General features: G+C 25.7%; 1 protein-coding gene and 3 long non-coding RNA genes across 6 annotated transcripts in view; all 4 read left to right on the forward strand.

The window, feature by feature from the left end:
- Window positions 1–7,621: 7,621 nt before the first annotated feature.
- Window positions 7,622–41,711, forward strand: LOC129960190 (uncharacterized). Of its 3 annotated transcripts, none has more exons than XM_056073421.1 (20): window positions 7,622–7,813; window positions 11,765–11,782; window positions 12,910–12,930; window positions 14,020–14,076; window positions 15,944–15,961; window positions 18,374–18,388; window positions 20,185–20,208; window positions 22,126–22,146; window positions 23,117–23,134; window positions 24,509–24,529; window positions 26,514–26,531; window positions 34,674–34,694; window positions 35,728–35,745; window positions 37,048–37,068; window positions 38,238–38,255; window positions 40,014–40,034; window positions 40,136–40,153; window positions 41,126–41,158; window positions 41,352–41,366; window positions 41,650–41,711. In XM_056073421.1, exons 1-20 carry the CDS (start codon window positions 7,747–7,749, stop codon window positions 41,694–41,696), a joined length of 510 nt encoding a protein of 169 aa, XP_055929396.1. In that variant the 5' UTR covers window positions 7,622–7,746; the 3' UTR covers window positions 41,697–41,711. The 3 variants fall into 3 exon arrangements, with proteins under 3 accessions (XP_055929396.1, XP_055929387.1, XP_055929405.1); XM_056073412.1 differs by lacking the exon at window positions 26,514–26,531 and adding an exon at window positions 31,632–31,649 and having other exon boundaries at window positions 7,632–7,813; XM_056073430.1 differs by lacking the exons at window positions 26,514–26,531; window positions 34,674–34,694; window positions 35,728–35,745 and adding an exon at window positions 31,632–31,649 and having other exon boundaries at window positions 7,656–7,813.
- A 367-nt stretch (window positions 41,712–42,078) lies between these two features.
- On the forward strand, window positions 42,079–49,624 carry LOC129960208 (uncharacterized). Its single transcript, XR_008783559.1, has 3 exons — window positions 42,079–43,027; window positions 44,020–44,034; window positions 46,797–49,624. It is a non-coding gene; the product is annotated as an uncharacterized LOC129960208 (long non-coding RNA).
- A 151-nt stretch (window positions 49,625–49,775) lies between these two features.
- Window positions 49,776–55,665, forward strand: LOC129960206 (uncharacterized). The gene is made up of 7 exons (XR_008783558.1): window positions 49,776–49,786; window positions 51,125–51,139; window positions 51,345–51,359; window positions 51,663–51,680; window positions 52,901–52,918; window positions 53,719–53,757; window positions 55,342–55,665. It is a non-coding gene; the product is annotated as an uncharacterized LOC129960206 (long non-coding RNA).
- A 12,735-nt stretch (window positions 55,666–68,400) lies between these two features.
- LOC129962100 (uncharacterized) overlaps window positions 68,401–72,089 on the forward strand; it is a 9,482-nt gene continuing 5,793 nt past the window's right edge. The window contains exons 1-2 of the long non-coding RNA XR_008783887.1: window positions 68,401–68,484; window positions 71,580–71,591. This is a non-coding gene — a long non-coding RNA (uncharacterized LOC129962100). The remainder of the gene's footprint in view (window positions 68,485–71,579; window positions 71,592–72,089) is intronic.

A 72,089-nucleotide genomic window follows, 5' to 3' on the forward strand; every position in this document is an offset into this window, starting at 1 on the left:
ACAACAAATGCAAGCCCAGCCTTATTGTTAATTTTACTACCATCTGTAAAACAGACAACGGGAAAGTTGTCTTCAATATTATTATGATAACTAATTACATTAAGAGGAAATCTTTCAGCAGGATGGGGAAGTTCAGAAATTTGAAGGAAATCATCTAGACTCTTATGGGCCAGGTTCTTCGTTGCGTTCTTGAATTCATTACTATGGTTTATAAAGATGCCAATAGGTGGAAAGCCGGAGATAGAAAATACAGCTTCATAAGATATGGTTCGATACCCAGAAATAACTCTTAGCAGTATTCTCCTTTGAATTTTCCTCAAGAGCCGACAATTTATTTTTTTCTTTAGAGCAGTACCTCAGACTCGAGAACCGTAACAAATAAATGGTACAATACCCTGTTTGTAGATGAGGGATGAGACATTAGATTTGAGACCAAAACTATTTCTAGCAACTCTACTAAGACCAAACAGAATTTTTTCACATTTATTTGAAAGATGTAAAATATGTTGCTTCCAAGAGAATTTACTATCAAGGACAATTCCAAGATATTTTAATTCCTTCACATAGCAAAGAGGAATTCCATTAAGGGTGAGGTTATTATTACGAACGTGGTTCTCTCTCCTCTCCAAGACCATTACTTTTGACTTGATGGCGTTGAACTCTAATTTATGGTCCTTTGCCCAGTCCGATACAAAATCAAGAGTAATCTGTGCTTGCCCGCTTGTATCGTGAAATGATTTTCCCTGAAAACAAAGAAGCAAGTCATCTGCAAAAGCAATCGATTCACAAGAAGAGAAAGCTGCGATTTTTTCCAATAAATCATTTATAATAATATTCCAGAGAAAAGGCCCAGAAACAGATCCCTGAGGACACCCTCTTTGTAAAACCCTCTCCTTTGAGGAGTGACCTAAGGACAAGCTTGCAGTTCTATCCTTCAAGAAGTTAGAAATGACGGCAAATAAATTGTCAGGGATGTTTGCTCCTTTTAATAGATGCATAATAGCAGGCCACCAAGCATTATTAAAAGCACCTTTAATATCTAAGAAAACCAGGATTGTATGAAGGTTTTTCTTTTTTCCTTTTAAAAAAAATTTATTAAGGTTTAACAAAGCATCTTCAGTGCACTTTTGAGGCATAAAACCAAACTGATTTTTATTGAAATAATTATCTTTATGCAAACGCCAAGCTAATATATTAATAATAAGTCGTTCAAAACATTTACCGAAAGTTGACAGTAAACTGATACACCTTAGGTTCTCTAAATGCGGGATACAGACATCGTTATTTTTGGGAATCAGAATAACTCTAGCTTTCTTCCAACAGCGTGGGAAAATCTTGAGACGAAGACATGAATTAAAAACTTTTAAGAATTTGGCACATTTTAGCTAACATTTTAGCTAACATTTCTCTTGTGTCACGTCCCCAACAAACTACCTAACTGACCCGGAAAATGTAAAACAATCACTCTTTAAAATTGCTGTATTTTGCTAATAAAATAAGTTAGAAAAAGGAATTTTTGTAAACATAGATTTTTCATTTTAAGCTAAATAATTTATAGATATTTTTCTAGATTAAAGGTTATACATCCAATAAAGCTCTCCTCTAATATTATATTTTATATAAAAATTGTCAGTTAAATAGAAAATTTTTTCAATGATGTTTTTTTAATTAAAGTGTCTTCTTAAAAGAATTTATTTTACTGTCAAATTTGAATTATAAAAATTAAATACTATTTAGTTAGACGTTTATTATACACTATATTTTATTTTTATTTTACTAACATTTCTTTTAAAAGCATATACAACCTTGGTTTTGAAAAAAATAATATTTCTGTACATTTCATTTTGAGACAGAAACCCTGCAACAGAATTAAAAATCCAAGATTTACTGAACACCAAGTAAAACGTAATTTTCTGTAAACACTAAATTTGGAGTATTAATAAAGGATTTATAATTATCAGGCGTGAAAAAAATTTATATCATAATTCAGTATAATTTCATTTATGTAAAAATGCTGTAATCATGAATATATTTTTTCTATCTGGATAATATAGGATAATATATTTGCTATAATTTTTATTGAATAAAATCAATACCTTCCTCTTCGGTTACCATATTAGAGATTAGAATTTTTGCCTCGATAATTGGTGCACCTAATAATGAAACTCAGGCAATTTAGCAATGAAAATGAAATGCTTCCGAATATCATCATTCGAATGAGAGACTTCTAATTGGTGATGAGACTATTCCTGATGATCGGCTTCATGATGAAGAATAATAGAATTTTTGAAGTCATTGATTTTTTCCCCTTCTAGAAAATTTAGTAAATAATGATATTTTTTCAATTTTCTGTATTACATCATTATCTTTTTCCACAATGCTTGTTGCTTCGATTCTATTATGGCTTTGGGTTCTATAGATCTCTACTTTATTAATCAAGGCGTATTAATTTCCATGCACTATGCAATTACTACTCTTTTAATCAGGCATATGAGCTTCAAAGATTTGTATATTGTCTTCGATTCCTATGGATTCAACCCATTTATCTACCATGTTTACAAGAGGATATTGTAACGAAAGTGCCGATATGATTGGAAGGGGACAACATTAGCATTAGCTTTGACCTTCTAGCCAGTTATATCGTATTTTATTCAAGTTTTTTCTTCTTTTTTGCAGCGTCTCTGTCCCATTCGATATCATTATAATTATGGAATTGAAGATCTTGGTAATAGATCTTGCAGTTATTCGCTGAGGCTGGATAAATTTACTGTCTGCAGTTTTCTCTTTCCTTAAACCCTGAAATTGTGTTAAAAAAGCAAATTATTTGAAGGAACGGAAGATAATTTTTACCGTCGGCTAGAATCCTGTCGATCTTCAGGGTTGTAAAAAATAATTTTGACGAAATTTCTATCTTCTTTGTGCAGAAGAGAATCTGTCCCGTCCTAATTAAAGCAGAAAGAGAGAAAAGCAAAGCAGAGGAAGAGCCAATCACTACTTCCTTGCTATTCTTCTTATATACTTCTACTGCCACATGGGCAATATGTACTTCAGGATTTTCTGTTACTATACGCGTTTATTCTCTAAATAGTTGTAAAATGGCATACCGCGGTTGCTTGAAAATTTCTTGAAAATCAACGAGTTTGTGAACACAGTAAAAATTGCGTCTCTTGAAATATGCTTCATCTAACGCCCTCATAATTTACTACTTTGACTAATTCGAACTTAAGAAAAAAAACAACTATTAATTCATGACCGTAATGCTTTTTGACGTAAGATCTGCAAGTGGTGCCGACACAACTTAAGAACCATGACTTTGGAAGCACTACTGATTGTGTAAGGACACTTGTCTCCATTAGGAACAAAATATAAATTGCCAGTGATGCCAATTGATAGTTCTGTTACTATATTCAAGATATTACAAAATGCTTATTTCTTTATTTTATCTCGTAACACTACTATTCTTAAATAAAGCATGTGTATTGTTGTAATCTCGAATGCGTGCAACATTGTAAAGTATTAGGTGAATAAACAGTGTAAAGTGTTCACTGAAAAAGTTGCATTATAAGTCACATGATACAATTCTTCTCTACATACTAATGTAGAAATGATAAAGACATTGTCTTAGCCACGACAGCTCTTTTCAGCTTAAAATAGTAAAATTTTATAATATCAGGTACGATTCTTTGCTTAGGCTTTTATAAATAAAGCTTCGTAATGTCTGACAAAATTATACCTAAAAAAGATAATGCCAATGAGAAAAAAAATGCAAATCAATAAAAGATTACAGTTGCTTTGTAATAATACTACAAATTTCTTGTAGTATGCTCCACTAAGTTGTATTCTATTCTCAATTCAATATGTTTATTATTATTAGTTGGGAGGATTCAGTTGTATTTTTTATTTTCTTCTCAAACATATTTATAGAACACAGACCCACTTATCAAAAATCTACCGCAGAAGCCTATCTTTTTGTATAATGCCTTCTATACTTTTAAGATTTTTCATCACCGTTTCACAATGTAAAAAAAAAAATGTTCCAATTTTTTGCTTGAATAGGAAATTGCAAAGAAACTATCCTGAGTAAATTTATGAAAATCCGCTTTTGTTGTTTTCAAGTACGTTCATACCTTGAAAGTATAATTGACAACGCTTGGTGTAAAGCAATTGTCCTGTTACCTGAAGCATTTGAAGCATTTCTTTAAAGCAATTCAAATGAAAATTGAAACTACCCATACTCTTAATTTGAATAAAGTATAATGCTACTGGATAAAAGTATTGAAGTCATAATCGAAATGTTTTCCTTTGATGACTAAATCTACTCTTGGTTGTTGTTTTTTTAATGTAAACAAATAATGGCTACTTGATATTAAAGTTGTGGTGGAGCATTCAACCATCTGCATTTAAAATGAATGTTTCATTTGTTATTAAATAAGCCTCAAGGCTGTGTACCGTGCCTAGATAATTCTTGCATGAACATACCCTGAAAACATTATGACTATTGATACTTCATACTATGCAATTTTCCATAGTTCAGAAATTCCATCATTCATCATAAAGCCGATCGATAAAAGGGTACATCGGCAGTTAGACGCCTTTCATTCGAAAATACTTTTTTCTTGCATAACCTATGTTACATTTTTAAGTGGCGAACTACCAAGGCGAAAACAAATATCTTTAATTAATCTAATATTTTTCATCGAAGTTGATGATGATAGTATTTAAAACGTAAGGCTAGAATAATTGCATATTTCATAATATAAAAAATAATGATTACAGTGCTTTTAAATAGATAAGAATATATTGAAATGGGATCTAAATTTTTTTCATACTTTCAATATTTATAAATATTTTATTAATGAAGATGCTTCAAATTCAACGTTTACAGAAAGTTATATGTTATTTGGTGTTCAGTAAATCTTTGGTATTTAACTCTGTTACATATTTTCGAACAAAATGAACAACACTTTTTTTTAAAAAGTAAGCTGGGTCGCTTAGGTTTGTAAGAACAGCTCTGGTCTAGCAAAATAAAAGACAGTGCGATATTTCGATTTTTTAACTGAACAGTATTTAATATTTCATTTCTAGTTCGACTATTCAATGAAACTTTTATTTGTTGAATAGTTAAACTAGAGTTTCCCTTTAATAAAAAAGATTATATAAAAATTCCTATTTTACGGTTATTTTCATATGAACTATATTATTACAAGAAAACCATTCCAGATATCAGTTTTAATCTAATATAATAATATGTAGAAACATTTATTACCTATATTTACAAAAAAAATCATAATTGCAGCTTGATTTATAAGCAAAAGAACACCATCTTAAGTTTTGACATTTTCAAAATTTTAGAAGAGGAATAAGGTGGAAGCTCCCCTCTCTCAAAAGTGAGAACTCACTTTTTGGAAGGACTGTTTGACCAATGTTTAAAAACATTTCAATTTTTGCTTCGGTTTTATTTAACTACAAAGTCTATGTGATTTGTAAAAAATTGCATTCTTTGCACAAATTAAAAAGTTAGATGAAATCACAAACTTAAAAAGGCGCATCATACACTGCAAAATATGTAAATTCAGAAAAAATTATAATTCGGGAGATCATATTCATTTTCCTATTTTATTTTTTAAAAAAAACTGAATGCTAAATTTAAAATCGTTTTCCCAATATTTATTGAATGTATAGCCAAAAATTATTTTTTAAAGTAGCAATGAGATTACAAATAAACGAAAGATAATGCATTTATCAGTTTATGGAAAATGTATCCATTGAATGAAATACTGTTTCTAGATTTTTATGATACACTTACGTATTAGCGAAAATTGTGTTTATTTGGAAGAATTAAGCATACGAAATTATTTATAAAGTTCTGCAGCTTTACCAGTAGGTTGTATGTTATTTTCGAACAATAATACAGTAATTAAGATGAGCCCTGTAATAGCTCCAGGAATTCATAAAATTCGGTACAATTTGTTTTTGTATTTGCTTTCTCCATCTTTTACTTCCAGATTTGGTTGCTTCTTTTCCTCCTTCGCTTTCAAAGTAATAAAATAAATATTTTTTAAGTCATGAATTTGTTTTTAGGGGTTATAAATACCCAATAAGGAATTCGTTCTTCATTTGATCAAAATTTTTTACAAGATTTATTTCAAGTGCTTTGAAGAACTGCTGGCTGCTCTGTTCATCAAATGCACAAAGTTTAATAGATTCATCAACATATGCCCAAATTAAGAATCCTGTAGAATGTTTCTGAAACATATGCAAAGAAAAGCCTCACAATATCAATTTTTAATGTTTGATAAACCGGCAAATAATACCCCAGGAACTAGTGAGAAACTTAAAAATTTTAAAGGTAATTCTAATGTTGATGTAACGATATATTTATCCATGGTTAACTAAATTTAAAATTAAGAAGTGTTTTAACCCTATAGTGCCTCATGTAACCATTTTACTACAAGTTTTTATTTACATTTATAAAGGGTTCAAAAGGGAAACAATGAATGTTTGGCAATCCTTTTTAAATGCTTTTGATAAGCATTTGTAGAAAAGAACTACATATACTATGGCAATAAAAATGCTAGAATTAAATTTAATCTGTAAACATAGAAAAATACCGGAATGGGTATTTATGAATAATTCTACAATTAGAAATACTACTAAAATATTTATTTTTTGTAAAAACTGTATATTGATAAAAAAAAAGAGCTTTTAGTTTTGTAGCAGAATTGTTATAATATAATTTGTGTCACTGGAATATTGTTCAATTCGTAATGTAGCTATTTGCTACAATTTATTATTATTTTTTTAATTTTACTAAAAAAATAATTTTTTTAAATTTTTAAATAATTTTTCTAAATTACATGCAATTACTCAAAACACATATATTTTTTGTAAAAAAATAAAAAGTCATGCATTCTAGGGTTAAAATAATTTTATACGTTTTAAAAATCATGTATCAAATATTCATAATTTTAATGAATTCATTAATGTAATAAAAGCAAAAGGCAAAGAAATGCAACATTATAATTTTAAAAATACCACAACATTATACTTTTATAGCATGCAATTTTTATAATCATTTGCAGATTTATTTTCGTATGATAAAATTGTTATTGAATATTAGATCATCTAGATTATAGGATAATGTATATCAAATTAATGGTAAAATAACTACATGATTGAGATGATAGAAAGTAGAATTTTCTTATATGAAGATGAAAAAAAACTATTATATTCTAAATATTTTCGGTGAAAACTTAAAATATCCTGAAAAATACTCTTATTGATTCTTCTATGAAACTACAGATATTTATCCCAAAGAATTTCAAAAGGCTTAGTTTGAATATGAACATCACGCATCCATTTAAGCCAATGCTTATTTTAATTACTGTATAACCCTGTTTAACTATATTTTCCTTAGACTGTTTTATGTATCATATAGATAGTTACATTGGAATTGTATGATCTCTTTCTTCCATCGATTGGAGATAAAAAGATAAAACTTCTCGTAAAAGCACCTCCTTAAATATCGTTTCTCAGACAACATTGATTGCTATCGATAAATTTTTAGATCTGTAGATAACGCTATCATAAGCAATCTTTTTGATCACATTTTAACAGATGATTCAATACAGCTGCATTCATTCCAATGCGCAATAGTCTATATAAGCCTATAAAATTTTTAATAAATTCCAATGACAGAATTCTATCGGTTAGTATAGAATTCTGAAGTCAGCGAATCGTTTCAAAATGGTTTCCCTACAGACAGTAATACTATGCATCAGTATTGCATTCTTTGGCCTCACTTTTCCAGAAAGTAAGTAAATAATTCAAATTAAGTTTCACAAAAATAATTTATTGGAGAATTTCCAAATTAAAAACTATATATTAGATTATATTCATACCACTGATTATATTCAAAGTGTCTTTGATTTAGAATTCGGATTTTCAAGGACATCCGTATATAAATTAATATTAAATTGTAATAAAATAATAAATGAATTAAATATATAATATAACTGCAATGCTATAATCTTTAAATATTGCCATAAGGAATATCAATAGATTTGGCTATAACGATCAATTTCGGCCATCATTCAACGCCATTGATGTTTGATAAGATTTAATTCGATTCTGGATTTAATTTCCATATGTTTTTTATTAAGATTCGAAACCAGATGGTTGCAAGTTTGAAACTGAACTCTGTCAAATATATGCCATATTTGTGACCTTGGTGCTTCTTAAATATGATGTCAAAACTCAAATATCATCTCATTAGTATGGTACAAAAGTCTGAAGACAGAGTTTTAGGTTCAGATATCATTCTCATAATTCTACAGAGTTCTAAAATACGAAACTCGTCCCAAAATATCCTTCAGATTGCTTTGAAATGAGACATTAGTATAATTATATTTTTCTAAATTCAACCTTAATTCCAAATACCACTTGCCGTAAACTAATTAATGATTATTGATAGTAGCCAGCATACGAACGAATAATTACGGGGAGTTTTGTTATATCTTTATAAAAAAAATTATATAATTCTCATATTTATATTATTTTATATTTGAGCCTCCATGCAGATATTTTTTTGAATGTATTCGCAAGAATTATGTATGAAATTATTTCTATATTTCCCTAATTTTAAGAAAAACTATTCTGTTTGATTATGCTTATGAAATGAGTGATTTTTCTGCTTGAAATTCATTAAGCAAATGTAATGCAATTTCTGTACGTACATGAATGAAGAAATATTATTATGATTTTTATTGTCTTAATACATATATAAAAATGATGCTTATGCATATCTTGAAACTGCTACTGAATTCAATGCAATGTTGATATATAACTGATATAAATTTTATTTGAAATAGATTTTATAATTTATAAGAAGATTGCTAATTCATTAACGTGATTTTTTTTGTATTAATTACTATTGGATAAAAGAGAGATGAAAATAAAAATCACAATTCAAGTTCATTGAAGTAATTCGTTCTGAAGAAATAGTATCATTTTTCATACAATTTATTTACATATATCAACAGATATATTTCTGGACATCGTCATTTTAAGTGTTATAAAATATAAAACGAAATTATTTTATAAAAAAAAAAACATTTCTGACTATTTGCATCTGCGAAGCCATATTCAAAGCAACACATTAAACATAAAATTTTCTCTTGAATGCAATCATAAAAATCTTTTTTTTTATCATCATTATGATTTCTACTTAGTGATGTATATTTCGAGAGATGGACGCCTATTGTCTAAAAATGAAAATAAAAATGATATATCATGTCATTTGGTGTGTAGATTGGCATTCTTGTTAAAATCTATTATTTATGCACCGCTCAATTGTAGAAAAGTCGTATAAATGCACGATAGGTGCAGATTTTAAATTTTAAATTTATTATGTTTGTATTTTAATGCGTCATATAAAGTAGATTCTCTATTATCCTTCCTAATGCGTAGAACAAAAAGTATAAAACATAGAAAAAGGCTAAAGTTTTATAAATACTCGTCTAATGCCACGCCCAGAAATTTAAAAATTTCTTTTTATGCCAAAAAAACTCTCTTCTTCATATTTATTTTTATTCCATAAGCCATTTACAAATGTTTCTCATGCATTAGGCGTTTTAAAAGTCTGTTAGAGAAAAAAAGAAATCCAAGAATGGTGATAAACATATAAATTTAATAGAAACGGGAGAAATCCGAACTTTGCAAGTTTCTTTATATACTAAGCAATGGCATGTAGAAAGATTGTAATAATTTTCCGCTTTCAACGTCTTGCCTGGTAAAAATTATTCTTAATTTATTACAGAGAATTATTTTTAACTAGATTTGATAATCTAGATTTTCTTCTTAATTAGTTAAGAAAGTTAATAGAAAATGCTTTTGTTTATTAGATAAATTTGCAAATTATCATAGATATCCCCTAAGTAATAATGTATAAAACGCCGCGTAAGATTTTCATGAATGAAGCTTTAATAATTTAGTAATTAAAATTTAAATGATAAGACACTTAATATAAAATGAATATATAATATTCATATTTACAGATGGAACACAGAATAGTAATAATTTCAACGGTCACAGCTTGAAAGTTAAATCTACAAAATCAGAAATAAAAATTAAAACTTCTTACGATTATGACTATAATTGACAAATATTATCATACAATATTCTGTTTATGTCAAAATTTCAGTAACAATAGCATTTACAACTTTGATAAAATAATTTTCAGAGCAAGAATTCTTAAATTTCGAAAAGCATCTATGATAAAATAGAAAATATTGTTGAATACTTTCTTTAAAACTGCAAACAGTAAGGGCCGAATACTATCTTTTTTTTTATGAACATATTACTGTTTTAAAGTTTAAATTAGTTCGTAAATATATACCAGAATTGCTTTTATCATTCTTAGGAAAAACGCTCTGAAATAAATATGGAAGTTATTAACATCTAAAATATTTTTCTGCCATTTTTTCATATTTCTTGGATTTGTAGTTATTATTATTAATTATATGAAATATTTATAAAAAAAAACCTCATTTACTGCATTGAATTCAATAAATGAAAAATAAAAATCGAACGAAAAATAATTTAGGGATATATATATATATAACCATAATGAGTTAACATAAGTAATTAAAAAAATTAGGGAAGAAATAATTTATAAGCTTAAATTCATTTTTTGTATAATAATTTTTATCTATAGAAATTCGACATTTAAAACTCCATTTGGGAATTTTAAATATGTCATAGGCACCATTTAAAAATTGATTTTTTACATAACATAAATTGAGTTATTACTTACATTTTATTACATAACATTTTATGCATGTAATTTTACATTTATGCATTTATGCACATTTTATGCATTATTTGGTAAAATATAAAATTTCAATGAAATTTCTTCTGCATAGCTTGATTTTAATGACCCCTTTAGGAAATTATATTTAAATTTCAATACAAATATAGTTTGTATTCTTTTACTTGTCTTCGCCTGCTCTGTTTATTGTTCTATTTATCAATTTTCTCTAATTGTAATTTGAACTTTAATACAAAAGTCGGTATGATAAAACTTTGAGAAAGCTAATAATCTGCTCGCCGAATCAAATAATGATCAGAAAATGTATGAAAATAATAAGTGAAATCATTCATCATTGGATTTTTATTGTAATTATATATATTTTTATTTTATATTAAATACAAAATTTAGTGCACAGTTGTACAATTTCCACCTCCGCTTTTATTACAGTTAATTTTATCTGTAAACAGCCTAATATTAAATAAAAATTTACTAAATTTTGATTTAAGAAAAAAACAATATTAAAAGAGAGTCAGATTTTCACACTATTGTTATCAATAATGAAAAAAAACTCGAGATAAAATATTGCAATTAATTCAAGTAATTTAAATTCCATTCCAGCAATAAAAAGAAATGTTGCAAAATATATCTAAATGTATTTTTTCAGTTTTAAAAATACAGGAATGTTTTATACAACTAAATATATATCATAGAAAAAGAATTTTTAATTTCCCGATTATGTGAAAATTATTTTGATCTGTAATATTTTCTGAAATTATCAAAGAAAAAAATGATAAAATTAATTAAATTCTTAAATTAATTAATTAAAATCTTAAAAAATGGATTCAATGCATACATTTTCATATTCATAATATGTTTGAATCTTTATTTTTCTTGTTTTGATACATAATTGTAACAAATATTTGACATTAATATCATGTTTTTTTTATTTTGCAGGCGAAGCCAAAACGTACGGTAAGTATAAGCGGCTGAATATTGTGGAAAATTCAACGTTGTATATTTTATGCATAATCACTACTTGATTGGTGTTGCTGATGATTTAGGAGTGCTTTTTTTTATTTCGAGATTTTATTTCTTGCGAAAGAGTAAATATAAGAAAAGCAAAAACAAATAAAAAAAATCATATTTGTATTAAGAAATCAGAATTATCAATAATCTATGATAATTTATTGATTAAAACTTTAGAATGATACATATTAATAGTCTTTTGAAATATTGTTTTGAATTTGGAATCTAAAATCACCGTAGTGAAATTCCACTCTTCTTATTTTTGTAAATTATATTTGCTTCCATTGTAAAAGAAATAAATCTTATTTTCAATTTTTGGCGCAAGTGAAATTAAAAGAGACTATTAACTCTTATTACAGGAAATTTATAAACATGCAAAACTGTTTTTATTTTTTAACTAAAACAATATGTATTCTCTTTAATTAAACTTTTATATTATTTTCCTCGGGAATCAAAAATATTACCATTTTTTTTAACATATTCTTTAAATTCTACCCTAAGCTGTTTATTTACTTCCAAAAAACCACTTTAACATATCAGAATATTCGTTTCTTTTTCTTCACAATCTCTTTTTTTCTGCAAAATCAAACCAATTTTTTATTGATGCTACTCTTAATAAATTGGATTAAAATTTATCATACTAAATATTTTTTTTGTTAGTTGTACCTAATACTTACAACCATGTAAAAAATCGTAAACATTATATTTTTTTCAATTCATTTCAAACATTCAGCTTCATAAATAATTAATAATTTTATTTTAAATTAATTTCAATTAAATATTTATATAAATTTAATTTTAATAAATTTAATTAATTGAAATTAAATATTAATAATAATCAGTAATTCTTTTAATGGGAATTTAAAAGTAATAATAATCATTGATAAGAGAGTAGAATTTTTAAGTATTGTCAGTGAAAACTGAAATTCCATTAACTAGAATTTTAAAGCGATATTAATTAAATCTTTAATTTTCATATGGAGCTAAAATTTTATTATAACAAAAATTGTCATAATAGCTTTAGTTATAATTTTTAAGAAACATTATTATACTGATACTTCCTCTTTCATTAGATTTCACTATCCCTCCAGGCGGTAAGCATATATTTTTATATCAAAAAGATTATCTTTAACCTCTCAACGATCTAACTCATTTACATTATAAATCCTCAGTAATTTTTTTAAGTAATCCTATAATGAACATTATGGTGGTTAGCTTAATGGTTCATGAGATTTAATTGCAATTTTATATTATTAATTTTTTTTCTATCAAAACCACACAAGAACATACGTTTACAAAAAATAATTACTTGATTTACTTTATACTATTAAGCATTTATTTCATGTTGAGCAATTAAATTAATTTGGTGAAACTTTGATATGAAATGAAAATTTTTTGTGTAATTAATTTTGAGGTGAAGAAAGGAACATAACATAACATCAAAACATAACAATAAAAATCTAATTACATTTTTTGTATCTTTGCGATACAATACCGTACAAATATTTATGATCCTCATATATAAGAGTGCAGTAAATTAATATATTTTTACAAATTTCAAATAATAAAATGTATTTTAATTTTGTAATTTTAATATTAAAGAAACTTAGAAAGAGAATATACTTTTAAATTTCTCATTAACTGATGCGAAAAAGCAATCTATAATTGTGAAATAAATAAAAATATAAATTTATTTTAATTAAGTATCTGGCATTTATTTGAATATTTTTCTTTGTGTTACAACAATAATAGCTAAAAACAACTCACTTTTTTATTATAGGATTCATTCCATTCCTAAAACCTACTAACTGAATATTTTATTTTTATCTTTTAACACAAAAATGCTTAATGTTTCATCATAACCATATTTATACAAAACTATTATTCTTCAAAATTAGTGAAAAATATTTTTAACATTTCAATAATGAAATCATCAATTTTTTCAAATTAAAAAAACTTTTAAGTGATTTTAATTCGACAAAAATTTAATAAAAGGTTTTTAAAAATGCAATTTTAGTAGTTTACAAAAAAATAGATGACCAATAACAATTTCTACCAAAACTTTGAATTAACAATTTTCGAAAAATATTTTAAAGCAATTCAAGACTTTTTAAAGGCTAAAAATAGTTAATCTTTATTACAATTTTTGACATCAACCAAATTTTTAATCATTTCCTTTTTAGAGGATTTGAGCGATGTAGATCTTAGCAAATTAAATCTGGGAAAAAATGTAGACAAAAGTAAGTAAATTTTAAATTTATTTTGTTACTCTTCTTCAATAAAACTAATTAACAAATAAATTTCGAATCCTTTTACTTTCTTGTATGCAGAGTGTACAGAAAATATCGCAATCGTTAAAAAATTCGCATTTGAGATTTTGACGTTTCATAGTTGGCTGAGTTTCAAAGACATATTTTTGCCACTATATCTGCCGGTCAGTAAATATAATCGGTGAAAACCGCTTTGGAGTAGACTGGTTCAAATTTGAAATACGACTTCTACAACAAATTTGTGGATTTCTATCAAATTTGAGTAAAATTTATTCAGAGGTATTTTATCCGTCAGGATATCTGAATATTCGTTAACACGATGGCTTCAAAACGAAGAGAGCTAGACGGTTAAAATTTAGTACATCGATTTAGTAGCTAACATGTTGATCTGCTTTAAATTTGGAATCAAATTTTTCAAGGGGATTTGACCGTCTGTATTTTCACAAGTATGTAAACGTGGCAACTCAAAAACACAAAGACTTAGTTATGTAAAATTTAGCATGTGATTTCATAATTACAGTTGTGTCAGGTTTTGACTCAAATTGGTTGCAAAAAACATAAATAAAACATAAATTTGATTTTCGGGTACTATTAACGGCGTTCCAGGAATTAATTTCCAAAATACTGGCCAAGAATCCCACGATAGAATGGTAAAAATGGAGGATTTGCGTCAATGATTGATATTTCGCAGCTATTGTATGCCAGTGTCATACAAGAAATTCGAAAAGTCGACAATTTTATGCTGCTGAAAAGGATAAACTTTTTATTAAAAGATGTGTTGAAAATATTTGTGGAGATCATTCCCAGGTTATACATTTTTTATAATGAAGCTCGTTCGTATCAAGAGTTATTATCATTCTAAACAATAAATATAGGTTTTTTAATGAAGAATTCTTTATAGATCAAATTAAGTTAAGACAGTGAATTTTTCTATAAAAATAGTGAATGCTTATATTTTTTTTAATGTTTAACTTACCAAATATATTATGATAATATTACTGGATTGTTTGATGTATGTCAATGATTTTTTTAGTAGACATAAGTAAATTTCACAGCTATCAGCAACAAATACTATGCAGTACGCCCATAAACTCTTGAAACTTAAAAGCATTATATAAACAGTAAATGATAGAATAAGAGAGCACAGTAAAATCAGCTCTATATGCTATAGTGCCTAACACCGTTAACTATTAATTCTGGCATAAAAAGAATAGAACGCTTTTCAAGATATTTTGACACGCAAAGACGAAGAAAAGTAATCTCGAAAGAACAGGTGTAGCTTTTATTTAGGAAAAATTTGTATTCTTTTCACTTGCTTTTTGTAATCACAAACATAAGACTACTAAAAATATCTTATTTGTCAGTTATTATAATTATTATTATTATTAAGTATTGTTTTTAAGAAATTATTAAATAATTTCATAAAATGGTTTAGTATTATCATAAAAAGACCTCAAGACCTTGACCTTACACAAAAAGGTCAAATATAGTATACTACTCAAACAACATTTTTCTACTGGAATTTCAATTGATAGAATACAAAAGTAGCTATTAGTTTTTATATTTTGTATTTGAAAAGAATTACTCATTTTTATTTTAAAAAACTATGAGTGAAAGTACTCATTTTTGATAAGTATTTATTGCATCGCTTTCTCATTTATTTGTATTATGATAAAGAGCATAACAACTTTTTAAAAAATACGTTGTATTAATTATATTCCTCAAGCCAATAAAAAAAAGAGTTTTCACATTACTTCTAAGGATATAAAGGCATTTGCATATACAGCATACATTATGTCTACAGTCTTTTAATACGCTTTTATGATTTATATTTCAGGTAAAGTAAAGCTCAATAGTAAGTAATTGTTTTGTTTTGATGTGGTTAAAAATTTTACTAATATCACATATTTTCAATAGTGTAAATGAGTCTCTCCATTTATTCCAAATCTCTATAAATCTATCCTTACAGTAATTTTATAATTGTAATAAGAGTCTATATATCGAGTCAGATATCTGGAAATCGAACAAGATTTCTAAATGATGAACAGAATTGTTTTTATTAAAAAAATGTGTGTATCCCATTCCCTAAAAAAAATATTTTTTTCACTTAAAAGAAGAAATGTAAATTAAAGAAAAGAAACTTTCACCAATTTTTACTGCAATAGAAACTTTAGAATAACCTGATGTGAATTAAGTTTCCTTTAATTGCTAACCATTGCTTTACCCGGTGCGTTGCTCAGATATTATTCTTGGCTTCTGTTCTACGAATTCCATTTCTAACTTTCAGTGAGATTTTTATATAAAATTGAATTCAGCTATTGATTTCATGTAGTGAGTAAGATATAAGTTAAGAATAAATTATATTAATAATTTTTTTAAATTTTAAATGTGAAGATGTTTAATTCTATAAAAGACGTTGAAATAAGGAGGTACTACTGTTAATTACTGTTAAAAAATGTGAACTTTTTCTGATTATGGCATTAAAAGTTTTGAAAGAACATTCCTACTCATCCTTTTATAAAATTTTTATTATTTCTTTAATCGTTTAATGTTTTGAGTCTTCATTAATCTGAAATACAAAGAGAATGTATTGTAATTGTTAAAAATTAGAATTCCAGATTTTAATTATTCTACATGCTACAGACCTCCTTGAATTCGAAAAAAAAACTTTTTTGGAATTATAGCAGTTTGTCTGTCTTACAGTGCACAAGATAACTCAACCCCGCTTTGGCTAGACGGATAAATTCGGTGAATGGGCTTTGCACCAATTTCTCTCAAATTTTGAACAAATGAAAATTCGTTCAAAAGAAATCTATCTGTTCTGCTGTCCAATTATAAATTAACGCGATAGCTATAAAACGAAGAGAGATAGCTAGATAAAGTGTGTTATACAAATTTAATATCCAAAGCGTAGATATCTGTAAAACTTAGCACTAAATAAGTGAATGGAATTGATCATCTATTGGTCTGAATTTTCACAAGCATTAATCTCTATAAACCAAAAATATAATGATTTAAATATATGAAATTTAGTATATGATTTTATGGAAGTAATTGTTGTTCTTTTGCAAATTTTGTTTCAGTCGGTTAGAAATAGGTTATTTTAAATGCACATTCTGTATTCTGGTACTTGTGTATGAACTGCATCCAAGAGATTAACTGCCAAAGATCGCCCTTTAATAGATTATTCTGTAACTATTTTTCACCAATTTCAGGTAATTTAATGCAAGTAGATTAATTGAAGAGTATACAAGAAAATTTCGCGGAGACCAGTGTTGCTGAGTTTGTAAGAAGAGAGTAAAAAAATTTCCAATAAGTATTCCTTTGTTAAAAAAAATTAAAAATCTGAATATTTTTAGCAAGCTTTCAGATTCTCTGCATAGAGATTTCAGAATCTATATCTTTTTTTAAATCTTATTTATATTCAATCGCAATTATTTACAAAACTGGAAAATTGAGTTTTCAATGAAATAAATGTATAATTAAACAAATTAACAAATTAAGCAAAATTATAAAAAAATTAAATATTATTATTAAATATTTAATTTAAACAAGTCGCATATGGAAATATTGTCTTAGAATAATGCTGTTATAAAAACAAAATAACTGCAGATGGGAAAAAAATTGATTTGCCATAATGCTAGATTATTTTTTTTTAAAAAATCCAAATTTTAAGAAGCAAAATATTTCTTAACTCATAAACGCTATATTATAGAAATTCGAAAAACACATAAATGTTGAAAAAATTGTTTGGGGTTAATCACACAAAGGTCGCTATTTAATCAAACTGCACTAAACATGGTGTCGATAAACAAGCTATGCAGTTTTTGAGAATTTACTTATTCATAAGAGTTCTGTAGTGCTATATCAACTTTTGTTGATGTACTGGTTCTTTTTAGAACCAGTACATTAATTTTCATTTGTTTTTTACCTTTGTGTGTTTTTATCTATCACTGTGTAGTTAACGAAAAATTGTGCGAAACATTTCAAAACTTAAAAACAGATGACTCTATATTCTTTAAAAAAATTTATTTATTTCTCAGTAAATTTTGACAAATAAAGAAAAATTTGTGTTTTAATGAGATTAAATACACATTCCCTGCTCTGATAAAAACTTAAACAGGGAATGTAAAAGGAACGTTTTCTTAAAGGAAATGTAAAAGAAATTGAAAAATGGAAAGTGTTTAAATTGATTATTTAATATGTCAATTTTTAAACTTATGTGATTCATTTTTTTTAAAAAAATGTATTACTGTCTTATTTTCAGGACACACTGTCCCAGGTAAGGAAAAATATTTATAAAAATATTCACAATCATTTTGTCTTATCTGCTGATATCTAGTTTAATATACAACTAAGCTTTCATAAAATGTCCTGATTAATTTTCCCCATCTAATTTTATATTTTTACATTTATGTTACTAAAATATCATTCTCAAATCTCCCTATCTCTTGATGGGTAATGTGAAATTCTTCCCACATTTTTTTTTCAATATACATAGCTTAAATTTCTCTCCAGGCTATTTTAAAAAGGTTTGATAACATAATCATAATTATATATTTTAAAATAATTATCTCTAAAAGAATTCTAAAGAATTATAGTACAGTTTCCATAATTCATATGCGTAGTTTGTGATTTCATTACCATTATTCCGCCATTATAGCGAAAGTATGAATCTAATTTCAATCAATGTTGAAATTTTAATACTTTATAAAATTATTGTAATTATAGATCAATAATATAACATTAGAGATATAAATATTTGATTCAATTTTTCATATGCTCCAGACTGTCTAATACTATCTATTTAATTGAGCAATATTTTTCGAACCTATTTGAATATTTTTAGTATGTTATTAATATTGTAAGCCGACATGGAATTATAAAATTATGGTTTGTTAAACTTGAATTGTTAATTATTTTTCAAAATAATAAATATTTTAGTATTTTTATCATCGCATGAAAAATTTATATTAATTAGATAAAATCAGATTAATTTAATCGCTTATTTCAGTAACCCCATTAGTACAAAATTATAAATTTTGCTTTACTTAAGAAAAATGTCTCATTTAGGTAAAAGCAGATATTTTTTTCAAAAAAAGAGACATCGAGTTTAAAGGAGGTAATATGGAAAAATAAACATATTCAAGGCAGAAGTGGAAAACTGCTTAGAATTTGTAGTTATGGATTTATGTAATGAAAAAAATTTACAACACTATATTACTGTTTATATGATATTATTCAGTTAAACTAGATCTTTAAAAAAATCAAAACAGATGATTTTTAATAGCTTTCTTCTTTATTGTGATCAACATCAGGTATATAAAGTTAAGAAAAGCATAATATAAAGTTTTGACAATTCCATATAGTCTGAATTTTCTCTTCTTTCTACTTCAGAGGTCAATCAATTCAAAATCCTGATGTAGAATTCGGCCTCATCTGAAATACATAGAGCATAATTCTGTAGTTAATCACGATTTTTTCTTCCTTTTTTTTTTAATTAGATCTATTCCAAGAAAGTAAACTTTCATATTAGCAATTCAGAAAAGTCTTCATCAGAGGGAATTTAATGTAATGATACCTTTAATGAATGACCTTGAACTCCACTTTTCTTGATAAGCCATTGCTAAAGATAAACGCTTTCACGTAGATATTTAAAAGTATTTCTGTTTTCTTCACCAAAAATTTTTCCTTATATTCCATATAAGTTCACGGTTTTCTTGTTTAAACATGCCACCAATGTTTGAAACTCGAAATATCGACTTTTTGCACGTTACGACAATCTTATGTTAATCTAAGCTTTTTCAAGCGTCTGATTCAGATTCACTTGACATTAAAACAAAATTCCATGAATTTTGAAAATAAAGAGCGGAAAATAATTGTTAGAATTTTTTAAACAATTGGAGATTACTTGAATAAATGATATAAGCAATTCAATTACTTACATATTCCGTTCCTCTATTGTATCTAGATGAAGTTTATGAACTTAATATAAACTGCTCAAAGTTTTTTTAGCTTATTTTATTTATCACTTCCCTGTTATAATAATCATGAATTTATATTTTATGATATTTTCAGGAGTAGGAACGAATCACACATACCGTAAGTAATTTTATTTCTTTTGCTTTTCTTTTAACTCTCATAAAAACTTAAAATGTTTATTTCTCTAAGTATGAACTTGATTAATTTTAGCATTTTTCTCTTCTGAACATCAATCAAATGAAAAAGATTCCATTAGTGATATTTCAACCATATTCATTCGAAATATCTCGCAATTGTAACTTCATTCTATATTATTCTAAAAGAAGAATGCAGAATAACTTTATAAATTCATAACTATTCTACTTTTTAAGCTTATTGCGAATCTTCTTGATATCTATCTATCTCAATATGCATCTCTTCTAATTTTGTCATAGCAAACTATATGTATCGGATAACAGTAGAAAGAACCAATCTTTATTCAAATACCATTCTTCGAACATCTAATTAATGAAAATTTTATTAATTAGATTCATTACCAAAATATTCCTAAGAAATCCAAAAAAAAATTATAATTATTTGATAATGGTAAGATCATGGTTTCGAGACTTGACTCCATTGAAATGACTTCACGTCTTCGGTACTAATACATGTTAAATCTGTAGAGAATCAAGCGTCCTTTCTCTTGAGTCTTCTTCGACACTTAAACATGGGTGAAAATTACGTTCACACCAAATTAATCGCCTTGTCTATTTGAACTGGGAAATACCCTTCTAAATTTGAAGCAAAACTTTCCAAAGCGCCATTAAATTTCTAGCAACTGTAAACATTTGAGATCATAGCCCAGTTAAATTTACTTTGAAATGTTGAAACTACAAATCAGATAGAATTTTCATTTATTCTCTAATTTCAGATATCAATAACAAATGTGTAATAAATTCATCATTTTATCACTTATAAGGTCCTGTCACCTGTCTCAATTTCCGAAATTTGCTAAAGGGAGATAAAACTTAACTTTTCTGTACAAATAATGATTATGGCAGTTTTTTTTTTTTTTTTTTTTTTTTTTTACATTTTAGCAACCAAGTTCATGACATAATTTGCCATATTTATTATTGATAAAGAGAAAATTAATTTTATCTTCTTATTGGGAAACAAAAGAAAACTGAAGTAGTTAGTGTATCTTGTTAAATTACAATAATTAACAATTTTGCTCTGAATTATGTAAAATGTTTCAGTTATTTCTAAAGAAATCAGGGTCGTTATATTGGAAATTAAAAAGAAAACTTATAAATATTTAAAAGAGTAAAACTAAATCAACATTATTCTGTTCAAATTCTCAAAACTCAAAAAACATGCTGCTCCCTTATATTGCAATGTTAGTCTCGAAAACAGGAAAAATTCGGCTGATACAAAGTCAAGTGGACTTTATATCAGCAAAAAAGAAATATTGTCGCCAATTTAAAGATAGGGGCATTTTCTTTAAATAATTAATGGCTTTTAATAACCGAAACAAAATTTTTTGCTTTGATTAATAGTGGATTCTCAAAAATTATAACAATAATGGCTAATAGCACTGACAGCCAATTAATTGTTTTCACATTTTGCAAAAGCGCTTCTTCTAAAGTATGGTAGAAACGAGAAAAATCATCCCCTTTTGTAAGTAGCAATATAAGCATGAATAAATATTTATTTGTATAAGTTTTTGTAAATGTCATATTATCGTTTAACGCCAATCTTCATTTGAATAATTTCAGTACTTTAGATGTTATTAAGCAGATATTTGAATGTTAAATAAAGTATATGGGTTTTTCGACATGAATGTAATATTGAATTCAGAAGACACATTTTTAATCTGAAATAAATAAATGACACTAGATTCGAAACAGAAAATTTTAAAACCCGATTACTATCTGAGGGCTTTCGTAAGATTGTAATTTTTTATTGCTTTTTTCTTTCGTTATTCTTATTATAGATATTTTTTTATTTCTTTATAACATTTCATATTATTTTTTTAAATGTTTCTTCATAATATTTCAGGTTATAAAACTCCTGGAAAAAGTAGGTCCAATTTTAACTCTTTTATTTCACATAGATGTGACGTTTATTTATCATGGACAATAATGAAGTTAAGCACGGAGTACTGAAATGATATTAAATATTGTTAATGATTTCCAATCTACAATTTCATTATTTTATTAATTACGAATAACAAGTTTTTTTTACAATTATTTAAAAAGCGATCTTTAATATAATCTTTTAAATGCCTTTCTTAGGTCCATATTATATAATAAATGAAAAATACGAATAAAATAAAATAAAAAATTTTCTTTTATATTTTCTAATATAATCAAATTTTTTTTTGTTCTTATGGATTCATAAAAATTTGTAATGTGTCATTTTATTTCTTAAAAATAATGGACCTGTGCAGAATAAGTCTCTTCGAAATCTGAAAATGATCATCCATCATGAATTTTTAAAAAATCTTTAATCTTAAGTACGAAAGTAATATAATAATCTTGCAATTAAACAATAATAATATGTAATGAAATAATAATAATATTATAATTAATTTGTTCTGTTCAAAAACTAAAATCGTTATTTCTTTATTATTTTCATACATTTTAAAATCTTTCTGTTGTTGTTTTTTTTCGAAAACTTGTTATTAGCAACTAGAAAACACATTTATATATTCATTTGATAAAAAATGAACCAATTCTAATAAACGTTACAACAGCTTAATAAAATATTTTACGGAGATTTTCATTTTAATAACAAAAATGAAAACCAATATTTTAATGAAATTTTTAATAGCATTTTCACAAACATTTTTAACTATTAAATCGATATTGAAATTCTTATATATTTGAAAGAAGTATTAAACTGATTAAACTCCAAAGTGTAAACTTTTAAAATTATTACTGCACAATTCCTATTTCAAAGAAAAATAATCCTTTATTTTGAATTAAGAAAATCTTAATAATCCGTAACATTTTATTTTTGAATAATAATAATTCTGATTTTTTTTCAGCGGTAACCCACACTTATAGTAAGTGCAAATAAATAAAATTCTAGTTCTTCAGTTTTGTTGTTTAAATTTAAGAAAAAAAAGAAAATTAATTTTTTACATAATTAATTATTGTTATTTAAAATGCAATGGAGAAAAAATGTATTTAAAGTTATCAAAGTAAATGTGTATATTATTTTGCAAGATATGATTATTTGTAGTTTGACTCAAATCTCCAAAATAAATATAATAATTCTGTTATAATTTTAAAAAAAAACTTTTAAAAATATTAAATGAGTAATATAAGAGTTTATATAGCAAATATTAAATTTATATGTTTTGTAAAAGATAGATTTTTTTATTAAATGTCAACTGTTGTGATAGCATATATTTCGATTTAACACAGAATATAATTTTTTAATCAAAATAGTAGTTGAAACGACATTTTATTCACATTTACGAAGGAATTATATTAAGAATAGGAAATTCATTAAAAATCACTTTTATAAATTATCCATTCATTCTTGAAATAAAAAATCTTTAATTTGAAAAATAAATATACTTTTATTGTAAATCAATTTAACTTCATTGATTATTAATAATTAACTTCATTTTTAATATCATTGATAACATCATTTTTAACAAAGAATTTTTAATTGGAATTTGTAAATATAATTTATGTTAGTAAAGAAGAAATGTTACTTTTTGCAGTTTTTCGAATTGAATTTATACGAAGGAAATGTCATCATTGAAATATCAGAGGCCATCTCAATGAGCATTTTCCAGATTTATAGATCTGGAAAAGTGGTCTTTCAAATTGCTTAGATCTTTCATCAATAGATTTCTCAATTATAATTTTTTAGTTTTTTTTAAAAAAAAGTCATTGATTAATCAAAACGTGTTAGTGAAAAATAAATTGTTCAAATATTCTAGATGTCTGCTATACCATCGTTTTACATATTCATCAACGTATAAAGCAAAAATGTCATCAATCACTGAAATCACTGAAAAATAAATTTAGGTGCTTTATTTTTAAACGTTGATAGTAAAATTTAATGATTAAAATTGTGTCTGCAAGGATTTGCATATATAAAATAAAAAAGTAGTAACATTATAATTCGTAGTTACTTCATAGAAAAATTTTAATTCAGATTTTATAATTCTGTGGCAACTTAAAATGTTTCTTATTAGAAAAAAGTGCTTAATAGAATTAAATCTTGAGTGCATCGACGATAATCGTTATGAATATTAAGACTGTGCTTAAAATAATAAAGAAAAACGAAAGAAAAACGAACATTTTTTTCAAAGAAATGAAAATATTAGATTAAACCTCAATAAAATATCTACCAAATATATTTTAAGTATTATTATGACGTGTAGAATAAATGCTTTAACATTTTTTATACTTAAATATAGGATACAAGAAGCCAGGAAAGAGTAAGTAAATTGATTGAGAGCTTTCTTATATAAGTTTTGTGAAATGTACGCTCTCAAGAAATGATTTTGATTTCTCTTAACATATAAATATATTTATATATGTTCATAATTTCCACATCTTTTTTACAGACTTGATCGATTCAGAATACTCTCGCTCTTAGATACATGGGTTATCTTTAAAATCTTGAATCAAATCAAACTGCTATTATCTTCCTAGTCTACGATATAGTTACAAACATAATCCGACATGCTTATTTATTTCTATTTGAATATAATATCAAAATGACCCACATTATTATATATTTGAAGCATAAAAGGCAAAGAATTTTTCGTTTGATATTTTGAAACTAAATACTGAACAGTTTGAAAAAGAACCTATCCTTTCGTTCATAGGGATAACAGTTCACATTAGAAAATCCTTGCTAAACCAAATATTCTCCCTTGTGATGGAGAAATTATTATTGTGTGTATAAGTACATCAGCTCGCGTTATATCTTTCCTTGAAATCTAAATATTTATTATTCTGTTGAAGAGTTAGCCCTTCTATACGATCTTATAGCAATTCTCATGACAATTGCATTTCTTATTTGCCTTTCTCAATTTTCGGGACATCTGAAACATTGGAGCTTATTTTAAAAGAGGAAGATGGTAAAGTAGTTACGGGTGATCACTTGAGTAGGAAAATATTAAGCTGAACATTCGACGATTTTTATTGACTTATAAATCTAAGTTAGATTAGAAAGCAATTAAAAAGGTAAGAAATGTCAAATGCAAAAATAAATGCAGAATTATTCTTGTTTAAGTGAATCAAATGTTCTTTAATTTCAAATTTGGCTCAGATTTGTAGGTATCAGTTTATATTGTGCTTCAGTTTATGAACAGTTACAGTGCCAACGCTAGCTTTAAATAATTTTTCAGATTACAGAGAATTTAATAAAAAAATCTTGAAAGTTTTCATCTACAGAATTAAGAGACAAATTGTTTGCTGGATATTAAATAGCTCCATTTCATCATCTTCATTGTTCTAGGCGCAAACTTCTTCGTTTAACACTGTGCAACGTCCTTTTGTTTTTGTTTAAATTTTGGTCAAATTATCGATGGCTTTTGTGTCTTAAAACATGTTCCAAGTATCTATGTCTTTTATTATATATTTACTTCGAAGTATGGAATATTTCTCCCCATTTTCCTAGAATATAATGAGCATCTCAGAATTCAAAATAAAAGCTGTGCAGTGTTTAAACTTTAAAAATTTGTCTCTATGGATTATATACGCATTTGCTTTCGATGTAAAGGAATATTTCATATAAAATAATTATATGAAATATTTATACAAGATGATATATTGATAATACAATATTTATATGAGAAGATATACTGATAATAAAATATTTATATAAGAGGATATACTGATATGATTAAATGATTGATGTGAATTTTGATAAGTGTGGATTCAATGAAAGAGTTCATTCTAATGATGGCTGAGTCACAAATTTTATTTCTTATTACTTCTGTTTAGTCAGAATATTTTTCTTCTTTAATTCAAAACATTTTTTACTGGTGTGTATTAAATTTCGAATATCGATTATTATCTTCCGATCGCATATGTTATTTATTTTGAAATATAATGTATATTTATTATCAGAAAATTAAACATGGTTATATCTGTCAATAATTTGGTAATAATTTGCCAATAAGTGTGTTGCCTGAAAATTATGATCATGCATTTATTTAAAACTCTGTTGATAATACAAAAATATTTTGCAGTTTTTACTATTATTTTCGTAAACACTAGAGCTCATCAATAAATTGTATGAAATCAGAAAAGACGTTTTCAAGTGAATACAAAAACGTAAATATTCCTAAGAATGGAAATATATCAAGTTATAACTATGAAAACCTACAATCTACCTCTTTCTTCATTGGCACTAATATATCGTGTGTTAATAATAATATTTCATGTGCAATTTTTTTTCATCTTTTTCAGCTAACATCCATCATTACCGTAAGTCTGAAAAATTATAAATAGGCCATTTTCTATAGTGGTTTTTAGATATTACTTTAAATATTTAGTCATTTATTAAGTTTTCTGCAACTTATATGAAGAACTAATGATGATAATAAACTGAGAAATAATAAAACTCGTACCCGTAACTGAATTTATTCGAACGCAAATTTTAAAAATGTTTATATTCCTCACTTTATTGCAATCTATGAAATGTTTCTGAAAAAATTACGGACATTTTTAGAATAATATTGAAATAAAATTGTTAGAAACAAAAGTTAGGCAACATAATAACTTGAAGAGTAACAATAGTACTGAAAAAAAAAATGTTTCTGTAGGAAAATATGAATCTGATTACTTGGAAAATAAACACTGCCTTTATAAAAATGTGATATCGATTGTTTTTATTGTTTCACATTTTAAGTCTTAAGAGATTATTAAAAATTTCTGCTTACCTGAGTGATAATTCAACGATTATTTAAAATCAAAATAGGCAAGAATAGGTAATGATTAATGCAATTTATATATAATAAAATATGTATTCCTGTATGCTTATCGAAAATTAAGGTTTCGATAACAAATGCAATTTTACAGCAAACTTTTGAAATGAAATTATCGCTATAGATTCCGATAATAAATCGATTACAAGAACGATAAGTTTCACTAAAACTATGCTTTTTCGCATATTCTTTTAAAAATGAAGAAATTAGTTGAAATAGGAAATGAGGCTTTCGAAATTTTATACGAATAAAATATAAAAGTGGCATTTAGTTTGGTATATAGATAATGACATGTACATTGTACATAAATATAATCAGTTATTATCGTATACCATGAGATTTTGTTTGAAATATAAATAAAAAATATTGTATCGAAGAAAGTCTTTGAAATAAAACGATTGGCAAAAATAATATTTTTAGGACTAAAAGAGAATTTTATGAAATTGAATAGATATTGCCTAGTTGTTAACAGACTGGGAAATGAGCTTTGATATGAGAATTTTCAAGGAAATTTGAAATGAAACTATTTTATGACATATATTTGTGTTCATAGATAAGTTTATTCAAAATATATTATATTCAGTTGTATGGGGTTTAAAACCTTTTGCAAAAATGTGATTGAAATAAAATTACAATAAGAAGGATAATGGATTCTATAGAACCATGCGTTCCATAAAATGCATACATTTTCTTTTGTCTGCATATCAAATACTTTTGAAAAAATAACAGCAAAGCATATAAAACCAAACATCTGAAACGAAGTGATTTTTTTTAGGCAGTAAGACTTAAAACAGACGATGAGTAATTTTCAAATCAGTTTTTCAGTAAAAGCTTTGCTTTTTCAGTATTTTGAAAAATAAGCTAAGATTCTCAAAAAATTTGAATAGAAATTTTTATAGAAAATATTCTTCTAAACAACAATGGATCAATTTAAAATTTATTATTTCTCTTATTTTCTCAAAAAATTTCGAAAAGTAGATTGCGGTGAGGACAGCACGTTCAAATGATATGATTGTAATTTGATACAACGTAGGATGTTACAGCAACAGAGAAAAAGCAAGAAAGGGAAAATAATTATGTAAGAAAAGACAGATATAAAATGTAGAAAATACATTAGAGTTATTGGAAAGAAAATATAAACAATATAAAGAAGTAAAAGGATAAAAATTAAATAAGGATGGAAGATAACGAATCAAATGAAAGGAAAGAAAAAGAAATAGTATATAAAGATAAAGGTAAGAATTATGGAAAGGGAAATGAGAGTTAGGAGACAAAAAAGGATGAGATATAGTACGAAAATAATAAGAGGAAGATAAAGGATTAAGGATAAGGATAAGGAGAAAAATTAAGATTAAGGATAAGAAGAAAGATTAATGATAAGGATAAGGAGAAAGATTAAGGATAAGGAGAAAGATTGAGATTACAGATAAGAAGAAAGATTAAGGTTAAGGATAAGTTTAATATTCAGTATAGAAAGGAAAGAAATATGACTTTAAAAAATCGAAATAAAGCCTAAAACAAAACGTAAAGTTAAAGGATAAAAGGAGAGATAAGTAATAGAATATGTTGTTTGTGAAATAATGTAGATTATAGTTATGAATATAAAACGGAATAAGCTTTCTATGCTTGAAAGAAAGAGATTACGAAGAAGTAAAATATAATAGAAAAATACAAAGAGTAGAAAGAGAATTTGGGACCTACAGAGCTCATTTCAAAGAGGTTTGTTTCGATTATTGTAAAAAGAAGTACTCCATCTTAGTCACATCATTTTTTTCTCTTCATATGAAAATACAGGTTACAAGAAACCAGGACATAGTAAGTAAACTTTAATTAATTATTTAAAACTATCACTTATTAATACAACACTGCTCAAATTTGCATTGCTATTTTTTTTATTTGATTTGATTATTTTTTTAATTTTATAATTGATTAAAACTTTATCTACTTATTATATTTCTTAAAGAAATTTTAATTACCATTTAATATTTTTAACTCATTAATTCAGATTTGAAAAATAAATTTCAAAAAATTTATTTAAATTAGTTTCCTCTTTTTTTTGCATTATTTATAGATAAATTTATTTAATCACTGAAAAATAAGAAATCTGACAATGCGAGGTTGAAATCATTACCTGAGAGCATATATATTTTTTTATTATGAAAATTTGTATGATTGCTGTAAATTATTTGTAGACATTAAAATTACTCAATTCTTTCTTGTGCAAGTGATTGATATCTAATGATAACATAACAAAATAATAAACTAATGAATACTGATTGCTAATTTTATAAATTTCGTAACTAGTATTGTCCAATATTAAAATATATTTTATACAGTAGCGCAATCATTATCGAATTTTCGTACTTTGAATACTAAATATTCTAGTGTTCTTCAGAATATTCAATGACCAAAATGTTAGTAAGGAAAGATCAAATTGACAATTAATATTTATCTCATTAACAATAGTTTATTTTCGAATTCCTAACATTTAAATGTTATTCGTGATTAAAAATCAAATCATGAAATCTATTGATAAAATAAATAAGCTGTAAAATTCAACAAAAAACACTTATAATAAAAAATGTATTTGAAGTTTTTAGTTTAGTTATATTAAAGTCTCGTTATAAAGCAACACTAGGGCTATTTTGGGACGGACCTCGTAATTTTGAACCACGGTCAGATGACGAGGACGACACCTGAACAGGCAATCCCCTCTCCACACCAGCTGGAGGACGTTTTGTCACGACCGATTTAACGTGCAACAGACCCCCTTACACGACGGCTCTTCGGTGGAATCGGGTCACGAACCTGAAACCCTCCGGTTTCGAAGCCGTGACCTTACCACCAGGCCACCGAGGCCCCAAATTTATTTGAAACCGTATTTCTATAAGAATGAACAAGAAAATTCAAATAATCAAAAGCCAGTATATATTGTTATAAAATTAACTAATTTTTTAACACAAGGCAAGTTATGAAAATATTGGCCAAGTGATTCAAATTATCCCACACCACAAAAGGAAACATTCGAGGCTTAGTTTAGTGAAAGAGTTATCGCGACAGCATGAAAGCGGGGGTTAAGAGTGAGTCCTAATAACCATCATCAGCCATGGTACGACTCCTTACGTAAAAGATAACTTCTGTCATGGGAATATAGGTAACTCGTCCCCACAACCTTAATGCATTCACGAGAAAAGAAAAAAATAATAATCACCGTAATGGAAAATTCTATCCTCATATCTGAGATGGTTTTCAATGAGCTAAATGATTGAAATAAGTACTTTAGTGTTACACTCACTATCTCTGAGAGTATACAGATTTGACTGAAGGATCTGGACTCCGCTACAGCAATAAGATGGGAATTTTGGTTGAATCCTAATAACCGTCACTGGCCTTTCCAGGTACATCCGGTAACGACATTATTATGCTTTTATTATGTCTACCAAGGGGCGAGAACCAACCACAATATCAGATACTTCACATCCTCATACTTCTGATACCATGAAAATAGCAATTAATTCGATAAAAAATTATCACTTTAGTGAATTTTCAGATAATATATAGTCATCAGCTATAAGTATCAACAGCAATTAATAACAACTTGATTAAATCGTGGTGCTACGTTGATATAACAATGATATTTGTTTTAAAAGCAATGATATCTAAAGAATTCTGTAAAATGCTTCATTCGACATGCTTAATGCGACAACCTAATGCAAAAGTAGATCAAAGCACTTTACATGGAAGATAATTAGATTTTGTACTGCCAAATTTGATCCTGCATTACTTCTTAAGTACTAGGTGCTCTCTAAAGAAGAGATTTCCAAAAGTTCAAATAATTTATAATTAAAGCAAATCAAAATTTAATATTTTCCTCTATAACTTTGGAGCATACTATAGTACTCAAACTACTTTTATTCCACATTAAAATTTAAAAAATAAGCTTGCTGTAATATTATTTTATTCTGGTATATTTTTTTCTCTAACTTGAATAAATTATTTAATATTAAAAATTCTTTATACTAACCTTAGTATGCATTACATGATGTGATACTTTTTTTGTGTTATCTAAAATAATATAAAACAGTCAAATCAAATTTGATTGTAACAGTTCCAATGCATGACTTATTTATTTAATTTATCATGTTCACATTTTAAAGATGTTCATTTAGCATGTTCATATTATATGTATACGGAAGAATGGAAAATGTTTTTCAAAAGGAAACTTCTACCAAATAATATCCAAGGAAACGTAAATTGTGAAGTAAATTACACCTAGCTAGTTGTGACATCTTTATAATTTGGAAATCTATCTCCCAGAAATCAACTAAATGTTATTTTTGAGTCTTTTATGTTTCATTTACACTTTGAGATATTTGCCCTCGTTCAAATTTTCAAATTCAGAGTGCAAGAAACAAATTTAATGCATAGTTGTCTTATCGTAAAACTCAGAAAAGGTCCAGGTATGGAGTAAAGTCGTTAGATATCAATCACTTTCAAAATACTTAAGGCAACTTATAAAAATTTGATTATTTCATATGTTTGCATAAACTGTATTGTTATAGATTTATAATTCATTAACAACATTCATCTTCTATTGCAGCGAATGTGCACACCTACCGTAAGTCTGAAAATTATCGGAAAAAAAATTTATTAACATTGTTTCAATCATTAAAATTTACTTTTTTAGCCTTTTTAATATTCCATTTTAAATATTTTCTAGGTTATTTATTAAATTGTAGTTTCACTATTTGAAATTGTACTGATTTTGGTTCGAAAGATGTTAATTAAATGCAGATAGTAATAAGACAAAATAATCTTTCCATCAAAAAGCAATTGCAAATTCTTGTGAAATCGATGAAAAGGGATTTTTATTTCCTGATCAACATCAGAAAATTACTTATGATGCCTATGTAAGAAAATATTGATTTTCTTTATCTTTATTAAAGTTGTCAGATTGTCATAATATCATTTTCATCACTTAATTATTTTCTTCGCTATTATTTCATGTTTTCTATAGAATCAGATTTCGAGTGCAACATCAGGAAAAGTGTTTAATTGTTGTGAAACAATAATCGAAGATGAAAGTTAAAAAGATTTAGAAGAAAAAACAGAGAATTTTTATGAAATGTTTCCAACAAATTTGTCATCATGAATGCATTTGATAGCATATAATTTTTTTTCGTAGAAGGAAAAAAAATACCTCAAAATTTTATTATGGCATTTATTACCACATAATTTTTTAAATTTCACATACATGTTAGCAGCTCGAGCTAAAACTGTGAAAATTTCAGCTATTTACCCTTCATTATCTCAAGACCATTATCTTTATGCATATAAGAAGATAAAGACCAAGATGTGAGGTGGCTATTATAATCTCAGATTTAACAAAGAAATGAGAAAAAAAATTATTTTTTGTAATTTGTTTTGTGAATAAATTAATGCATAGTATTTTCGTACCAAAATTTCGAAATCAAAAGTTTATAGGCATTCTCATTATTCATGAATATAATCTTTTCGGAGGTTAAAATTACTTTCGCTCAATATTTATAAATGTCTCCTTATTATTAAATATAATCTTGATGCGAAAAAATGAAATGAGCTTCGAATTATCTCTAAAAGCATTTGTTCAAGCATAACCAAGAACTGCATCAGAATATACTAGTGTAGATATGTGGGGCTTAAAAGAGTGAGCACCTATTTATTCTTGTCTAAGATTTAGCACTTATTATTCTGATCTTCGAATTATCTCTAAAAGCATTTGTTCAAACATAACCAAAAACTGCATCGGAATATACTAGTGTAGATATGTGGGGCTTAAAAGATTGAGCACCTATTTATTCTTGTCTAAGATTTAGCACTTATTATTCTGATCTTCGAATTATCTCTAAAAGCATTTGTTCAAGCATAACCAAAAACTGCATCAGGATATACTAGTGTAGATATGTGGGGCTTAAAAGAGTGAGCACCTATTTATTCTTGTCTAAGATTTAGCACTTATTATTCTGATCTTCGAAGTATCTCTAAAAGCATTTGTTCAAACATAACCAAAAACTGCATCGGAATATACTAGTGTAGATATGTGGGCTTAAAAGAGTGAGCACCTATTTATTCTGGTTTAAGATTTAGCACCTATTAGTCTAATCTTCGAATTATCTTTAAAAGCATTTGTTCAAGCATAACCAAGAACTGCATCAAAATATACTAGTGTAGATATGTGGGCTTAAAAGAGTGAGCACCTATTTATTCTGGTCTAAGATTTAGCACCTATTATTCTGATCTTCGAATTATCTTTAAAGCATTTATTTGTTCAAGCATAACCAAAAACTGCATCGAAATATACTAGTGCAGATATGTGGGGCTTGAAAGAGTGAGCACCTATTTATTCTAGTCTATCAAATGATTTTAAAGTCAAAACATGTAAGCAGAGATTAGAGAAACTTAGAGAATTTATTCATACGACCTCTTGATTTTTCACTTATTAAAATCCTTTTAGCACTGGGCTAAAATGAATTGCGATTTATTAGCATAAATTTGAAAATTTTATAGTTGTAATAGGTATTATAGATGCAATTTTTTATTGGAATAGTTACAGATACTCCAATAATAAATCTATTGGAGGAATATAAATTTCAATCTAAAATATGGTTTATCAGAAGTTAGAAATATTTTAAGGAAAATGACTTGAGATATAAACTGAAGCATTTGAATTTTTGTAAGTCATATAATTAAAAAAAATTAATTTAAAAACTGAAAAAAAAGTATGAAGGATATATGATAGTTGAGATGCATAATATTTTATAATGAAATATGATGAGTTTTCCCTGAAATTGTGGAAGTAAAATGATATGAGCAAATATTCGAAATTAAATTATTATACGAAGAAAGATTTGTTTTTGGTTCGAAGTAAGAAATATTTTTAAAAAGTAACTCCGTTTTGTTCGATTGTTTAAGGATTGCATATTCTGGAAAAATGAACATTGATATCACTCTAAGTATTTGAAATAGCTCTCTTGTTTGTACTAACAATATATGTAACAAATAAGATTTAAAAATGAAATAGTTTTAACAAACAAAATTGATTATAAAGAAACAATAGATTTCGTACAACATAAATTTTCCAATAGTTTGTACGCAAAAATCCTCTCTGATAGGTAGGAATTGGTATTAAATTAAATATTTCAAAAAAATATTATTTTAAGCAGGAAGCTCCATGATAGCAAATGAAGATTCCCTGTTGAGCTATATTTAGATAACGATTTTCCTGTTAAAAATCTTCCATAAAAATAAGTTACACAAGCAGAATTTTTATCAATGATGCTTTTCATTTAAAGCATACTTTTTCAATTGCTTGACAAACAAAAACTTTTGCCAAAAGTTTTTTTATATAGAAAAGTACTTTTGCTATAAGAAAGTAATCTAAGCGATTAAAAAGGAAGGGACAATGTAATATATGAAAAGATGGAGTAAATTGTCAAAGAAAGTAAAAATTACAGAAAAAAAATGATAAGACGTAAGAAGAGTTCGATGCATAACAATAACGGCGGGAATGTCTGACTGTTTTCAAAGTTTGGTTTGCTCGATATGAAAACGTATATTCCATTTTACTCACATTCTTCTTTTTTCTCTTCACACTCAAATACAGGTTACAAGAAACCAGGCCAAAGTAAGTAAATTTTTGATATTTTCACCATTATTTTCTTAATTTGTAGTATAAGATTAAAGTTATTACCTAAAAATATTTGTTTATTTTATTCTATCAGAAATAAATGAAGTAATTGGAAACTATATGTTAACTTTAAAATAACTTATATTTTTTCATACTAGTGATTAATGTTATACACTTTAGTTAAATAATAAAAAAAACAAAAGTAGGTAATACACCACTGAAAGAAACAATAAATTTTTGAAATTCAAATAAATAATTAATTTTTAAATTCTTTAAGATAACAAGTATGAATCTCATCTACAAATTACTTCATGCAATGCATCAGCAGAATAAAATGTGGGAAAATCTAAATTGACAAGAATCATTTCATATTATTAAATTGTAAACAAACTTTAAGTATCATTTAAAATATTCAAACATAAACAAAACCATAAAATATATCATATAGTCAAAAATTGTTTTCATAATATTACATTTGTAAATAAATTGTGCTTCTTCGAAATGTACTGATTAGAGCTATCCTAGTTTCTTCCAATTCTATTCTATATATAAAAATAGTTACATTAAACTCTCAGCTTTCTGAGAACTATTAACTGCAACTTATGACTTTGTCAATGAGATCGATTGCACTGAGATAAAAATATTGGAAAATAAAATTATAACAATTTTTCTTTATAATTAAAAATTATTTTGTAGTATTTAATTCGCAAATCCTTTCAAATTTTGTTCCAATTAATTTTAAAATTTAAAGTCCAAAATATAAAATTAAATTGCAGCCAAATTTGATAGGTGATGCTAAAAATATTTTTTAAGATAAATTCTTATATTAATAATATGAACATAAATCATATTAGCTAATTTTTTTATTTCAAATAAAAATTAATAATTTATGAAACAAACGTAAATGCATAAGGTTTTTAAATACGTTCCTCTTTCAAATATATTATAGCAAATTTTATACACTTTTATTGATAAACATTTCTAATGTTTTATAATTAATTCAATAACATAATTCATTTTCTTTTTATAGCGGATGTGCATCACTACCGTAAGTCTGAAATATATAAAAAAAGAAGCATTTTTTCAATCAGTTGTTCTATTCTTTAAAAATTGCCTATAAATTTGCTGATTGACTTTATAGTAAGAAAGTTAAGGAACGTAGATTTGAGTGTTTGTCATTTTTAATATTTTATTCTGATATTAATGATATGAGCTTGTTTCGAAATATTTTTGTCATTGCCGAGTTGTATCAAATACAGATATTAATAAATCAAAATAATTTTATTTTGATTGAAATATTGATAAAGTGAAGGAAAAAAAATAATAAAGAAGTTGCTTATTGTCAATAGAAAAGTGTTTGTGATAAACATTTCGAATAAAGACAAATTGCTTTAGACTTACTGTTACACAGTCCCAGTATCAGATTAAACATAAATTTAATTTCGAATCAACTATTTTCTTCGTACTTGATAGCTTGAATTTCTTTTACAATTTTTTTTGCTGGAATTCAGGTAGACTGTGTGGCAATAACTGTGTAGACTATGTAGCGATAACTGTGTAGACTGTGTAGCAATAACTGTGTAGATTGTGTAGCAATAACTGTGAAACAAGAAATTAAGGCAATTAATCAAAATGGTAAGAAAGAAAATAGAAAATTTATGCAAATTCATATTATATAGTTTTTGGTAACAAATGAATTGAATATATCTTACAATTTTTCTTCGTGGAGAGGGAAAAAAACCTGAAATACAGAGATTGATTATATCTCAGCTAAAAGAAATTGCGATGTTATAACAGTAGATTACGATAATACTTTTGATATCATTATGTATTCATAAACATATTAGAGAACTTTTCAACAAAATGAGATAGTTATTCATTTCACAAAAAAAAAAGGAAAATCTGTGAAAATTTCGAAAACGTTTGAAAATCGTATATTTTGTTTCTTATTTGTTTTCCTACTGAAATTTCAGAATCGCTTCAAACAATAATTTCAATTAAAAAATTATTGTTTTAGTTAAAACATTGAAATTTATCTTATCAAAATTTTTTTATACTTTCTGTTTTTCTGAACTCTGCAAAGTTGGATGATTATCAATTTAAATCTATATTTGAAAGTTTCATAATAAGACATAGAGTAGTAGTTAGAGTAGTACAAAAATCTTTCCTCTAATCCAATGACAAAAATTTCAGCGAAATTGTCTTAACTTTTTCATTGAAGTGGATATTGGAGAAATGTGTGCATAAATGGGAAAAAGCTAATTTATACATCCTATATAAATTGTGATTGATATTAAAACGTATTATATTAATATTTTTAAACTTTTATTTTCTTGGAATTCAAATACAGGATACAAGAAACCAGGAATGAGTAAGTTGACTTTTTTTTATTACAAATTTATTTTCCATTCTTTATGTAATGACTTTATCATGAGTATATTTAACAATTCTTGTTGAACATTATTACTCACAACATCAATTTGCCGATTTGAGGAAGGGTGGGCGGAGTATATGAACTCAGCGTGCTTAACCTCCGGGCATGTTAACCGCATGAGAGATAGGGGGCTTAACAATGGCATTACATAGCAGGATGCTTGTTCTTTATTAAATATTATAAAGAATAATAAATACTGAAGTTTAATTAAATACTTAGAAAAGTTACGTACTAACTTTAAAATGGCATATAGCTCTCTCTTATATTAAATAGTATTATATATTTCAACCAAATAATATTATTAGTGGTTAATATTACATATTTCAACCGAAGAACAAAACAAAAATTCTAGGTGATATCCCATTAATAAAATAATGCATTCTTAAAATTTAAATACGCAATAAATACACTTGTTTAAGAATTCATAAAAAAGTAAACTAATTTTAAAATTCTTAACAAATAGCAAATAGCAATCTCATTGAAAAATTATTTCAAACTATAGATTAGTAGGAATAAATGTATATAAACTTAACTTGCTAGCAGTCATGCCATATTATTATGTTAAATTATTCTCAAACTTTAAACGTCAACCACAGAATAAAGATCCATATAATCCATCATCTATACAATAAAAATATCATACAGTTAAAAATCATTTTCGTAAAATATCCCTCAGTTAATTTAAAGCTATTAACTGTAACTTATCGTCCCTGAGATCATTGAAATAAAGATATTTTAAAACAGAATTATAAAATCTTTCTTTATAAATAGAATGTATTTGTTTTTATTTAATTTCCAAAACTTTTCAATTTTTGCTTCGATTAGCTTTAAAATTCAAAGTTCAATGCATAAAATTAAATATGAAGGTTGATCCTAAAAATAAGTTGCTTAAGATAAATTTTTCAATTATTAATATAGACTTAAGTTAAATTAACTATTTTTAAAACTGCAAATAAAAATAAAGAATTCATGAAAAAATATAAATGCATAAACTGTTTAATATCAATCTCTTTCAAACATTTTATACCTAATTTTATTCGTTTTAATTCATGAACTATATTCCTGATGTTACATAATTCATTAACAAAATTCCTTTTCTTTTTCAGCCGATGTGCACCACTACCGTGAGTCTGAAGATATTAATAATATGGATTCATTTCAAAATAATTTATTCATTATCGAGTTCATTCAAATGCAGATATCAAGAGATCAAATATTTTTATTTGAACAAAACTATTGATAAAGTAAATGATAAAAACTAAATAATAAGGAAGATACTAACCATCAAAAGAAAAGTGTTTGTTTCAAACGTTTAAAATAAAAACGAATTAATATTTCTCATTACTGTTACAGTAGTATTAATTTAGACATAAATTTAATTTTATAATAACTGTTTTCTTTGCAATATAAAGGTTGAATTTCCTTTACAATGCTCTTTACTATCACTAAAATAGGAATATGTAATACCTCTAAAGAAAGAAATTCAGACAAACTGTCATGATCGTAGAAAAGAAAACAGAAAATTAATACAAATTAATTTTATAGAATTTTAAATAATAAATGCATTAAGGATCATGTTATTTTCTTCGTGGAGAGAAAAAAATACGACATAGTTTTTTTATAGGTAGGGAAGTGAAAAAAATACAAATTGTGTCACTAATTCTAATTTAACAAAAGAAAATGCTATATTCTAATCGGGGTTTACAACAATATTTTTCTTATAACTACGTATTCATATACATATTAAAGAAATTTCCGACAGAGAAAACCAACATTCATTTCACAAATGAGAGAATGATCTGAGAAAATTTCGAATTTCTGAATTAAAAAATTGATTTTGCCATTTCAGTCAGCAAACATATACTAAGTAGAACGTACAATTTACAATAATTGTAAAATATTATTGTATTTAATGAAACAATAAAAATTATTTATCGTAATTTTATTAAATTTTCAGTTCTCTAAATAGATCAAGTTTGCCAAATGTCATTTTAACTTGAATTTGAAAGAAGGTATACATAATTATATAAAGTTATTGCGTTTAATAAAAAACAGCTCTTCAGATAAACTGACAGTTTATCTGAAGTAATGCATGATACATAATAAAGTTTATGAAATATTTTTTGAATTTTGCATCAAAACTATCGATACAGAAATGAGTGCACTTTTGTACACAGACACATATTTATATATTCTATGTTTGCTAGGCAGAATATGCAAACTGCTTTTATTTTTTTCTTTTTAACAAAACAATCCTTCATTGAAAATAATTTTTAACAATTATATTTTTGATTAGATATATTTATATGAATTAAGGGAATATAGGCAAATGAAGTAACATTTTTCCATTTTCAACTTAGTTTATTCATTTATTTTCATATATTTGTACTAATTTATTTACAAATATATATATAAAGGCTTTTATAAAAAATTGATGCCAGATAAAAAAAAAATCCTGCTCTAAATCAGAATTTAAAAAATTTCAATAAAAACTGTATAGATTTTCAAAATAATATTTATCTTCATTTTGTATCTGAAAGCGAGTATAAAAAAAATTCTGGTAAAAATCAGCCGAAAAATTTAATTTTAGGGATAATAGTTTCAAAATAAATAATCATATGTAAACAATAAACTAAATACATAAACATGGGCACAATAGTTAATAATAGCTTTTTTCTCTAATAAATTTATCTTAGGGGAATTCATTGGGAGTTTTATGTAGCAATAAATGCAAAAATTAACAAACTTTAATTTTTAATTATTTTTTAATGTATAAGTTGTAATAAAATTATATTAAATGTAGCTTTTAAATGAATTGTGTGATTTTAATTATATTAAAATATGCCATACTAACATTTTAAACATTTTTAAATTCAAAACAGAATACAAGAAACCGGGACAGAGTAAGTTGATATTTATTTTATAAATTTACCTTTCGTTACCATGAACTTCTTTTCTGTATCATGTATCGTTATATTTATTAAATGTATTTTATTCATTTTAGCCAATATTCACAATCATCGTAAGTACTATATGAAGCATTATAATAAGTGTCAAAGAATATTTCTTATGCATAAAGTGTTGTGATATATACAGAATGTCAAAAAACAATTTTTATTTAAAAAATTATTCCTTATACTTTTAAAACACATAAAAACACATAAATTTTACTAATTTTTAACAAATCCTTAATACATTTTGTCTTTGACAAATTTCAAATTGTTGTTTAGCTGAGCAAATATAGGAAAATATTTTCTGCTATAAATCATTCAATGAATTTCAGAATTTTGAATTACAGTTTTAATTATTACAATCCCTAAATAGACAGAATGTTATTATTTATCATTAAATTAGTCGTCTTAAAAGAAAATGTCAACGCTTTTGTTTACAGAACAATCTAATCCTTGAAAAATTATATTTCAAAATAAAATGTCATCTTCTAAATGCCATCTTGGAATCAGAAAATATACAATTCAGTATAGAAATTGAATAATAAATCATTTTCACACTTATAAAGATCAAAGCCTTATTCAAAATTTAAGCATTTCATTTAATTCAGCATTAAGCATTTCATTTTTATTCAGCATTTAAATTCAGCTATCAAAGATTACTCCTTATGTTTGAAAATATTTGAGATTATTAAAAAAATTATATGAAGTTAGGAAATATTTAAATGATTAACATTATAAAATTTTGTTATTAATTTTAATGATAAGTGCAAACATGATTTATCAAAGAAAATGTGATTTATTAGAAAATATTAATACTCAAAAAAAGCAAAATATTATTTAGATATTACTATTGAATAATCAATGAAAATAACAATACTTTGAATTTTTTTCATTAAATGATATATTCATACGTTAATACGTTCATACACTTCATACGTTAAGAGGATAAAAGTGGAATAAAAAAAATTTAAAATTCTTTAAAACTTATTCTAATATTTTTTATACTTGCTTTACTGTTTTTAATTTTTTAAATTTATTTTAAGCTATGACTACTACTCCTGCACCTGTGCCACAGAGTAAGTACATTTATCCTTATTTCAATATTTTATCAATTACTTAAGAATATATTAAATTCTAAATTTCTTGGAATTATTTTTAAATAGATGGTGTCCTGTATACTATTTTCGTTAGAAAAGCAAAGTGCCTTTATTAAGTGATGTAATTTCTAAATTCAGTATATAATCTCGAGCGTTTCTTTCATTTTTGCAGAGCCCGTAACTGGTGGTAAGTACACAAAACTTTTAAAACTAAAATTTCCATACTTTAATTACAGAAGAAAATTAAATGCATTAATATACTATATATTTCATGTATTTTGCAGATTTTCTATTATGTACAATAAAAAAAATTTAAGGAATATTAAATTCAATAATATATTCATGTATCTATGAAATTATAGTCCTTTGATTAAAAAATAAACTTAGCACTTATTTTTAATATGCTTAATTAACATTTTATACAATATTTGATTCACGTTTTTTATCCTTTTTTTCATATTTATTTTCAGTTTACTACATGAGTGAGTACATTATTATTTATTTTTTGTGTTTCTGAAAAATTACTCCTAGCATGAATTTCTATTTCCTTTATTTGCACAGAATGAAATCGAAGTTTTCTTCAAATACTGAACCAATAAAATAGATTTATAGTATATTGTTAATCCAGATACAAAATTTTGATAACATAACCTGTCTATATATGTTTAAAGCAAATCAGAGAAAATTTAAAATATTCTTTTTTTTTTCAATTTATTTCTTTATTGACTTTCTAGAACACAATTTCAATTATTAAGATATTCTAGCAAAAATTTTTTAAACGAAAATATCTCAAATATATTGAATTAATCTTTTAGAAATCAATTTAATTTAAAACATAAATCTAACAAGCATTTTCTGATATTTTGATATTAAGTTAATTTTTCATACTAGAAACGTAATTAAAAACAATTTCGAACTAATCTTTATAAGTTATTTAAGGTTAAATTAGTTCTCAGTGTTTCTGATAATTTCTGGTAATCATATGTAAGCTTTACAAATTGATCTATCTTGACTGATACAGAAATTAAATTTATATAAGCTTTCCAAATGGAACAATAAATCATTTTCACACTTATAATTTTATAAATTTATATAAACTTTCCAAGTGGAAAGGAACTTTTATATATTTTGTAACAGAACAATATCTATTATAATTCTCATTTAGTTACGTTCCTCAGATTTATAGACAATACTTGCAATAAAATTTAATAATTTTTAGTTAAATAATAAATTAAAAAATTTCATAGTGCGGAAAATCATTATTAAATAGGACAAAGGATAATTATCAAGATAACTTACAATCACAACAGAGCAGGTTAGGAAAAAATGCTATCAGAGTATCGAATAGTTTAGATAATTGATAAATATTAATTTCAAGAACGAATAAAATGTGTACTCATCAGAAACATATGAATATAATGAATAATAATATACAAAGTATAAATAATAAAGAATTCTATTATAAAAATACAAATAATAAACTCAAGCACATAATATTTCCAAATTTACAGCAAAGGCTCAAAAGACATTAAACGCACAATAATGTGAATGTTATGCTTATGAGATTGAATATATTATTCAATATTTGATCAAATTTGTGTGTAAAGTTTTAGCTCAAATCAGTTTCAATTTGATAAACAGTTTTCAAACAGTTTTTACAAGTTCTAATAAAATACTTTAATAAATCAGTTCTTTATTTCATAACCTTTCAGATAAAGGAATTTACAGATCTGACAAAGCTTATATTGATGTGTTTTTGTTTATAAATTTCAATGTAATTATACAATTCAAATAAAATATTTACTAAATATGTATGTATTATTATTTTTTCAGTTAACATGATTTACAGTAAGTATTTTTTTTCAATATAATGCCTGTAAAAAATATTAGTTTCCTGTATTTTTATATAACATATAAATTAAAATTAATAAATGAATTTTTCTTTGGAAATGTTTAGCTTTTTTTATATTTTTTCCGCCTCCTTTAAAAAGAAATTATTCAAGTGATTTTTAGTTTATTAAAATTAAGACAATAATCTTTCCTTTATCATTGAAGAAATTTAATAATAAAAATTTGACAATACAACAAGTTCAATTTCAATTTTTATGGATGAAATAAGACAAAAAACACCAAATGAAATATTTAGCTTAAATATATTAATCTCCCATTCGTTATTCTAATACTAATTATTGTTAAATTAATTATAATCTGACGAATAATAGAAATAAAATGGAACTTGAATTATTTTGATTGATTGATATTAGTCTCTTACATGAATTCATCTTTCCAAGCTTTCTACCATTCGAATATCTAGAAATTTCCACATATAAATCTTATGAGATAATTTCGACATTTCAGCTTTTTTTAATTTTTAAAATGTTGGCGGAAACAAGGTGGGATTTAAAGAAGACGATTTAATTATTAAGAGAATTTTAATATTAATAAGTTTCGGATTATATCATCTTAAATAAATAGAATAGATGATGAAATCTCAAATGGACATGAAAGTAAATATAGAATCCAAAATTTATGTTACTATTGGCTTATGTGCATAGATGTCATTTCTAAAATTTGTATAATTATTATAATGATAATTCGAGCAAATAAGTATTTAAAATTATAAATTTAATATATAAGTTGCTTTAAATGTAATATTTTTATTCATAAAGTTCAGATATATTTGTTTTAGTTAAATTAATTTTTCATAATTATTTATAGAAAGTTCTAGAAATATAAACAAAAATACATTTGATAATAAAAATTTTTATAAAAGTTAAAGTATTATATTTATTACTTTTTAATGAATCATTAACTCATTTTAATTTTTTTTACTATTTTAGATTATTTTGCTGTTGGTAAGTAAATAACATTTTATGATACGATAAAAGCGTTTCTTTTTTTTATTATTAATAAGAAAAGTATTACAGATTTTCAATTGTGCTAAACATTGGTGTTTCTTATATTACATTATTTGACCATTTTAACCATTAGAAATATTAAATTCTTGTATCTACTAAGTTTTAAAAAATAAAAATTAAAGTATTTCAAAACTGTCCTGAGAATTTTTAATGTTCTTACATAACCAAAAATAATTTAATGTTTTTTTCAATAAGTTGTAACTATTTATTTTACTGTTTTCTGTGGGTGTAAACAAAATTGTGTTCCTGCCAATTTTATATCTGGCAATAAGAGATCGATATTTTTTTAATTCATAAAGAAAATTAATTAAACATAATGAATAGGAAAAATTAATCAATAGAAGAAAATTTCCGTAGCCCATTTAGAAAAAAAAATTTCATGTTATAAAATAAATTACAGCTAACTCATACTTTTAGCCTCTTTTGTTTAAATTCACTTGATTCATGTTTTTTAAGGATGGAATTTTGTAAACAATCGCCCCCCCCCCTTCATGGGCCAAAATTCTGAAATTTTTTATATTTGTTTTTCTCTAATCTAAATCTCAATAATTTCAAATCTCTTGATTGACCAATAATGTGTTCATTTCTATAGAATCTTATTTCACGGTTTTTTTTATTCATAGTATTTCTAACCATAAAATACAAATTATATTAAAGATTAAAAAGTTGAAAAAATTAACACAGTTATAATCATGATTACCAGTGGAGTAAAATATAAGAAATTATGTTTCATAATCGAGAAAGGATCAATATGAGAAAGAAATTTATAAGCAATGAAATCATTCAAAAATTAGATCCTCGGATATTCATAGCACGTTAAAATAAATCATAAAATTGATCAAAATTTTAATTTATTGTTAATACTTCTAATAAAATCGAACGTTTACTATGTTTACTATGAAACTATGTTTTGACATCTATTTTTTTTATTAAAAAAATTTTTTTAATTAAAAATCTTATGAAAAAGATTTAAAAAAATTTGAAACATGATTCTAAAAATAAAAATATTTCTAATGGGAACTAAAGTAATCACTATTCTAGTAAATTGTAAATATACAGAATATCTACAAATTTTAATATTTATTATGAGCAATTTAGAATACTACTAAAAGATAATTTTATTCATTAAAAATATTTATAAGGGTATATGGACATTGCTTTCAATAGTAGCTTCTATACGGCGATTCTTCCTCTGTACAATCAAGTTAGATTCCAGAAGACGGCTTTAGCATTTTACGTTTTGTAAGTCACAATAGATGTCATAAGATATGAAGACTCAAAACCTGAAAGTAGTAAATATAAAAAACATTCAAAAAACACTTTTATCGTTACATTAAAATTTAAAAATTATAAGAAAAGTCTAGAAAAAACAAAAATCATAAAAGCATCAGGTGCAGTTAATTGAAGATGTATGCAATAAATACCATTAATTAAGATGTATGCAATAAATTCCAAGCACTTGTTGTATAATAGTGATATTATAATGTGGTATATAATTATAAACTGAATACGATCCCAACGTTTACCTCTTTGCCCCTCATTTGTTACAATTTTTTTTTTTTTGATTTTTGAAAAATGAATTTATTTTTTCTTTTTAAAACTGATAAAAATGCTTTTTATTATTTTGAGGGTTTTTTTTTTTTTTTCATTTCGCCATCTTTCAGTTCTTAACATAAGCAAGGTAATAGAATAAACAGGATAGAGCATAGAATCAGGCAAATAAAATTTTTGAACCATAAATTGTAAACTCAAGTAAATTGCACTTCCAATAGAGATACAAAGCAGTTTTAGACTTTTATTTTTTTTATCTATACTGTTTTCAATAATAATTTCATATTCTAATTAATAACAGAGCTCTCTGAATGCATAACAAAAATGGCAGTTAAATATGAAATACTTAAATTAACGCTTCAACTATTAAGAATATCTAAGTAATTTACAATAGACTAAGTTTTTATTGTTACTCATTACCCACAATTCAACTCTTCCGCATAGACATTTACGAAATTAGAAATTATAACATATATACTACAATGTTCCACAACTTGACAAAATCTATTTTATAGTAACGAAGAAAAATTAAGTTATGTTGAAGCATGTTTCAAACAGAAAAGTCCCAACACATTTTTGTCAGTACTTTTAATAACAAAGAGTAGATCAAACTGTACATTTTTAAACTAATTTTTCATTTAAAAATGTGCATTTTGTAAAGTCAAAATCAATATGCGCATGAAAAAAATGATAAATGAGAGTCCGCCAAATTTTGTCCTACTATCACTATTAAATTAGAGAAAAAAAAGAATAGGCTGTTTTGACGTTTTATTTTAAAATCGCATGTTCAAATATATCAGAATTGATTCAAAATTGCTTTTGCTAATCAACAATGCCTCATAATTTAGGTCATCTGTAGAATATACATTAGATATTGTTTTCTTTTCTCACGTTTGTATCATATCACTATATTTTGAATAAAATTCTCACAAGTATATTTATAGTTGTTTCAAAAAATGTTTTGCATAAATTCCTATGAAACATTTGCTGTAATTATTGATACAAAAAATATAAAAAAGATGTTGTTTTATTCTAGATTTTGTATTGTTATTGTCCAAAAATATTTAGTAGCTATTCGATTAGAATAATATTTTTATCATGTTATATTTCGTTTCATGTTCGTTTACATGATTCTTTTCTTTTAATAGGTGGACGTTTGACTGGAAGTAAGACTTTTAAATTAAACTATTATCGTAATGAAATAAATTCAATAATTCGGAAATAATTCATTCACTTGGTTAGGGTAATAGTAAAAATATGACAAAATAGATTGTTTTGCATCAAAATAAAAAAACTTTAATCAAAATTAAATTAGCAAAATAACAAATAATGTTATAAGCTATGAAGCAGATAATAATTAAAAGATGTATTGTATATATCGAAAAATTCCTTTTAAGCAATAAAAAGTTTTCTAAAAATGTTTTTTTTTATTTAAAAGCGTTCAATAAATTGTATTCTATCCAAATACATTTTTTTTAAAATTGCATAGATAAATATGCAAAGAGCCTTTTTTCAGCATCTGATTTTAATAGTTTCAAACTTCTAAAATGACAAAATGATGACAGAGTAAGATCAATTTTATTGGCTTCTATTCGTATGGTAATTGGTTGTCCATTATTTTAATTTAGATATTTTGATTGAATTTCTCTGAATTACAAACCTTAATTTGAATATTTGTAGAATATATAAGACAATAATTTGGAACAATAGAATATCTTAAATAAATGCAAATATGCATTTATTTCAATATTTTGATAAAAATTTTCAGTGAGAAAAGCAAGAATTTGTAAATATCTTTAACTTCCACTTATAAATCAGGCAATATTTATCTCCCTTATTTTAATCCATATGTCAAATGAATTCTAAAAGATTTCAACTATAGAATTGAAAATTTTTATTTAAAAATTCAAAAATATTTGTTATTTGCACAAGCAAGCATTGATGATCAAACTTAATTGATTGTTAAATGAAAAAGACAACAAAATATAAATAAACTTCTTAAGAATTGTAATCCTCAAACATAATTATTTTCCCTTCAAATAAGAAATATTTCATAATATTCAACTTCTTTTATATCAATTGACTAAATATATTTATTCTTGACAAAAAAGAAAATGTCACTTTTTATCAAAAATTCTTTATCGGGAAATTATCCAGTAGTATATGCGATTTTTTTACTAGCAGTTAAAAATCATGTATAACGACGGGTAGATAAACAGAAACAATATTCAGTCCCTAAAAAAGGAGTGGTAATAAGGCACTAACTCTCAACAATAGAAATTTTGAAGAGGAGTGACTGTAAATATCTTAAGCATTATTTTATATATGCGCATAATTCTTATGATTAAGATATTTTGATACCTGATCTTTATTATTATGCAAAAATTTTGTTATATTTCAATTTTTCACATAGTTACATCTAAAAATTTGTAAAAATATAATTTTTTATTGACAAAATTATTTTATATATTTATGTAGAAAAATTATGTTCCTTTAATGAATAAAAAAAAATTGAGAAATATATTATTGTTTCGTCCAAGTTTAGTTAATTAATCTAACATCGAAAGTGGCGTTATTTTTCAAAATAGTATAACTCTCGAAATTTTCATCAGAAATTTACAAACATTTTTGGAGGTTTATTTCATACTGAAGAATCAATTGAGCAAAACCATTTCCAGATGTTTTGAGAAAATTTCGATATATTAATTAATTAACTATGTTGATAAACTCAGTCAAATAGTTTATCTGTCTAAATAAATATATCTCTTTAAGCTATTTCTATTGACACCAGTTTTGTGAAGTTGTGATAAGAAATGCTGGACTTATCGAAACGTCTCTCTTTTTTTGTTGTTGATAACTGTACATTAGAGCAATAAATCAAGAATCTATAGATTGACAATAAAGAGTATTTGAAAACAAAATTCAAATTTATTTCTTACTTTTCTGATAAGAATAATTATACCAAAAAAAACACATATCTTCATAAGAAACAGTCGTTTCGAGAACAAAACATTTATCAAGAAACGATCGTAGGTGTCAAAACAAAGGCGCGTAATGTAACTGAAAGTCCAAATAATAATCACTTTTACTTTCGTTTATACAAATTATTGTCATCAGCAATGCAAGACCTGCTGGAGTAGCTTACCCACGAAAATATTTTTAATATCTTAATATTTTTTTTTCATTTTTTAAATACTAATTCATTTTACTAGTATCCGCTTTTTATATAATGAATCAGCATAAATATGACATTTTAAATTATTTCTTTCACTGATCCACTTTTCAAATCATATATTTAATATTAAAAGTTTTAAATATTTAAAAGACAAATATTGAATTTTTATTATTTAAAAATCAATTATCCTTTTTTCACGGATATAAAGTAGTCCGAAAAAATAATATTTAAGCTATAAATATGAGCTAATCTGAAGACTTATCTAAAAAATTGCATGAATTTATAAATCTAAACAGGAAGGGATTGAAGCATATAATACTTTACTGTATGTCTTTAAAAAAAGCCAATAATAGATCCTCAATGTCCTATAACTAAAAAGGCCACAAAATATTCGATAGCAATATTGAAAAATTAAAAAGCATGATAATGTATTCTTCTTTTACATCATTTTGTACTCAAATGAATAAATATAGTATAAATGACAAGAAAATATCATTTAAAAAATAATACAGCATTTTATCTTGTTCGTATTTTGTACTAAATAATTTCAATGAAGCTATATTCAAAATTGTACAATCACAATGATGAAAAAAATAGATTTTCAAAAAAATTCTGATATAATAAAATATTTCAAAAGTCTTATCAAACTATATGTTATAAAATTTATTATTCAATTTATAATCTTGCAAAAAGAAGTTTTTTCATTTAAAATTATATTATATATTTTTTATTTTTAACTAAAAATAATTTATATTCATTAAAAAATCTTTTTTTTTTATTATTGACATCAAAACTCTTATAAAGATACCCTTTTAGTTATGAAAAAATGTAATTACTTATTAGTGTAATTTTAAATTTATTTGCAGTGCATATAATTTATAAAAATAATTCCCTCTGAAAATTTTAAATTAATCATCGCTCTAATATAATTTTTTCTCTTTTCTTCTTTAGTTCCACCTATGGGTATGTTATACAGAAAATATTCTTATATAACTCCTGTTAAAAGTATATAATATTTCAAAAATTTAAATATCTATCATAATATTTTCTTTAAAACCAGTTTTATAGGCAATTTTATTTTATTACTTATAGCTTTGTATATAAATTAATTTTGAATTGCTTATGACTTTAACTTCCATCTTATGTATCCAATTAACTGAAAGAATATTGAAAGACAAATAATTCTGAAATGCTGTTTGTTATATGTTAATTCTGTAATGTTTGTTATTGAATTAAAAAACACTCTCATGCAGAAAAACAGAAGAAAATAATTGTAGTTTACTAAAGAAATTATACGGCATTATAAGACATATTAGAGCAAGGAAGAAACAAGAAATATAAATAACATACTAAAAACTCAATGCCGATATGTTTATCGAAAAGGAACTGTTTATTTAAAGATATGCCAGAATCAATTCGATACGAAAATTAGATAAAAACGGAACAATTAATACAATAATGACATATTTATTGACAATCCCTTCTAGCAAATTTTAAAATTATAGAGAATTTCAGCATTCTCTATAATTTTAAAATTTTAAAACTTAATTTACCCTTTATTGTAATATCTATGACCTTTATAAGTTTTCTAACTAATATCCTGGCTGTATCAGCAGTAAGAAAATTAAACTTATTTCACTCCTAGCGGTGAATTAAGATAATTAGAAAAAATTAAAGTTATCAGCCGAAAACTCCAATTATTGTGTGTTACACAAGCCTTCATTAAATTCGACTTCCATTTAAATTTTTAATCATCCTAGAATTTTGAATTTTAATTGTTCTTCTTTCATATTTTAATTTATAAAAAAATAATTACATTTTTCAAAATTTGAATTAAATATTCGGAAATGTACCTACTTTTAGGGTATTAAGATTTTTTTATGACCTTTGTTCAACATTGGTCAGAGAAAGACATAAATTGTGGGATTATAATAAGATTTCTATTATATTATTTTAAAATTTATAATCAATTACTTATTTTGGATTAATGATTTATAAGGGATTTTTTTTACTTGTAAAACTATTTTTAAATATAAGTTTAATAGCATTTAAGTATTATTTTGATTGTATTTTAATTACTTTTTAAATAAATCCAAAACAGCATTTCAGAATTCACAAATCCTATTTTATATGCTATATATATTTGAAGTCTTCAAATTTATAATTATTAAATTTTTTCAAGAAATATTTCATTGATGTTGTGACCCATGGTCTTTTTTTATTCGTTCATTGCCAAATAAATAATACAATTTTGTTCTGATTTATTTACATTCACTTCATTCTGTTATTTTCATATTTTAGATCTTTTGTTGCTCAGTAAGTAACTCCTGTTTTTGATTTTGCATTATTTTGCGAGTTCATCAATAATCAAAATAAATTTAATAGAATAGAGGTTCAATATACTACAACTCTGCCAGTTATAATAGATTTTCTTAGAAAGATGTTTCCATAATAATTTCATGAGCTTCTTTATCTAATATATTCATTAATTCTTTCTCCCTTCTTTTTTCCGTTCCAATAGGATATTACTTTGCCCGTAAGTACTTTTTTATACTATATAAAAATTCCTCTAACCTCATATTGATTAAATAAACTAATTAGTATAATTATAAAATTGTATTATCCTTATTATAAAAAAAAATTTATTATTGGAATAGGAATTGAAGTGTTTTTAACATTTTTTGGTTATGATCCTTTGAGTTTTAAAATATTGTGTCAAAAATAGTTCAAAATATTTTGTCTTTTTCATTCTCTTATTTTTAATTGAAATATATTTATATGCTTTAACATAAACCTTTTCATGCTTGATCTCAATATGTTTTATTCATTCGCATTACAGAAGGGCCAAAGAACTTCTGTGAGTATACTTCAACAATTATTATCCATTAATATTAATTTTAAATTGAAATGTTTTTTTAATTTATTTATTTAAAAAAAATGGAAAATGAATCTTTACACTTACTATAATTCAAAAAATAGCAAAAATATCAAATGACATATAACATGTTTAGTACTTTTTTTGAAAATAAACTACTACTTATAATATAAACTTAACGGAAAAATTCAAGCAATAAATTCAAAATTAATTTTAATCAAAGGAAAATATATAAGCCAAATATTATTAAATTTGAAAACTTCTAAGTAGTTCTTGTTTCATTCATTCCTGAAAAAAGAAAAACAAAAATTATCTTACATGCATTTGATTTTTGAAGAATAATATTACAAAATATTTTATTTAAAATTGAAACATGTAATTATTAATTCATAGTTCTAGATTCAAGTTAATAGTAAATAGCTATCGATTTATAGCAATTTGGAATTTTTCATTATTAGTACTGATAAAAATGTCTTATGGCGTTAATTCGTATTTCTTATATAAAAAATATAATTAAACCACTTTGATAAAGGAAAATTGCTTTCAACTAAACATAAGAAAATTTATTCACAAAATAATTACAATCGTAATTCAAAAGAACAATATTTAATCATCTTTCAACAAGTTGTCATGACAAATAAAAAATATAATCATTGGGTAACCAAATGAAAGCCAAAATCTCAGTTATCAGTTTTACTCAGTTATCCATTTTTCTATTAGCATCGAAAAAAAAATGAAATCCTTAATTTCAAATATCAAAATAATCTAAATGGATGCAGAATAGGTAATCAAATATTTAAATTTCGTACTAAAGGGTAAAACAATTATGCTTAAAAAAAGAAAAAAAAATTAAGTTAGTGAATAAATAAGAAAAATAAATGTATATTGATTTCATGATCACCAAGCAAAATATCTAATTAATTTTGTAACTAAAATAGTTCAATTTAAATAATTCTATATGAAAGCAACATTTTTTAAAAATCTATATGTAATAATAAAATAGTAAAAAAAGTTTATTGCGATTTTTTTTTCTAAAATAATATTAATATGTTATTAGAATATCGAAATACATGGGAGTAATAGGAAAATTAAAACAGATTTACATGCTGTTTAACTTTATATTAAATGATATATTTTTCTCTAATATTTCATAACTACCAAATGCACAGTAACGAATATTCTTTTGAAATTTTTTTTTGCAGGTCCTAACCATTAAAGAGGTATGTTGACTTTTGTTGTTTAAGCTTAACAAAAAGTTTTAATTTATAATAAAAGATTGTAAATTGCATAATTATTGTATTATATACAATATAATATATCATCTTTAATTCATATTCCGTTTTCTGTTATTTTCAATTATTGCCTTTCTTCGCGTATTCATATAAAAAAAATCTTACAATCGTTAAAATGTTTATTCTCGGTACTTTCATGCAGATTCTAAATATTCCTTACTCTGAAAATTCCATTATGTCTGTCTGTCTATTACTCGGTAGTATCTCAATTTGTGAAACTAATAGCCCAAAAATTGGAGAATTGAGAAAATTGGAGTCTTTATGTACGGGGAAATAAAAAATAGAATATGAAAGCAAATTACTGAAATTTTAATGTCTGGTTTTAATATCAAAATTCGAGATATGTTTAATATTTCGATTGATACCTTACCTATTATTCATTACTACCTAATACTATTCATTTGTATGTATATAAACTTGATAAAAATCTAAAAACTGAATAAATGAAGGCTGGTATAGTATCTTGATATTAGAATTGTATCAAAATTAAAAAATTACTGTAAATCAATCAATAAAAAAAAATAGTTTTCCGAAATGTATACTCACCGCTCTCCGATTTATAACTAATCTAAACATGAAAATGGGAGCATTGTGAAAGTGGACAAGAAAGCTGAGAAGAAAATCTTATTCTTCTTTTATTAGCGGTAATACTATCAATTAAATCACTTAATATTAAGCATTACTTTTCATTATATAATAATTGCTTATTGCAATTTCTTTTCTAACAGGACGGCAAGAAATGCAAAGTGTAGAAATTCAGAATAAAAGTAAGATAATTTGGTACTTCTTCATTTTTGTGGTTCCCGCAATAAATCGCCAAAAGATTCAAACTGTCAAATCCAACTTGGCGATTCGTAATTGTCATTTACGCATTGGTATTCTTTAAGAAATTTGAAAATTGCCAAATAAACTCAGGTCTGCAACCACGTAAGCGAAATCTTAGCATGGCTATCTTAGCATAATTTAAATCCCCCCCCGGGTTGCATCTTGTAGTTGAGGATGAGAAGATTCCGTCATGGTGTTTGGTTCATGCCATCCAAGAGGGTTCATGAAAAGGTGGAGGTCTGGCTCCTCCAATCGATGACAGGATGTACTTCCTAAGGGAAGGGTTGTACCGTGGCTGGTGATGGCCCTTAGGTATCAATCACAGTTCCCGCCAGTGTTACTGTAGCGGCGGTCTGGTTATTCAGTTATTTTATCCATGTGCCTTCGGGCGGGTCGGAGAGTCAGTGATATGACTTAATCCAAAACTGCCAAGAAAGACCTGGGGGCCATAAAAATAAGCATTTTTAATGCAATTAATTTAAGTAAAACGTTATCAGTTTATTTCATAAATTTACATATTTATTCAGATATTTAGTTAAATTCTAAGAACAGTGATGTGATGTGGAGTAATAGTAGTAGCATATTTGGCATAATTTAATTTAATTTACTATATGAAGAAAACAAAATTAAAATCAGTTAAAAATTTTTAAATATTGTAACACAAGAAGAAAATTTTAATTTATAACACATCTACTAATAATTTTTTTGAAAGATTTAAAATACAAGTAATGTCATAAAAGTTTTTCGAAAACTGGTTAATTATTTTGGAAAGAATTTATTTTCATATGTAATGCAACTTCAAATCATATTATTTGATGCCCTTGAAATTCCTAGTTAACAATTTCCAGTTTTATTTGAAAATAGGCGTTTGGCAAATTTTCAGAATTACTAACTAATAAAGTTTTATTTCAAAAACATTTCTAAAATTATTTGTAAATTCACAGATTTTAAAACAGTAAATTTACTGCTCGAAAAATCCTTTAAAGTTTGATTACAATTACGATGAAAAATTCGATCGTAATATTACTTCTTGCTAATCACACATATTTAGTGAAAATTAAAGTTTGAAATATTCTTTTTATCCGACTTTCTAATATGTAGAGAATTTAAATTCTCTTAAAAAGTACCATATCATTTCCAAAAATTAGAAAAGAGAAATAATACGCGATAAGTAATTCCTGCATATATATGCGTCAAAAGAATTATTAAAAAACTGAAGAAGCTCTCTTCATTTATCTGAAATAATACGAAGTAAGATTGCCATTTTTATAAAGTTTCGAAATTAATCGTTCTTAGTAAGTTATTGTTCAACAGTATCGTTCTCCTTTTATATTCATGAATTACTTTAAATTCCACATTATAAAGACATATCTTATAAAAGAATAAACTAAATTTTAAAGGAAATAAATTGTAAACAATGGATTTGTATTATATTATTAAAATAATTATTTTCTAAATATGCCGATATTTTTATACTTCATTCTTTTATACTTTATTTTTAATTTGAATATCATTTTCTTTTTCAGAAAAGAAAATGCTACAAAAATATATTTTTGAAGGCGTCTAAAACCTCCCTTGGAACACATTGCATTTCAAGTATAATATTTGTATCAAATTCTGAAGTGTTGAATTACATCTCTAGATTATTTATCCTATTTTCCAACAGTCAACAACACTTATCTTAGTTACTCTTGTCAAAGTTAAGTTCGAATTAATAAAATTCAGCAGCTATTTAAATGTGTTTCTACTCTGATACATCACTAAATGGATATCAATTGCACAATTGCATTTATTAGTAAATTTTGTTTTAGAATTTTTGTTATATAATAAATGTTACTTTTGTTTTGTAACGATTTTTCATTATAAAATTGTTTTTTCAACCGGATCCATATGATATTATGTCATTGCACATTTCAGAATTTTAAAGATTATTTCTAAAAACACTTAATGTTTTTTTTAAAAAATCCTTAATTTCTTTCTTAAAAATTTTTAAAAATCAGCAGTTGACATGAAAAATGTATGTTTCATCATTAACATGAAAATATGTTGTTGAGAAAATATAGAATACCTTAAAATAATATAATATTTCTAATATTAATATTTTCAATTTTAATATTCTAAAGATTTTTAATATCTTTATATAACTTTCGCAGATGGAACAATGTTTATAAAAGATTCCAATCGAACATCAGAAAGTATACTATGAATATTGAAGCTATACTCATGAATATGACATACATACAATTTTTAAATAGATTGTTATATATGTCTTATAATAATAAAAAATTTAAATATTTATAAATTTCATTCAAACACAATCATCCAAACTGAAGTAATCAATAAATAAACAAGTAATCTAAACCCACAAAACAAAATAGATGACATGTTGATAGTCATTTCTTTCAAAAATGATTACATAATTGACATACTACCATAATTTTTATTGCTGATTGTATTTGAAAAACATGAATGTACAGAAGAATTTTTGCTATCTAGCTGCTAACGTCAAATGTATTAAATTCGATACTTATAACTAACATACGGAAATACTTTAGGAATTTCTTCAGAATAAAATAATGAAAAAATTAATTTTTGTTTATCAAGAAAGAGAGTTTTAGATCATTATTGAGATATATTAGGAAATCAAGTGATAAATTGGAGGGGATTTAAATGCCTTGAATTCCATTTTTAGAAGACTGCAAAAGATAAAAAAACACACTCATATCTATAAATTAAGGATAATGCCAGCTTCGTCAAATAAAGGTTCAGAAACAAAACAAACTTATTTATAAAGCCCTTTTATTAAACAAAAGAAAAAGAACAAGAAAAGATGGTGTATATATGATAACATTCATAAAAATTGCGACTTTTGCTAGTTGGAGCAATAACAAAAAATACCTCCTTGCAAAAACTTAATTTCACATGTTTTTTAGGATGTTTAATACATTGTATGTCACCCAGAGGATAAAATACAGTTCGTAGGCATGCTGAGTATCAAATTATTAAGCTGGTTTTGGGTAAAATTACTTCACTTAGCAAGCAATTCACTCTGAAATTCCAGTATACATGTAGGAAGTAGTTAACGGGCTGCAACTCGTCGGCCAAGCATATCTTGTACATGCTCTATCGATTCAAGTCAAGTGATAATGATGGTCATTCCATACGGGTGATATCCTCAGATTAAAGGCATTTTTTTACGATGTTTTCACGGAAAGAAAGAGCGTTGATATCTATAAACACAAATTTTGTGCCCATGACACTCCTAAATAAACGTGTGTATTGTTCCTTAGTGATGTCACGATAAATTTGGACTATTGTAATTTCGATTTGAGCATGCAAATCTGTTCTGCAGCCTAATTCCACCCAAAAAAGCAATCTTGTACCACCATAACGGTGTCGTTCAATGATGTCTTCTTGGTGGTAACAGGCATCTGGCGTTCTCTGTATGAAAATCCTACGGAAATCAGATTGCAAGCTAATATTGAACTCGTCAGGAAACATCACACAAGCCCACTAGTCAATATCATGTTCTCTATTCGAGGCTAACAGCTGGCGACAATGAGCTGCGTTGAGTGAAACATATCTGATAGACCAGCGAGAATATAGACCAATATGGTCCAAACGCCTGTACTCTGTTGCATTGAAACTGCCGTACCCGTGGTTGAAGATAGCTGATGAGACAGGTCTAATGCTTTGTTCCGTCTGCTTCTTTGGGTAGTTGCTGCCAAATATTGGTCGTTTGGCGTCGTAACTCAGAGACGATCTGTACTGTAATGTTTACTGACATTTTCATCATCTTGGAATCGTTTCCAAAGCCTAATGTTGACACTTTAAGCGATTCCTTCTGAGTATGCCCACATTCCAGACGGCCGATAATTGTACAACGTAAAAAATCATCCACGTGCGTCCTCTGTGTCATAACTATTCAGTTATAGAACTGATAATCTTACAGAACGCTTGTGAACAATTTTACTTCTTTGCCATCATTCCTTATATAATAAAATTTCCTTACACTTCCGTCATTGATACATATTATCGGTGTTATTTGGTGACATCCTGTAATTTGCATATTATTCTTGAAGATGTGAGTAACAATTCTACATTTGGAATTTTTACTTAAGAGTTCGATATCCCTGTGATTCTGAATTATTCTTAATTTATGGGCCAATGTATGTTAGTCATCTTTTTTTAAATCAAATAGCAAAAAAGAAAATAATAATGTTATATTCATGCATTACTTGCCGTCACAACGACAGAATAAGGCGAAAACCACAGTGGCCATATCATATATTTGGCTAGAATATGGTGATACATAAGCAAGATAATCAAATTACAAACGTTCTCGAAGGAAATGGCTAAGATACGAAGAATACACAATTCAAATAATTCTTCCAATATTTACATTTGGTTCGGAAAATAAAATTTCGAGACAAATATTTTGTATTTCATCCTTTTGAATAGAATTGTTTCATAATTAATACTTATTAAAATTATTTAAAATATTGGCCATTCTATTCTCAGAATAAGGGCATTATAAAAGAGCAACAACGGAAAAATTATAGAAAAATTATTGGTTGTATTTAATGACTTCTTTAATGTTCTTGATCTTTAAAATGTAAAAAAAGAATAAAATCATTTTTTTAAAAAATTAGGTCAGTGCAATTAATAGCAAAACCTGAGTGATAAAACTTAAAGATTAAAACCATCAATTTTGAAAAGTTTTGCTTGAAAGACCTTCGGAAAGAATAAAGATATAATTATGAATGTAAAAAAATGAATTATCAAGTGAAGTGTCTTGCACTGCTAAATCACTTCCATGATATTGAAGGTAGTAGTTTAATTTAATATTTCCATTCCATATAATCTAGATCGCGCGTGCATTTGAGTGCGGGTATACATACATTGTCACTTTATAAGCAAGATCGTTTGATTTTAAGCTACACAACATGGCACACATACAGTTTAGAGAGTGGGAATTTGAATCTCGTAATTATGATGTTAAATGTTGTCTATATTATAATTAATTTAAATTTTGTTGTTTTATTTCAATTTTAACGTTATATTTCATATCAGGAAGTATTACAGCACAAAAGTTATTGACTAAAAACAATCATCTTAAAAATTCATATAATTATCTTTTCAACGGAATTTTTAGCATATAAATATATATTCTATTTCTAATCAATTTTGAAAAATTATATTAAGAATATTTTCCAACATTTCATTTCACACAAAATGAAACAAAGAGTAACCTGCATGAGCGTACAATACGTTCATGGGAAAAATTAATTTTTATTTAACGCGATGTCATCACTTGGTCAAAAGCTAAAATTAAAAAATCAAGCAACTGAAAATTAAACTTAAGATCATCTTACTGCAAATGAAACCTAAAAAAGTGAAATCTTTCAGAGCATCTCGTAAGAAATGAAATATATGTTCGAGAAATATATAATTTCTCGAACAATAAATGCAATAAAACAGTTTCTGAGATCTTTTAAAATATTTATATTATTATTTCAATACTTTTGTAGTATTTGAAACAAAAGTGATTTATATTTATATAAGATGATCATTCTAATAGATACTACGTAATTTGTACAGAGTCAGTGTTAAGCATCTACATCTAAAAGGGAAAATGGTAAGGAAGTGAAGGATGCTATTTTATGCGGTTTGACACAGTAAATATTCTGATATATAAAGAATTTTATATTTTTACTGAAACCCTCAGTGCTATGAGTCATATTCAGTGAAATATTCTTGAGAGACTAACATTTTAAATAAAAAGAAAAGTCAATTCTATTACGACTAAAAGTAAGTTAAATATGAAATTTTAAATATTATTATTTTATAAAAACACGTGATTTTAGACCACTCCATTGATCGCTCAAAGAAGATACACCAATCAGGCGTGGGAGTTTCACAATGTTTGATTAGCTTAAAACTATGAAACGTTGATTGTCCAATAATAATGTGTTTCGAAACTTCTTAACTTAGTCCGATTTAAAATAACAGAATATAGAAACACTTTTTTGATTTAAAAATTGAAATGTCAAGAATATTTCGCTGAATATGAATCCTTAAGATTAAAGACTGTATAAACTTGAGGTTTCATAATCTTTTCAGAACCGCAATTGTTGACCGAAATATAATATTATTATTTATGTGATTTAAATCCTTTAAAAATAAAAATAAAAATTGAATTGTCTGTTGAATCAGAGAATCCTTTATCGAAAAATCCTTCGAGATACTGTATACATTATAATGCAGTACCTCAAAGGATTTTTCAATAATTAATTATAATATTATAAACACATACAATATTATATGCACACATTATTGTGTGTGTGTGTGTGTGTGTGTGTGTGTGTGTGTGTGTGTGTGTGTGTGTGTGTGTGTGTGTGTGTGTGTGTGTGTGTGTGTGTGTGTGAATGAATGAGTGAGTGAGTGAGTGTGCATATAATATAGTCCGGTCATTCAGATTTAATCTGTGTGCTTTCAGGCACGTCGGAGTAGCTAGCTATAAGTATGCAAATAAGAAAAGATGAAAGGAAGTAAATGGAAAATTTTAGCTTAAGGTTTTCAGTCATAAATAAATTTCAAATCATAATAATCATTCAATCATAAATAATTTTCAAAATCATAAATAAAATTTAAATTTTTGACTAATATATATATATATATATATATATATTAGTCAAAAATTTGAATTGACTATTGAATATATATATATATATATATATATATATATATATATATATATATATATATATATATATATATATATATATATATATATATATATATATATATACACTAGCTGAGCTCTTTTTGAAAATATTCACTTAATTGAAACATAATACATACATTAAAAGTATTCCTATGAACTTTTTATATGTAATACTAGATGACCCGGCAAACGTTGTTCTGCCTTATAAATTATTTCTGTTCAATATTTTGGTTGTTTACGAATGCATTGTAAGTGTGTGGGGATGGGATCTATGACAGAAAAAGGAATGGAGCACTGTAGACGATAAAAACAAAAAAACACCAACTATTCATTTTCTCAATACAATGTATTTCATTAACATAACGAACATATACATTGTTTGATCCCTTAAAAGTTAAATGTAAAGTGAAAAAAGTAATATATTTTTGTCCTAAAATATAAAAATGAAATAAAGAAAATCAATATTAATTTCAAAAAGCAATGGAGTGTACGATATTTTTTCTCAGTCCGTCTTTAGCCAGCACAAATAAGCTCGATAGTTTGCCCACGCGGGAACATGCTACGCGTGAAAAACATGGTGTGCCCAAATCTAAGCCTCAAACAGACATCGTTTGGCCTTGCAACTTATTGATTGTCACTGCGAATGCGAATCTAATAGGAAATTGAACGCGTTTGAAATCGTTTGGCACGTCTGTGAAAATCATTGGAATTCGTGGCAGCAAAACATTTTCGGCTCGGAATTTACCATTCAAAATGGCGGCTTCGATAACGTTTTTCATCATTTTATTTAATGACCAAACGCGTGTCATTGCACAGCCATGGTGGGTTCAAATTCGGAAGTAAAATAACCGGACATCCAACTTTCAGTCGTAGAAGGTGAGGTGACATGCCTGGCAAATCCAGTGAGTTCAAAAATTCTGTTGGATAATTTACAGCTTCGTTAGCATCGGAAACTGTATCGATCAATTTGCATGATACCAAGTGGCCTGGCAACGACTACTGTATCTTGAAGTTTAAATCGTCGACATCCACATTTTTTGCTGCCAAAATGGCTCTTTCTGCCAGCCACGCATGATTTATGTATTATGTGCGTACATCGGAAAATATGCGGTCATCGGAAAATATGAGCATTTTGCGAATCAACGATAGTGCAGAAATGAGTGGGCAATTTTATGCATCCAGTATTTTATTAGACAGCAACTTTTCCATCGCCGATATCTAACAATTGGTCCGAGAATGTGTCAGCAGATGGATCTTGTAGCATTTGGACGTGCGTGTTTATTTTTAGCTGTACTTTTTCAATGTTACGTCACAATGGCGATGATTTCAAGCAAGCGTTGATCTCATCAGCGTACGGGTGAACGTGGCTAGGAGCACCCTAATTACTTAGAGTTATGAAATATACTTCACGACCTATTCTCATACCTACCAAACACACATAAAAAATTTCATGAAAATCGGTCGAGCCGTTTCGGAGGAGTACGAACACAAACCCCGTGACGTGAGATTTATATATATATACTAGCTGACCCGGCAAACGTTGTTCTGCCATATAAATTATTTATAGTGAATATTTTGGTTGTTAATTAAAAAATAAAGAATACATTGTAAGTGTGTGGCGATGGAATTTATGACAGAAATAGGAATGGAGCACTGCAGACAATGATCGCCGATAAAAAAAACCATCAACCATTTATTTCTCAATACAATGTATTTCATTAACGTTGTGGCAGATAGTGATGCGCGAAGATGACAGAATTAAATAATACAGATTTCAGCTATTAGAGTAATCGAAAAAAATTCCTTGTTTACTATTAGTAGTAAACATTCTAATGAAAAAAGACTGTTGAAATATGTATTAGTTTAAGACAGTTTACGCCTGAATACAGAATTATTTTTAAAGCATCAGTGCAAAAAGTAAATTAAATATTTAGTGAAAGCTTTTAAAAATTATTTTGTTTGCTTGAACAAAATTAAAAAGTATACACGTACCCATTATTTTGCGGACGCTGTTGTAAAAATATTTTTTCTTTCATCAATATAAAGAATTTTTAGTACTTTGTTTGTTTGTTTTTTATTTCTCAGAATATTTTTTAAAATATTTCTTGCGACAGAAATTGATTTCAAAATGCCATTCACTACAAATAAGAAAAAAATTTCATTATAATATATATTGAATATTGCTGCATTGAAGACAGACAGTCGAATATCCATGGTAGAATGGTCATGGCACTGGACTCATGATCAAGAGACCTGGGTTCGAATCCCGCTCGAGACAATGCGATTAATACTATATGTAAATACTTAATTCCTCGATTTTATGTTTTCCTTTATTTCATGTTCCAGAAGATACTGGACATTTCTTTAATTTACCAGACAAGTGTTCTGAACTTTTCTTACTGTCTCCCGAAGAGTATTCTGGAACTTTCTCTGCTTGTATAAAAGCAGAAGATTTGTCAGTCACTGTATTCTCAGTTCAGAGTTGAGTTAATAAATTGGTTTAGCTCTACCTCTTGTGTGTGTCATTCAGTTCTATACTATAGTTCTACGTGACAATATATTATCTACGTATGTGTAATAATTTTTATCATTTGATTTATCTAAGTAGGAAATCTCTACTAATAATATAGTTGTGTATGTGTATATATATATTAGCCTTGCAAATGAATATTTTAAAACTGAATAATAAAATTTTCTAAAGCGTACCCGTCATTATTTGTTTCCGAAGAGTTATTTCTACTTCAAAGAATAATTCAGAAAACTATTTATATTTCAAATAATAAGAAGAAGCAAAATAATTAGGAAGAAATTCAGTTTTATTCCGAAATATTAGGCTTTAATTTAATGTGTGAGGCAGCGAACAGAAAGGAATGAACAGGATTTCTTTTATTTCATTAATGCTTTCTAAACGGATGCTTGCTCCATCATGAATTGCTTATGCACCTGTACCCAACATTTTGAGAAACAGAACTTTTATAAGCACTCCCTACAAACATTAACTGGTATTAAAATTCTAAATTTAAAAAAATATATTTATAATATAAAAGTAGAATAGATTGATTTTATAGCGAAATCTATAAAGAAAATCAGGAGCCTCCTTAAAAATCTTATCTAATAATTTATAGTATCTAACGATTCATAAACGAACTATCCGAATCAATTTAATTTATATGCCGTAAGGGGAATTTTATTTGCAAAGTCTGAATTCTTATTTAAGAGAAAGATATTACTTAAAGAAACCAGAACACTGAATGTTTTTTTGAAAATATTCACTTAATTGAAACATAATACATACATTACAATTATTCCTATAAATATTTTATATGTAATATTAAGTTTCCACCTCTGCTTCATGTTTTGGTCGCCCACAAAATGGCTTGTTTCTTATTCTAAATTTATTGCTTTTGCCGCTTCAGTTTTTATTTAGTCTTGTTTATTTTTTTGCTTTGTATTTTTCCCTGTTGTTTTTATCTTTATTTTTATCTGTTTTTATCTATGTATGTAGTTGTTTCTACTTACTTCTATGAGCCTTGTGCTGTACTTTGTGGTGCACAAAGATTGCCTTATTACTAATTTTAAAAAAAACATTTTATATATTTCAACTTTAGTTAAAAAATTCAAATCAATATTTTGACATTTAATTTTCAATCTTTCTTCAAAGCTATCATGTTCTAAATTGACGAATTATATGATACTAAAGCCATTATCAACCAAACAATGATCTTTGAAACAAACAGTTCCAAATTCTTCATAATATTGAAACAATCAAAGATAGCTTTGTGTAACACAAACAATTTTTTATGTATGTGGTCTTTTTTTATCCTAGATTCGTTGTTCCTAGTTCACATTTTTGTTCTTGAAATATTATATAAGTTATATATAGTTTACAGAAAAACTTTAGCAACCGTTTTTCAATAGTCCACAATAAATTTTATGGACATTTACTTTGCAGGTGGAAGAACGCAGCTGGCATGTAAGTAAATTCCATTAAAAAAATTATTAAAACGTTTAGGTGATATCAGTCCCTGAGCTTCAACAGAACGAATACTCGATAGGTACCAAATCTATAGCAAAATGATGCGACTGTGTATGGCCTTTCTCTTCTTGAGTGTATTGGCACTTACATTCTTAATTTGTGAAAGTAAGTGATAAGAATTTTATTTTATTGCCTTTTCTCATACATTTTTCAATATTAAATTTTCAGCAAGTGGAAATTATTTATAATTTGCTAACTACAATGATTTACTATTGCAGTGATTTACTCGTTCATTTATGAAATATATATTGTAGAGCGACTTTTTAAAAATGTATTTAAAGAGACTTCAATTTCTTCGAATGAATTGTATTTTAAATCTGAAAATCAATTTAAATTTATTTTGGTATTAATATCAATTGAATGATTCTCACTCATTAAAGTTTTTGATGAGGTATAATTAAAGACTTTCGTTTAAAAGACCTTTCAAAAAAAGATAATTTTAAGATTACAATTAAAAAATCATGAATAAAACAATAATACCAAATAAACAAGAAAATGGTATTTGATTTTACATTGAATGCATATTTTTCCAAGTTTCTTTTAATGTTAAGAACAATAAAACTGCAATAATAGTCTGTTATATTTTTTCGTATCTTCATGAATGAAAGACAAGCTTTTGCTCTCGTTCTGAAATTATTCATAAAATAATTAAATAATATTACTTGGGCAGTACGCTTGATGAAAATAGATATAAACAATATTTTTACAAGCGAAACATCAATTCATAATGTCAAATCTTAACTGCAGATATATTTGTGAATTTATTATGTTTCCTCATTTGCAATATGATATTAAAGCAGGACTTTAAACAAAAATGTGAACAATATTGTAATCATTAAAAACGGAATCACACATCTTTCATTCAAAGGCGTTTTCATGTTTATAACAAGCTCTTCATGCCAAATTATTGCTCATTTTCTTCTAGCATCGAAGATTTAAAATTAAAAACTATTGCAACAAAAGCAATTATCTTGATTTCAAGCACTAATATCGAATTTCATATATTTTCATAATTTTTTTATGATTTTAAGCATAGTTCTTCTCAACAAATGTATAATCGATTGTTAGTTTGCAAGTAATTCCAGTCATTTTCCTTTCATTGTTTAAAATCAGTACATTTTTTTCGGTAATATTAAAATAAGTAAGACTGTACAGTATTATTTCCCTATTCTGAATTTACAAAAAGTTATATTTCTTTATTTAAAATTGAGATTGTATGAGATTTGTCTAGTGTAATATTCATAAAGCATGACATGAATTATATGTGATACTTTAACTGTGGTTCCTTTTTTTTCACATAGTTCGCTCAGAAGGTAAGGTTATTTTTATGCATTAACTAAACGTTGCAACGAAGAAAAATGCTACATGCATTTATTTTAACTAGCATTTTTATTTCATTATTACGCTTTTTGCATGTGTGTATATTTAAGGCGATTCTTGCTTAAAATATCAAAAAAATCATTAATGTAATAATTTTATCAAGATAAATACTAAGCAATATAATTTCAGTGGAATAATGGTACGTAAAGTTCTGTAAAAAATTTTTACAAACTGCATGATTGGAAAATTGTTCATTTTTTGGATATGTAGTCTAGATTTAAGACAAGAATAAATAATCAGACAATAAAAGCTAGGGACACAAAGTTTTCACTCTTGAATTTTGAAAGGTATTCTGCGCAGTAAAGAAAATTTTCAGAAAAGGCATAATTTCAGACAGTCTTGAAAAAGAAATTATGACAATAACAGTTTTTCATAACAATTAACTAATTACATTGACAGTTACTTTTAATAAAATATAAACAACCTTCAAATTTTTCAAATGATACTGTCGAAAATTTTGAGCAAGTAAGAACGAGATTCTATACTCATTTGATCAATGGATTTATGGATTAATTGGATGGATTTTCAATTAATGGATTGATTTTTTTTCAGTTGTCAGGTTTGTACGCTTAGCAGATCACAGATAGTAAAAACTCTTATACAAAAATAAATAAAAAGTATTTATCAACATTAGCAACAATAAAGCGAATCAATATTTCCTATACAAATGTCCAACAGAAAGAAGAAAAATCTGATTTAAAACCAAGTGATAAGGAATGATAAAAATTTTAAACTGATACATTCAGGTTTTTATTTAAATTTTTTTTAGTTTTAAAATTTACAAGATTTTATTCTTTAGTATGAATAAGCCTTCTTACATTTCATCATTATCATACAATTTATATCATTTAAAATATCAGAACATGTTAATATTCCCATACCATTTTTTCATCGATTGCTTTTATTTAATTATCCAATAATTTTCATTAAAGTTTTTGTCTAGCCGAGAGTAATCAAATTCTGGCTGTAGTGGCAATTGGATAACAAATTATATAAAATTATATTTTTGAATTTAATATAAAGCAGCAGGAAAAAGTTATTTTGTGTCCTTTCTCTCTCCAAATTTTTTAATATTCATAAGATTTTAACTTAAAAAAAACTAACTTCCAATTAATGTGAATAGAAATATTACACGTCATATTTATTTTAAACAATCATCTTCAACAATCTTAGTTTGTCTGCAATGTCACTTGCATTTAATTTAAATTAACTATTTTATGCATAATTTGATATTCATAACTTCTTTAGCAAATTATTTTTCATTATTTCAGATTGAGATAGAGATTTAAATAGCGTTATTTTGATTTTCTTATTAATATTTTCTTTTCGATTGATTGAACATTCTTAATGGAGCCTAGTCTCATGTAAAAACAGAACACAAATCGTAAATATCTGTATCGCATAACCTAATTTGCTTGTTGCCTACTTCCATATTACTTATACCAGTTAATTAAATCGGCGTGTAATTAACACAGATTATCGAAGCAGGTACAGTAGCATGTTAGATGGAATTGAATTAATACTGATATCCGAGATAAAGAAACTTGGCCAATCCATTGCGGATCTGTAGTTATTAACATTGGTATAAAATTATAAAATAATAAATATAATCTTTCAACACACCAGGTTAATTTTCTAGAATACTAAAGATCTTAGCAATTACCTATGATTACATATTTAATAAAAAAATTCATATGAAATGAAATCAGAAGGTAAAGATTTCATTGCGGCGTTTCCAAAGAATATGAAAATGTAAACCGAATTCCCATTCCTTGACTTTTTGCTTTGGAAATAAAACACGTGATTATATATTTGATGAAACAAAGTTAATTTCTGTGCAGGAATAAGAGCATTAGTACAAATTTTGAATAAGTATATTTTGAAAAATGTATTGCAGTAGGGGAAAAATTACAAAAATTAAGTTGCTGTCATTAAAAAGGTAACGTTTTGAATTTTGAAGTATTGTAAAAATTACTTTTGTGGAATAATGCAAAGCAATATAAAATTTTAATTTAATTTTAACTAATTAAAATTCTAACGAAGGAATTTCAAAAAAATCATTCTGAATTCTTCATTTCCAATCAAATTTAGTTGTTGAAAGTAAAACAATCTGCTTTGCAAAACACCAACATACATAATTCTCTTTTATTATTAGAAGAGATTAAATGCGTGTAAGATTTTTTAATATTAATTCTCGAGAAATCGATGTACTTACCAGAAAAGAATATTAATACGATTTAAGCGATATCAGCATTTAATTCTTTGTTTGTAATGCTTCAAATTCGACTTTTGATGAAAAATTCAAATGCCTAATAACTTCTTCAAAAGACTTTTATTACGAATACTCCAATCATATAACTGGTAGTTATTTTAAAAATGCATTAAGGTCATTTTCAAACAACACACACAACTTAATTCTATTTTCATAATAATTTAAATTGTAAAGAATTAATATGTTTTAATGATTATGTTATAAAAATAATGAAAGTATTTGTCTTCTTATATTTATAGATAGTGACGATCTCGGTAAGTTATAAAAAGGAAATCGAAGCATTTTTTTATTGTTTTTCAATAGTTAATGTAAAAATGCTTTTATCAATGTATTAAAAAGAAAAATTGATTTTTTAGCAAAAATTAAATTTAATTACATTTTTATCAAATTAAAAGAGTATCAGGCCCAAATAGAAAACTTTAACTAAAGTAGAATAGCAATCACACTTATAATACAATTCACTTGCTATATAATAATGAATTCGGAATTTTTTTAATTATTGTGGTATTCAGAGTGGCTTTTTAGATTTCTACTGTTTTCTGAAAATCGCCTTTTCACGATTTTTGTTTTGGTCTCCAGAATTTTGATGTAAAAATATTTTTTTTAAAGCACTGATAAAAATATTTTAAATTTTTTTATGATTATTATTTTCTAGTTTTTAATTTTCATTTCTTATGATATTCATTGCAGCTTTAAAAAAAGCGGTCACAACAGGTCTGCATTGGTGTATGAAAACCATTAAATCATATCGGTTGCCTTTTCTGACTGCAAACAATATTTTAAACAGCCATTTGAATTCTTAACAAGAAAAAAGCTTCTATTAGAATTCTAAATTTTTAAGATGGAATATACTTATTCATAAATAATCTATATATTTAATAATCTGCTAAAACATAAAATATTTTAATTCCCGCTTGTAATATTCTAAAAATTTTCAATTCTTATCTTTTTATAATATTCTTAATTTCTTTGTTAAATTATTTTTTTAATCGATTTCCAAATTGGAACCATAAAAACCTAAGATGTTGACAAAAAAAAGCTCTAAGGAAATTAGTAATTCAATCGCTTTTGATTTTTAATTGTCAATAAATATCTAAGAATTTCTTTCTTATAATTATGTCTAGTTTCTTAATTTGTTTTTCCACTGAAAAAAAAAATACTATTTCTTTCTTTTTATTACATTAATAAAGCGGTGTTTAAAGCCTTTTTATTTTTTATTACTTTATGCTGTCTCGTCTTTAATATATTTCATAATATGTGGCTATAAATATCATGAAATCTAAAATTCAATATTTTAGACGTTAATTTCTAGATCATAAATTAATTTTTGGGTGCTATCACTGTTAAATAAATTTTTAATTGGATTAATACAATAATAGATAATTTATAGCTAAAAAATGATTTTTTAAAAATGGTTGTTAACGAGAGACTATAATTTTTTTAATAAGATATACAGAATTTCAGAATTCTAGTACATAATAAAGTGAATGAAGAATCAATTATTGAATTCAATTCAATTGAAGAATCAATATTCCAAAATTATAAACATGAAACATATGAAGCTAAATAAAAGAATTTAAAATTTTGACAATGATTTGAGAATGTAAAAAAGTTGTGAAACTAGGCTCTTTCTTATGTTTCTTTATCTTAAGGGTTATTGAAATTCAACTAAACTAAAAATAATGAAAAAGATCATATAATTAGCATTGTATATATCCGGCGTCTGGCAAAGGGGTAGCGCCTCTTCCTCATGATCTGGGCGTCCCGGTTCGAGCATGGTTTTTCTTTTTCTGTGTTCTATCTGTGAGGTGTGTGAATGTGTCCCCCTGTAAAAAGAGGTTGTGCAAGCGAATGTGACGCATGAAGTAGCTAAGTCGTACTCTTGGCCCAAGTGGCGCTACTGAAAAAACAAAACACTCACTCGGCTTAAATCGTTGACAGATAACTGTCAGTGAGCTTGTAAAGTGCCATGAGTCACACACACACAGCATTATTGTGTATAATTACTATCCTTTAAACTTCGGAAACTCAAACTCCGAAAAGTTACTTTGAATGCGGGCATTCAGTGAGGAAAGTTAGAAGATGCTTTCCCCTTCTTTTAAAGACGATTGTTGAAAATAACCCCTTCGATTTCGACCCCCTCCCCGGAGTGTTAATGGGTCATCTGTCATAACCGGGTTGCTTTTTTGCAGTTTCACAGTGTCTGAATCCTAGAAAAAACGTTTTTATCGCAGTTTCATTTTATTTTTTTCTGAAACATTAGTTTACTAATTCCGTAGGAAAAAATATTTAATTAAATCTTAGGACATTAAATAAATTGGAAATAGGATAACTGCTGTATTGTTATTTAGCCCATTAAACAAAATGTTGCAATTTTTCAATCATATTTGTAATTAAATAAATTTCTCAAGCATTACTGAAGCTCTAATTTTAATTCTTACACATAATTGTGAACACATCATTGTAAATTTTATTTTGTTATTCTTCTAACTCATCAATTTTGATAAAATGTAACGATTTATATATCATGCATAAAGATCCTAATTGTTTATATTTTCTTTTTAAAAATATTCCCATTTCTTTGTACATAACACAGATGACAATTCTCTGTTATTTTGTAGATTAAAATATCTTTGAATGTTTTAATATTAATATATTGCGCTCACAGAAATCGAACATAATTTTTATTCCTGACATAGTTCGAACGGTTTTTAATATAAATTACTAGTAACGTTTTCCTATTCAGTTGCCGAATATTACAATATATAAGGATTTTTTTTCTTTGAGAATTTCCATTACTTATTGTAGTGTGGTATTTTTGAAAAATATGTTCAATTTTGTAGACAATCAAAAACTGAATTACAACAAAAAATTATTTTTCTGTAGAAATTTTACTAATACGTAGGTAATCGCCAGATTTAAGACAATTAATTTAACCACAGTACGATTAGATATGTTTACACAAAATTAGAAACATAAGATTTCATTGCGATAACATTATGCTGAAAAACAGTTAGCAAAAAACTTTTTAAAAAATCTTTAAAATCTTTAATCTTCAACGTTTAATGTTTTCAAATATGTTTTAGTATTTATTTATTTATTTTTTTTTTTTTGATTTTCCAATTATATATTTCTCTCAATATCTAAAATATAGTTTAAAGAACGAATTTTAAATTTCCGCAATGAAAGAATCAAAGTTAGTCCAAATTCACGCAATAAATCATTAATGAATTAAAAATGTTCCCAGATGATTTGTAAAATATATTAATAATTGCAAGTATTCGAAAATCATTCATTTGAGTTGCAAGATTTGAAAAAATAATAGTTTGACAATTTCATTTTTATTTAGGACAAGGCGTTAGTAAGTATATTATTTTATCTTCTCTTTAGTAAAAACGCTTACTTTAAATTCCAGATAGATCGCATAACAGCTGTTAATTTTATTACAAAAACCGAGAAAAAAAGAAAGAAAAATAATTATTATATACATACATTTTTATTTTTTATGTGTATATATATATGCACAAATATTTTGTCATTACACAAATATATATCATTTTTAAACAAAATTAAAATAAGAGTAAAACTGCAATTCTTGGGTCAGATGAAAAATACTATAAGTCGTCTTTTAAAACTTTTACTCCATAGTAATTGCAAGCTTTCAAGACAGCACGAAAAAAATTCTTAAGTCTTTCTTTCACATGACAAAATGGGATAATAAGGTTTAAGAAAGGTAGCTGGTTATTACCGTTTCTGTAAAATGAAAATATTGAAGATGAATAGTACTTTCTAGGCTTCTTTAACATTTTAAACTCTTCTGTTTTACAATTATACAGCAATTATGCAAGATTAAAATTAA

The sequence above is a fragment of the Argiope bruennichi genome, chromosome 2 (genome assembly GCF_947563725.1).
Source record: "Argiope bruennichi chromosome 2, qqArgBrue1.1, whole genome shotgun sequence".
Lineage (NCBI taxonomy): Eukaryota > Metazoa > Arthropoda > Arachnida > Araneae > Araneidae > Argiope > Argiope bruennichi.

What these genes read in the sequence shown, in the direction of transcription:
- LOC129960190 (XM_056073421.1), top strand. Translation starts at nt 7,747, where the DNA reads ATGGTTTCCCTACAGACAGTAATACTATGCATCAGTATTGCATTCTTT. An exon ending in TTTCACTATCCCTCCAGGCG is followed by an intron (nt 12,931 to 14,019) that starts GTAAGCATATAT and finishes TTTCCTTTTTAG; the next exon opens with AGGATTTGAGCGATGTAGAT. An exon ending in AGGAACGAATCACACATACC is followed by an intron (nt 20,209 to 22,125) that starts GTAAGTAATTTT and finishes ATAATATTTCAG; the next exon opens with GTTATAAAACTCCTGGAAAA.